This window comes from Dendronephthya gigantea, unplaced genomic scaffold (genome assembly GCF_004324835.1).
Source record: "Dendronephthya gigantea isolate DGI-Jeju-01 unplaced genomic scaffold, DenGig_1.0 000006F, whole genome shotgun sequence".
Taxonomy (NCBI): domain Eukaryota; kingdom Metazoa; phylum Cnidaria; class Anthozoa; order Malacalcyonacea; family Nephtheidae; genus Dendronephthya; species Dendronephthya gigantea.
In genome coordinates, this window is record NW_021163016.1 from 480974 (window position 1) to 553062 (window position 72089).

Sequence of the window (72089 nt, forward strand, 5' to 3'; positions counted from 1 at the left end):
GGCCAGACAATGTGATAAGTTTTATGCAATTATGATTCTGATATATGCAAGGAGTATGGCGTCACCCAGGCTCAATGTTCTTAGCCCCCCCACCGAGTTCAAGATCAAAATCAAAATATTCTTAGCCATATGACCTCACGCACGATAAAGTTTAGGATTAATTTTAAGATTAATTTTTGGATTGCAGTAGCTTAATCTATAAATCCAAGTGTAACAATTTGTGTTATTGAGTTTGGGATCACAAAATATGTTACGAACATTACCGTATGAAAGTTTGATTATATATTATACAATTGCCTGCACATTTTTGTTTCACCCTCAATTTCTGCTTATTTTGTTGAATTTGCTCTGTTTTTTTTTGAAAAATCAGCCTCGATGTTCAATCTTACCTATATTTCAACAAGTCAAGAAAGTCTTTGAAGTAAGTTACGCAGTGAACAATCTGTAATCAGGGCTCAAAATAACGGCCGTGATATCTCCTGTCAAAGTGACCGCTCAACCTTATACATTAGCTCTGTCAAAATCGGTGTTTGTCCGGTCAAGAATCAAGACTCCCTGATTCTCCTATATATAGTGTATGTTAATAGTATCGTGCTTTTTAAGTATGGTAACCTTGATCATATGCAAGTCAAATTTAGGTGTAAAGTTGTTAAAATATCAATTATTCAATATATCAATATTATTTAAGTTCAGGTTAAAAAATCAATTAAAATATCGATTCGAAATAACGTGGAAAAACTCGCCCAATGGGCTCGTTTTCCCAGTGATTATTTCTCGTTCTCACAAACTCTTACGCGTTATATATATCTGTATAGAAACACGGAATATATGTTTTCTATTTCCTAATTGTAGAATGGATTTCTTGGATTTCTATGGATTCATTACGATATAATGCTAACTGTGTTATAAAGTTAGTCAGTAATATAAATAGGTCCAATTAAAGGTTTCTTTCGCAATTCTGGCTTTCGTTTCATCATCCAACTTTAGATATCCTCTGTAATAACACAATAAAACATTTTCAGACTCTTTCTTGAACTTTGCCTTGCACCCTTTGTCCAATTTCCAACACTTCATAAAATTATCAGGACCAATGGAACAGAAGCCATCTTTATAATTTTTCTCCACGTATTCGTTAGCTTCTTTAAACGCTTCAGGTATTCCCTCTTTTTTGATGTTTTTGACCAAACAAGGTTGTCCATTTTCTTCAGAGACTGCGTATCCTACGACCCAGCAACGAAAACTTTTATTCCCCATTGCAGGTAACAGGGGCGGATCTAGGATTTTTCAAACATAAGTCCAAATTGGGAAATTTTGAGAAAATTTTTCAAATCGGCAGATCGGAATTTTGATTATTTCAGCTCATTTTAGGGTTCATCACAATGCCCAGGAAAGACATACTAGATTCCGCTTATTAACAGAGCTGGCGAGGGTCATATTTCAAAACACACAACTTTCCCATATATTATCCCCTTATGATAGCAATAGTTGATTTAACACAAATTAAACAATATCCTCAAATAATATAAAGAGAAATATTCCATTGCTTCGCGTAAGATGCATTAGGCGTACAAGAACTTTACAAAACCATGCTAATCATAACAAACATAATATGCTATAAATAGACGCGAGTATTATAATATGCATCGCAAACTTCAGTATAATGCAAATTCTCAAACACTCTAGCGAGTGTTGAGTAAGTAGGCTTATCCATTCTAGTGCATTTTACGACAGGATAAGTTTTATAACCATAATATTATGAGCATAGGAACTACTAGGAAGATTATGATATATAAACTATATATTGATAATTGATCAGGTTACACAACAAAGCGGCATGAAATCAATAACTGTGAACGAACTTGTCGCATGCATGGAACACTCCTAAATCATTATATTTTTAGCTATATTGCTATATTTGTTATATTATATCCATGTTAAACGTTTCTCTTACCAACACAGTCTTAGTTTGCATGTTCAGCAGGGATATCGTGATTAATTCGGACCTCGTCTATTAAAGTCTAACATCAACACAGTTGCTCGCATGAAATCGCTGCTCCACGATAATGCTTATCAAGAGCCAGTTATCTTGTAAAATCCTGCTTCGAATGTCCGCGTATTAAAATAATTTTCTAACAATAAAGTTGTAATCGTTCGTATAACAGAATATTGGAAGTGGAGAGCCTGGCTTCGTTTAATAATAAATTTTGTAATTTTATCATTCTGAAGACAGAGCGATCGAACCCCGTTTAAACTTCAAGTCAGTCCGGCCACCCCGCATATCAGTCGAGATAAGTCCGGTAAATTCAAACTGACCAATCGCAATGCAAGAAATGGACTGATTTGGCCCCGTTAAGGTGCAAATCAGTCCGGCCACCCCACAAATCAGTCGAGATAAGTCCAAATGGCTTATCGACCAATCAAATAAGCCGGCTGACCCACCCGATTCTGCGAGTTTTTTGCGTTTTACCGCTGCTCTGGATGAAAGAATATTGCTTTTTTGAAACTGAACCCTTTAACTGGACTATGATTTTAATTCTTATTACAATCTTGAAGGGGTTAATTATTCATATTTCAAGATAAATTTGAATATTTAATTATCATTTTTACTGCCAAAAATACGTAAGTCGCGCGACTGACTGGACTTACCCTAGATCCGCCCCTGGCAGGTAAGTTGATTTCAAACTGAGAGTGTTAAAGAATTACCTAAATCATAATGAGGACTGAAAATTACATGCATTGCCTCACAGTCACACAGAGGCTGAGAACACACATTTATATTAAAATTATTATTGAATGAAAGGCCACGAGTATGCCAGATACGAACCAACTGAAAGTTGATAACTGGAACGTGATATAATCGGTCTTTAGAGTTTAGTAGAACAAGTGTACTTGACAAAACCAGATTAGCAGCGAATTTGTTTAGCATTTGGCTTTTGAAGCGATTTTATATAGCTCCAATTTTCTTTGTTTATGAACGTTGCGTGCATGCATGCATGGCTCAGTATATGATATAAAACACCGCGTCAAAACAGAGCAATTTAGTCGTATTTGACGTCATCAAGTTGAATATTAACCTGAGCACTGCAGAGTTGCCAGAAAAATAGGCCAAATATTATTAAATTATATCTTCCTGTTCTCAATTGTCAACGAGCAATCTTTTGTTTGCGTTTGATATAGGATGTTTACAACTGAAATGTATATATATATATATATATATATATATATATATATATATATATATATATATATATAAATCAGTATGAAGATAACAAGTATCGAGTTCGAAATCATGTAGGTATAGAGTGCTCAATACCGTATGGTAGAGCGGTTAATAACAAGAATGACAAACTGGTTTATTCCATTAAAACTTTATTACTACAAATTTGTTTCGTATGGCAAGCAAAGCTTACCACACTATAATAATATTTCATAGCGCTCATAAACGCGATCAGTTGTTACCTGACGAGTGTGGTAAGCTTTGCTTGCCATACGAAACAAATTTGTAGTAATAAAGTTTTAATGGAATAAACCAGTTTGTCATTCTGTTATATATATATTATATATAATAATATATTATAATATATATATATATAATATATAAATATAATATATATATATAAATATATAATATAATATATATATATATATATAATATAATATATATATTATATATATATATACAATTAAGTAAAGTATCCAAGAAGAAAGAGTGCTCGATATCAAAATTTAATAGAGCGATTAAAATAAAATCAAATATTACAAAATTTTGAATATATTGTTCGCTACACTTCGTACATGCATGTATATAGGCTATACAGTATACTCACCAATATATGAAATGCCCTTAGAGCAAGGTCTTGAGTTGAGATTATTACCCGTAGGGAAATATTTACAAATTTTCATTCATGTATTTAAATGTTTAATGTGATCATGCATACAGCAAATTGCATCAAAGAATATTTGTTTTTTTGTATAATCTATATACGTAATTGCTTTCGGAAGATTTTGTGAACAATAATCTCCTTCAAATGACGTAGCTATAACATTCTTCAAAGTCTTCAATGCAAACTGCCATGCAATGCATAATTTATGACAATGTACATTTTAATATCCCTCTCAAATGGTTTTGTCAGTAAGGTTATCAAACTTTGAAAACCGGGTTGGCTAAAATGTGTTCTGAGGAGGGCCAAAACACATTGATGCCTACCTAAGAACATCAACTGTATTGCTATTATATATGCTTTGAAAGGCAATTTTTGTATAAAAAAATTATGCAACGTTCCCTTTCTTCTCATTGCTTAGATCAGCGGGCTAAGTATATTTCAGCCCGGCAAATTTATCATTTTAGCTCGCAAAATACACCGCAATCCTCGCCAAATATGCCCTATATATAACCCAATAATATATCATAGGCGCATTGCTTCCAATAATGCATGGATATATTGTGCACCCACTATTATATACCAACATCCTGGGCTAAAATTCTAGCTATAACCATGTAAACAAATACAAATTTCTGGAGCCGGTTGTTCGAAAGACGTTTTCTTGAACAGCGGAACTCTGAGCTGAAATATTTTGATGCATGTCAATAGTTTTATTTTCAATGAAGGTACATGCATGGAAGTAGCTACATTTTCAATGCCGGGGTAAGATGCAGGTTCATGCAGACATTCCGGCAGAAGATATATATGAGTCATGAGAGTATTTTGAAACTTTAGTTTATCCATGCACTAGCTGCTTAAGCGAAACGTGTTTCGGATTGTTGATTCAAAGTCGATCAAAAAAAGTTGATGAGATCGAATGATATTTTGGCTCAGAAAGGATTAGTTTTTAGGTCTTTCAACAACCCTGCGTCAGTGCATGCACGCTTTGTTGATTAGGAATTCAAAAGTACATTCATATTTCGATTCATTTGGCGTCATGAGGAAATTTTATGCTTTTATCTGCCCACAGCAGACGTCAGAGTGGCCACATTTGTGCCCAATTTAAAGTTTAGCTGGTCATCAGACCACAAAATTTAACGATTATCGTCTTAAATTGGTACCAACATGGCGGACTTATAAAATAACATCCGTCTATAATCATTGATTAGAGTGTTGTGTACTTAACATTCCTATAGGAATATAACACGACAGTCACTACAACAGGATGTTTAATCGCCAACGCACAATGGTCATACCGTCATATATATAAAGTTTGTTTCATTTTGGTGGATATCATTTACTCCCGAAGTGACGAGATATAAAGGGGTGAGTTTTGGTTTTTATTCATATTTCATTTCTGCATCTGTTTGCAGCAATGATTTTTATTCATACTTCATATCTGCATTAAATTCATGTAATCATGTTGAATGTTGCAACTTGCGAATTAGGTTCTGTAGTTTAATTAAATCTAGCAATATTGTCGCATACACGTACGTGCATGATTATCGTGCATGATTATATATTATATGAATTAATATTGTGATGGTGCATGCTACTCCGGCTGAGTTACCAACCTTGGAAGCTGAAAAATTAGCTTGACCACGGTGTGAATCGATCCCAATACTTTCGGTATGCTTGCCCAATACTCCGGCCTCTAACTGAGCTATAGGTCGAGATGGTTCGAATATGTGATTTTTTGAAACTTAATCTAGTCCCTTCCATATCTGTGCGTCTTAAAGTGATAGTGGATAAGACCCAGGCCAGGTGTATGAGACGTATTGAATACTTCCCTTCTTTGGCCAATGTTGAGAAATAATAAAAAGTGTTAAACATTGTCGTAAATGATGAACTATATACGCTATGAGAGATTTGCACGGGTGCATGGATTTTGTGGTGTTATGTTGTTATATACTGATAACAACTTATGTTGTTATAATATACTGAATAATGTTTATATAAGAATGTACACATATTTCATCCGCGTACTGGAAATATACTTTTTAAGTGTTATATTTTATCGAAAGATATTCATGTCTGAACGAATGCAGCGTTAAAAACGACGATTTAGACATGACATGCAGTCATTCAGATCGAACTCTCTTTTAACATACAAAGTCGCTCTATTCCTTCTCCATCCATGTCCCATGCATAAATACATATAATTTGGTTGTGGCTCTTTTGCTTAATGTTGGGCCATGATATATTGATATTTATCGTAAGAATATGATAATAAAACTTTTTTTAAATGTTACGCGACGCTTAATTGCGTTTAGTTTTAATAATGATAATATAAGGGACTGATCATAAAGTAATTCACTAGGGAGGGGTGGAGGATAAATGAGATTTTAAGTATATATTTTCATAGCAACAAAAAACCTATAGAAAAATTTTCATAACCCCCTCCAATGTAAGTAAAAATTTTTATACCCCCCCCCCCTTCTTCCTTATTTTGTTTTTCCGTACCTAGTACTATAAAATTTTGGTACTCTTCTTGATATCCTGCTGTTTTTTTCGTATCCCTCTCAGAAGTGCTGTTATTTTTATGCACCCCCCCCCAGAATATCCTCCACACCCCCTAGTAAATACTTTATGACCAGTCCCTAATATCAGAAGAGTTAAAATCCATAAATAGGATTAGGAATTATGATTTGGCACAACATGGGATAAGTGATTAATCATTGCCACAACACGCCAGAATAAACAACATTCTCGACCACTCGTAAGCGTCAAGTACTTCTCTTTGCATGCATGACATTCCGTGGTAGGAGTTATAGGGTGGTAAAACTTTAAGTGTCAGTTATCTTGAGAAAAACTGTCATCTTCACATCACTAATCTCGTGCATGCCCTTGCATGGCTCCAATGTTGAGATAACTATAGGAACAATATAGGTTGAGCCTACTTAAACATAAGCTCTCGTGTCAATCATTCCAATAGAGACCTTAAGATGCACCAAATCTAGGTAACGATTGTGAAATATCAAGTATAATAGCTACTGTCTTAATTTTCCACAGTTTCACAACAGGAATAAAAATAATGGACTATTTTTGGTCCAAAACAAGTTGTGAGCTGTTTATGAAGCTAATTAAAACTGGGTTCCTAACACTACCGGCTGAATTCGTGTCACGTCCCCGTCATATAGATTAGGTGTATCTTAAGATCCCTGATAGTGAGTTTAAGATGCACCAAATCTACGACGCGGACGTATGTAAAACAAATTAAAACTGGTTTTCTATTTCCTAACACTAGAAGGAGCTTCTATGTCACGATTTGAGGCATTTTAAACTTGCTACTAGGGAGTTTACGATCTGCGACGGCACGCGGTCAGCTCGACGTCGATAGTCAATTGGTAGAAACACTCACTAAGGGCGCTTTCCTTTTTACGGTAATTTCCTTTATGCGGCCAGACCGGTTCGGTTGTGTTTTAGTGCAAACAGATTACTGGTATTTTAGAGTGTTTCAGCAACTCTGCATTCAAGTACATCGTTGTTTACATTTGCCTAACACGGAAAATTCACATTCACTGCTATTTTCGTAAGGAAATACTCTATTTTAATTCAAAATATGACCAGTCTGACCATTTTGACCGCTTGAAGAAAAGCGCCTAAGATGCACATTTGTTTTGAAATTTTAGACACGTTACGTGCCAGAAAGACGCAATGCCTCAGAAGCAACCCAAAGCTGATTTGAAAGATGAAAATGAAAATGTAGAGACGCTTAGAAAAGAAATCAATGCGCTTCCTGATGACTCATCCTCAAGTGAGGGTAAAATTCGAGACCTGCATGGCAGAATTCTTGATATCAAGAGCGATGTTAGTAAGAAACAATTACTGACAGAACTCAAGGCGTCTTCATATAAAGGATTGAGCCAAGAGCTGGGCCAAATGGTGAAGGAAGATGGCCTGATAATGGAAAGCCTTACCCTAGTTTTGAAATATTTGACGAAAAAGAACGAGCTCGCAGAATACTTGTTTCTAACACCATCGGACGTTGTCGAAGAGGATGGATTGGATCCCATCAGAAGAAGATTGGGTCCGAAGCTCGAAGTTCTCGGTGGGTTGCTTTCTGTGGGAATAGATGTCGACCAAGATTGGGTTGCAGAATTAGATAAAAAAAGCCCCATCTCGAAAAGTACTTGCTCGAATATCCATCGAGCAGTTGGATGACGTTTGTTCAGGAGCTACCAACCGGGAAATGGAGGACGTTAGTAAAATTGTGAGAGAAGCGGAATGGCAGTCTGTAGAGAAACCAAATGATGAGCAGAAACAAGCAAGTGCTGAAGGAGCCGACTCGAGTAATAAAGCTATTGATAAGGAAAAGTTGGAGGAAGCAAAAGCTCTCATGAACGATGCAAAAAAGATGGCGAAAGAAGAGTCTGAAGCTGCGAAGAAAGCAGTTAAAGAGAAGATGAGCGAAATTTCAAAACTTCTTCAACTTCCATCGGATTGGAATAAGAATGAAAACGAAAAAACCCCAGATGCATTGCTGAAAGAGTTGGATGGGATGATAGGTCTATTCAACAACGTTGTGGAGCCCAACGAGCCGTACAAAAGTGATCACGAGGTTGTACAAAAGGCAAGCGGCAGTCGTGCGTTGTGTGGTATTTACTTCTCGAAGTACAGGGCTTCTACCACTAGTGAAAGACCACTTATTATAATGCCTCCCAAAGTAATGCTATCCAGCCCGAATAATTCCCACCAAATTCGCTACATCAAGTTTTCGGAAAGCAGAGCTGCAGCAAATTATGTACAAACCGTGAAATCGTCCAGCACGAATGTTGGATTTAGTGTTGGAGGATTTTACGGACTGTTTGTCGGCGAGGTTAGTGGTGGCTACGGTAGCAGTCATGAAGAAACCAGCCAAAGCTCGAGAAAAACAACAACAAGTCATGCTTCGGTTGTCCAGTATATTTGGACTGCATGTAAAACATTCAGAATTGAACAGGAACAGTTTATTTTATCCGTAAGCGCAAGAAAACACGCTAAGATGTTGGCGAAAGCCATTACTGATGAGCAAAAACAAATGCCCACCGAAGACGAAGGGAAAAGACGAAGCACAGAAATTGCCAAGAGCTTTTTACAACGTTACGGAAGTCATTTGCCTGCAGGCCTTCACACACTTGGTGGGATTCTCTTCCGCATTGTCGATGCCCAAAGCGAAGGTGAGATAAGCACTTACAAACTTACAGAAAAGTCGGCACAACAACTGCAGACCCAATTGTCATTTGGATTTCTCGGTGGGGCCTTCGGTATTGGAGGAAGCGTGAGTGCAGAGCATACCAGCGGCGAGGGGAAAATGTCTGCTGAGGAAGAAAAGGAGGAGAAAATCTCGTATACATTTTCATCGCAGGCAATGGGTCCGCCAGCGACGGATCCGGCTACGTTCATGAAACTACTTCAGAACAATTCCACCTGGGCATTGATCGACCGTGGTAGTCCTGAAGCGTATATTCCTGTCTGGGAGATGATAGAGGATCTCGGCACAGAGTTTAAAGCCGCGGCCGAAGTTCTACGACGCGTATGGAGTGAGAAAGAGAAGAGATTGAAGAAAGAAAGCAGACGAATTGGTAAACAGTTGGCGAAAATTGTCGAAAAAGATGTAGAGATTCGTACTAAAAAGTCTTTGGAAAAGGTTTGTATTCTGTTTCATGTTACAGGTGTCGGTTGTATACAAAAGCTGGATATATAGCACTTTCCAACGAATAGTGTTTTCCAGTCAGTCCAAAATTGCCCGTTTATTGGTATAACTTTGATTAAACAGCCTCGTACCCAGGCGCTTTAATAGTACAATATATAACGTTGCATTCAGTTATTATAGAGGTGGGCTGAAAAAAGGGCGCGGGTGCTTGGGTTTGTTTTGTTTAGCGAGGTTTGTCAAAACCACTCCATCAGGGCTCTCACAGGGCGTTTCAGCTGCTGTAATATGAAAAATCTGTAATATGAACAATCATGATCTTAACTCAACCAGGGTATCTCGGGATCTTGGGGGGGGGGGGTGTTACCAGATCAGGGAATCCCTGGCACCAGAGATCACATAAACAGCTATTCTTCAGGGATCAACTGAACGTTTGTATTTTGTTGATTTTAGGACCTGGATAAAGTGACTTTTGGATATTTACCGGAAAACGGCGCTCAGTTGATCGATAACACGATTTCAATGATTAATTTAAGTCGTGAAGAGGCCTTCGCTATAGCCCAGGATAATGTAAACACAGATCCCCGTTATCGCGTTTCTGCTGTTTCTTTATGTTCTGATGGAAAATTCATGGTAAGAAGTTGGCTGGCCTCAGAGGACGCTGAAATGACATTCGAAAGTAAAAAAGGCGTGCACGAGTTGATTTACAGTGAAATAATATTCAAATGGAAGAGCAATATTCCTAAGAAATAGTGGGCTAAGTTGAACGTTGTCTACACGAATAGTTTTTGTTTGAACCGAGCGTCGTAAAATTTTTCATTAAAGACCGTTAACAACACTTGTTATTTACCCATGCTAGTGAAGGTAGTTGGCGAATTTACAAAAATCGCTAGTGTAATATTATTGCATCATAATATAATGCATAGACAACTAACTGACTGAAATGTGGTACTTCAGGTAAGACCTGCACGGACAGAACTGAGTTATCATTTCATTTCTAATAAATTCAGCATACTCGTAACTTTTAAGTAAACTATTTCTCTGTTACTTATAATAGACCTTATGCATAATGACGTAACAAGCCGTGACACCTGCAGGGAATTCTGGACTTTTGTTAGTCACGGCGGGAAATTTTGAAGTTTGAAATTTTTGTCGTGACTACTAATCAGAATTCCCTGCAGCGTTACGGCTTGATACGTCATTATATATGCATAAGGTCTATTGTATATATACAGAAATACTTGTTTATATTGTAAAATGCATGCATGGAAATTAAATTTTGGTGTTTGGCATAGATAACATGTACGCAAAAAAGGTTTGCGTTGACAAAGTAAAGTTAGTGGAAGACCTCAACATGCATTTGTATATGTTATCAATAAGAAATAAAATTAAACAAATATAGTAATTATGTTAGAGAATCGCCAAATTGTTTTCCTTCTGCGTGATTTTGATCTTGTATCTGATAAACCATGAATAGGTTCCACACTTGCATGTCTTTTAAAATTAAATTGGCGGTAATCTAGAAGCAGTTATATTTAGGTGCATGCTGTAATATAAATAGATGGGCAACGATTACTTCTAATATTTGCAATCATTTGTATAACGTAGACGATAAAAGCATTCCAATTCTGTTCTGATTAATCACATATATGCATGACAACCGATTAATTAAAATCTCGTAAAAACGTTCATGTACGGATCACAATTCCTGCAATGGAACACCAACTGGTATTGTTCCGCAGAACAATAGAATACATATATATATATATATATTTTTTTTTATTTATATATATGTACGCACCGCTCGCGTAACCAATCAGATTGCAGGAAATGCTAAAATATGAATTCGGACCGCAAGGAAAAAAATAAATGATGTTATTTACTTGCTGCGAGGTCCGGATGGAAAAATATTTTCTATACCTCGGGGAAATGTTTTCTTTCCGGACCGACCAAAACGGTAAAATTAATAATATTTTTATTTTTTTACAAAATGCGGCGTTCGGTCATATTATAATTGTAGACTTTTTTATAGTTAGACTCAGCAGTGGCGACAAAAACATAAGCAAATGAACACTTCATTCCGTTTTATCGTGAACTTCAATCAGTTATCGTGATAATTATTTGGTCCATATACATTTTAAAATAAAAAAGTCAAAAGTTTGCAAATAAATCTTTGGAAAAACAAAAAAATACGCTTTAATTCGCTCAAGCATACCGAAATATAGGATTCCGGTCCGTGGTCAAATATCGTAAAATTCCACCCGCTGCTACAGCCAATCAGATTGCTGGAAAGGCTAGGATTCCGCCCGCTGCTGCAGCCAATCAGATTGTTGGAAAGAATAGGATTCAGCCCGCTGCAGATTTGTAAAAAAATATTGAATAACTTTAAAAAGTTCAATTTTTCTTCTGAATTCTGCAATCTTTTGTCAGCTCATTATACACGTCTGAAAGCCTCTCTCCTCCGCAGAGGCTTCGAATGCAGATGCGCTAGATTTTTAAAGATGACCCTAGATTTTTAAAGATGACCGATCTTTTCACTCACCAAATTTGAAGTCTAAATATGAAGAATCGCCAATTATCTTACCAATTTCCGCGGTGTCATCTGGCATCCTTCAATATATTATAATCACTTTGTCGGTTTGTCCTCAACTTATAAACATGCATAATTATATGTAAGAACATAAATATAGATGATAGCAATAGCATATATTCGGCACAGTCATTGGTTAGTTTTGGTTAACTTAGGGTGATCCAAAGGAAAGGAAACATGTTCATCCAGTAGCGGGCGGTAGTTCTATCTGGTACGCTGGTAGTTACAGCGCAGAAACAAAACCTGTAGTCTATATTCATCCAGGCTGCATGTTTACGCCACGAATACAGTTTTTCAAATTGCGTTTTATTACAACATAAAATAAGGTTAATTACAATGTATTTTTTCGCCTCATTTATTTTCCTTAAATTATTCGCGAGTGATTTTTAATAATATACACGTCTGTATGGTTTAGAAGCGTTTATATAGGTTCCTCTACAGGACATCCGTTTCCGTTTCCAGGATATCAGGTGTTTCCTCGCTCTTCACAACTCCCATTGTATTCTCGATACCTTTATTAGCGGAAGGACAGTACTTGTTCGCCCATGTGCAGATGTTTTTGAAAACTCTGAAATCCTAAACGTATATAAACATATATATAAACATTTTAATTAATTGCCCGCCGGAAAGTACTGGATAACTTTGAAGAACTTGATCATCAAACTATAGTAAACGTGCACCGCAGAAATTCCTGTTTATTGAGTTTCAACCCAAAAATCTAATCACTGGTTCACAACTGTGTGTTTCTGTATCGCTAACAAAGAGAAAAATATTGAATAACTTTAAAAAGTTCAATTTTTTTTCTGAATACGCATTCTGCAATCTTTTGACAAGTCATTATATTTTTGACAGCTGTAAAATGGCCATTTTGAGGCTTAAAGTATACACAAAGTTATTAATTCAGACGATTCGTTTTTGCCGTGTGCAAGCTTCAAATCTTTTGTGCAAGACATATTTTGTTGAGTATTTATAAATCTTTTTTCTCACCAAGTTTGAAGTCTAAGAATTGCGAATTGTTTAAGTTAAGAAGTCTTATCAATTTCCGCGGTCACTATAGTACCGAGAACCTTATTTCACTCACATAGCTACCCACATAGCTACTCCTAAGTTCTACCAGTAAACTATGATATTATTAACTAAGATGGGGGTAAAAAGTGAGGTAAAATGCAAGAAAACGCGCCTATCATTTACTATATGTTCTATATTATATTATATTATGTTTTCATGTTTTTATAATTCTTTATTTGTCTTTAAAGTGCTAATTTAAATATTCAATTTCCACGCTGCATGAATAGCATTTTTGAATAGCTTCAATTTGATATACGACTCAACATTGGTGTCATGTATATATATACTTTAGCTAAAACCCAGATATATACTGATAGTTGCGTGTTTATCTTCAATTATCACTTCAGTTATGTTATGATCTATTATATATTAGAAGTAACTGACTCCCGTTACACTGGACTGTTCTACATATCCCATTTTTCTTCTCCGTAAGAAAATGCGAAAGGTGTTACACATGTATGTAATGAGAACTTATGCACGCTGATGGGAAACACAACATCTGCCTGTCGGCGACGTTTATACGTTTATTAATACGCTGCTTGACATGGATCCAATAAGCTATTTGTCTCTTAATTACTAGGAAATGAGGGAATGTAATAATCAAGCGGTAATTTGGCGCGTTTTCGTAGTGTAGCTGATGATATATGCATGATTTGGAGATATATATCGAATAATGAATGTCAAACGTCTTTAGCATGCATGTGATTAACAAAACATTTTAATAAAAGCTCATTGGATGCAGAGACAATTTCGCCTCCTGTTGATACTTGATAAAGAAAGTTGTCCGAATTTCGGCAGCCATAAACATTCGTCTAGATCAAGTATAGTATTAGGAAGCCATGCAAAGGCCAAAACCTTGCTCTAATCGACGGTGAAAGTTAAAATCGAACTGACGATTAAAGAATATTCCATATCACTTATTCATAGTTATTGTCAAGATTTAATCTTTGTCGTAATCTTGAAGCATTGGCTTAGGAGGGCGAGCGACATTGTGTTTTTCTAATTAATGTATGGTGTTCATATAATATTTGCACTAGGATTAAGATCTTAAAAACGTGACCGATATATCCCGCATCTGACAGCGATCTATCAGGATAACTGCACATACATGGAACCGCACAAAAAATTCGATTCCTGAGAGAATTTTTCTGAAGCTGTTAGATTAGTTCAAACCATCGCAATATACAATCAATAGATTAATGACGATGTTGATTTTGGAATTTCTATCTTGAATTTAGTATTATCTATCATCTACGCTTAGTTTTTGGTATATAATAACCGCAAAATGTAATAGTCTAAATAAAGGTTTTCAATTTTTTTACACGCAGTTAGAGGCCATATAATCTGCTACCGATGTCGCCTAGTCCACTATAATCAATTGCTTTTTAAATATGCAATGTTTAAAAACGCGCATCGTACCGGTATATTCACTTACAAATAAAAGTATGAAATCTCGCAGATATTTCTCTGACATTTATTTGATATCGTTAAGGGATCGACGTATTCTGGTGCCCCAGAATGAGACGATAATCATTGAACGAATTTCATGCATGTTGATTCTTGTTAATTTTCCGCGAAATATATTTTGATGTGCACTTTACTATATGTCGAGTCTGTTGTCTGCTAGAGATAGGTCAAAGGCAGGCATAAGCCTGATTAAGTTATGCCATTGCATTTATTGCACTGCCTCAGAAATCACCTGTTATTTGCAAATTAAAGAAACACTATTTACGGAATATTGAGCTGCAAACTTCACTCTAACACTTGTTACAAAAGAGATTTCTTAAGTGTTTTTTTTATTAATTATAGGGCAGAGGTCGATAACATCGTTACTTGAAAATGTTTTTTAAATGAGAATGTTTTTCATCTGAAACAAGTTGTTGAACTATTTTTTTACAGCCACAGTGCAAAGTTTGAATTGCAACGCGTGAATTTTGAGACAATTATTTCGAGAGTATAAATGCTAGATGTATAAAGTTGGACCATAAATTGTACTGCAAAACTAAGTTAGTTTGGGGCAAAACTAAGTTAGTTTGGGGTTTAAAATTTTAGAAGTGGCGTTTGGTGCGCGATGTAAACTACAAGTGTCCATCCGAAAGTATAAGGACAAGCAAATAAATGGTCATGGGAAAAAAAGCGGGATTTAACGGGAATCATAATAAAGGAACCGTAAAGACTAAAGAATATAGAGACGAGTGACGAACAAATGAGTTAGAAAACGAACAAATAAGTAAAAAAAAAGAGCATTTTCGAATGGATAAAAAAAATAACACAAACAAAACAAGAAATATTAACGAAGGAATAAGTAATAAATAGAACTTACAAAATAGTTGAAAAATTAAAAAATAGGTGAATTAGCATTGATCGTGATATTACTCCCTTACCTTGTTGACTAAGCCCCTTTTTCTGCCTCTCATGCCAATATTTCCCGCGCCAGCAGTAAACGCTTCAACATCGTAAGATATGACCAGGAATACCAGGAAAAGACAAAGTATTTTTACGGACATTTTGTGATATATTCTATTCTATTTGCACGATTTTTTCTTCAAGCTCTTCGTCCAACTGTCTCGCAATTTCGTTTGATTCTCCGGGCTGTTGGATCGCCTATTTATGAAATCGTCTGCTAAGAGAGTGTAATTAATGGTAATTCGGGTGATAATCAAACAGACCGTGGGCTTTTCCGGTGCAAATTATCATTCATCATGCCGCTAGCTTTGTCATTTTCAATATATCTGATTATGATTTGACGTCCAATGCTAAATGAGGTCGGTGTATATCATAAAATATGCGTGTAGCCAGTCCTGGGCGTACTGTGAATCGAAAAGTACGCTTTCCGGCTCCGTGGTTCCCACATATATCCGAAGTAAACTTATTTAAAAAAGGAACTCTGTGTGAATATTCAAATGCGTCTTGTTACATTTTAATTCCTTGATCAAGTAATATACCGCAAACCATATTGACCTAAAAATGTCCTCAATTTAGCGAGACCTTTTAGACGTTTTAATTCCTGAAAGCTTTTAAGATCAATAATTACCTATATTATACTTCGGTATTCCAAACCTTCGGTCTGCGTGTAAACTAAGCTCTTGCATTTGTTTTAAGAATTAATTAGAACGAAATTGCCACAATAGTTTCAAAGATCCATATAAGCGCTTTAGACGTTTATGACGTTTTATATTAAATATGCGTTGTGTGCGAAACGTCGATTTTGCGGGGGAAGTCATTGCATAAATGAAGCTGAATTTCCTCAATAGATATCTGTAAGTGAAACTCTATATATAGGGAGGGCAGGTCGCAGTGTGTAATAAAAGTAAATGATTGTACTACCGTAGAGTGCATGAACTTATCAACATGCTAATGAAGAGTTATCAGATTATCGCAATTAGTTTTCTACAGTTACGTGCAAAGTTGAATATATATAGGAGAGTTTGAAAGCAGATGTTCTTCAGTATTTTAAGACTCTAAGTGCATGTGATTTCACATGAAGCTTGTAGATTAACAAAAAGTTGCGGCCTTTAACAAAAAGAATGGTCTAATATGACTCCAAACTAGATCATTAATATTTCGTCGCAGAACTGGCTATACTTTCGTGACACACCTGCATGCATGCATTTGTATTATTTACATTGTATTATATAGTTTTTAATCCTGAAATTCGATGGTTTCCATAGTCCATAGATTGAAGTGATGCATGGACGTTTTATATTATAGCCTGCGAATACCATTTTATATTTAAAGAGGAAAACATTAGCGATTCCACGATGTATATGATGGGCTAATGATTTCGTTTTTCATATTTTAATTGTTTCTATGCAAGATTAATCGCTTTTTAATATGAGGAAAATGGCTAGCCGATTGTTTGGTCAGATCCACTTTGTTGATAGATATTCTCATTTTTCTCTATCTTGTTTTTTGTTTAATATAGCTCTAACTACACTCTTCAGAAACGCTTTTTCAAAAGTTTTTCATCGTGCAGGCTAGGTAAAACCGTCGGCCATTTTGATTTTGCTTAAGTCGGCCAATCAGATTTCAGAATAGCTCATTCACGCCGCCCGATCAGTGGAAAATTGCTTTTATAGATGCAATAAGAACTGATTTAAATTCATAATGTTGACAATCCGGTTTAAAATCCGTAAGTGCGCTGTGAAATTTGCCTTAAATACTCGTAGCTATATGTAGCTACGAGCCTATGAAGAATACAGCAAGAGTCTTTGACACGAAAATGAACAATTTGATTAATGTTCCTATTTTAAGAAAATATATTAATGTGATATTGAATATAGATAGAATTGTAAAGAGCTTTTATGGGAAAAAACATTTTATGCATAAAAATAACAGTCTTCTATTCAAATGATCGGATATCTATAAACCAATATCTTAAGCGAAAACGGTTAAAATGTTCGCAAAAGGTCCAATATAAACATGCAGTAAAGAAAACAAAGAAGTGAATATATATGTATGATGTGTATATCAGCTTATTAAGAAGTGTTATCTACCATTTTTTAAACTTGAACAATCGTGACTTGCGGAACAGGGTGTAATTTTTGGGATAGTGCACGATGCATTGTATGAAAAAATGACATCGAAATTTAAGCAGAGTCTAGATCTTCGGCATGAGTCATGTTTATACCCAAAATAGTACAGCGTCGTTTCTAGTGAAAAAATTAAAAATGTCTAAATATAACTGAGATTTCAAAACAAAATATTTGCCAAGTCGAAACGGAAGAAATTAGGTTATTTTTAACAAAATTCAACAACAAAAATCAATGAACCTTTTTTTTTAAAAAAAAGCTTATTAATACATCTAGATTATATTAGCAAGCGATTGTTGTTGCTTATATTTGGTTGCGAAACTCTTGTTTGAACCTGGGATTAAGCGTTTTTTAATATATATCGTGCGTGTATAGATCCATAATCGCGTCATCAAGAATATTTATAAATCTAGCCAAACACTTGAGATTAGTTTCATATGCATGACAACTATGATGTATGTACACACACAATGTGCCAGACTGGATTTCTTGACCAGATTGATAGTGATATAGCTACATCATGTATATATAGCCTATATATGTATGTATACATATAATATGTGACCCTAAGTATTTTGGGACGAATTTTCTCATCTGAAATATGACCCTTTAAGATCATGACAATGCACCCTCGCATTGCATGCATGTATACATCATCATCTAGCATTCTAGCTACATGTGGAAAAAACTGAAAAGAAATAACTATATATATACATGATTAAAATTGAAGCAATGCGCTCTGATTAAAAGGCTTTCAATCCTTTTCACCCTATTGAAACATAAAGCCCGCTGCACAATGCAGGGGGCTTTAGAAATAGCATTCATTCTGTTAATGCAATCGTATGATGCATTATCATTATTGCATAACCGGCTGTGTTCACGATTTTTTCAGTAGTTTGTACCTATTAAAATGGTTTTCATGCTTTTTGTATTTGGAGATGTATGGAGATTACTTTAAGGAAATTTCAATGAGTATAGGACAATTACGAATTCTACTTTACCGAATTTAGCAAAGTTTGCAAAATTAATAACGCATACGATTTCGCCCCTCTCGTTATATGATCGGCTGAGACAATAAAAATGAATATACACATGCAGATGCTTTATCCTTTCATAGACAATGCATGTACGGGAGTAAGATAGAAAAGCGAACGCTATAAAGCGAGAGACGATCTATACAACTATTATAGCCATAGAAGGATCTTCTATGCCCGAAGGCATGAAAACAGGATCGTTACAGGCGGGATCATGATAATATTATAGACTAGAACATTCAATTCAAATTAGGATTTAAGCCCTAATGACCGAGCATATACATGCATGCATTATTATATAAATACGGCAGATAAAATATCTGTCAGGAAAGAAATATATAGATCATCTTTTTGGGCAAAGACGCGCAAATAAACTATATGCATCAGTCACCTTTAATGATAATGTCCATCGGAAGCATTCTTTTTGCCCATACATATATTTCAAATTTAATTAGATTGAGAATATATGACATCCTGACCAACTTTATTGAAAGACAAATGGTTGCTCCTTTCCGTGCGAAAAACTGATGAAAATCTTTTACAATTTGTCAACAGCTATAGGACATAGAAAATAACACGGAACACTGAAGTTAATGCATCTTTGACTATAAGATATGTTTGACCTTTGGACACAAAAAAAATTACGGTTGATTATAGGATATGACTATTTTCAAGAGATTCTTAAGTGCCTTACACAAAGTGTACACAATGACTCATATTATGACCCCCGTGCTCTTTCATTCTCCTTTCACGAACCGTTTAATATTTCCCTGACACTGCTGACAGTACAAACTGTTGATCAAACCATAAGGACTGAGGTGTTTAATTTAGCACGGCATTTTTGTATTTTAATTTAACGCCGTTTTTAGGGTTGCATTACGACTCACGATCTTGATCTTGCATATTATACTCTGCTCATTTGCATGGATAGCGAATCTTTCGTATTAAATATTTGTTATCACAAAATAACCGGAATTGAAAAAATAAATTATTTGCATAAAAACGGTGCAAATGAAAAGGCTGTAAAAATGCACTACGTTTTCTCGCAGACAAATCTGCGTCAACTCGTAGGCCGGCAGATGATGTTAGACGTTGCAGTGTAGAACAATGGCCTGTTAGGCTGCAATCCAGGCTTTCATTGAGTTGAAAATTGTGTGTATTTCCGAAAATCAAACGTAGTATTTTCGAAGAGTATTAAATTAATTCAGTAAGAAGGGAAAGAACCTGAGGTTTTCAGCGAATTCACGCCCTCCGGTGCTGGCCCATTTAACAACGACGACCAAAACAAACTCAATAAAATAAATGGTTATAAAAAGTGTCGTATTTTATTTTCATTAAGCATAATTTATATACAGCATAAAACGTTGAGACGTATACTAAACGATAAATTTTCAATAACGCAATAAGGAGTATAAACCTATTAAGTTTAAGATTACATTGTTCCTCATTACGACTAAAACGACCACGACCAGCGCATGCGCAAGTAATTGAAAACTTGCATTAGTCATTAGGAATGAATCGTCTGTTGCGATTCAAATTCTTTTTGCTGAAATAGGACTTCGAAGAAAAACGTGTGAATTTATAAAAATTTAGTTCATCAGCACTATCTGATGTAGCAAATGTTCCATGAAAATGTTTACATTTAAACAAACGTATATGTTCTTATGCTTTCAACATGTCCTCCATTTCTGTTGATGTAAGTTTGACAGCGTTGCCTGAAAACGCGTTTTTTAACAGCCGGTCGTTAGGGGGTTGCATGCAAGTGTAACATGTTGGATCGATTTAAAACCACCGAAGATGTTTGAATCCAAAACTATTATTACTAACGTTTTATTACCGCGCTATCGAAAAGAAACGGACCGATTGGTTGTCAGGGTAAATAAGCAAATCATCCTGCAAACTGGAAGGAATTTGACAATTGACATGAGCAGACAATTGACACGGGCTTTTGGAGGCATGCAGTTATATACAAGAATAGTTGATTAGTTGATTATTTTTAGAGACGAGTACTCGCCAGAATGTAGAGTTCACTACGGATCGACATCCTTCATCTTGAAACAATTGGAATTCTCAAGTTAAAACGTAATTAAAAGTTTGACGCTGTTTGAAATGCTATCGTTGGATTATCGCAACATTTTACGATAGTTCTGGTAACGCTTGACGTTTGCGATGGCGGACGTATCACCTGGAGTAATCGGTAGAATGAGATTTGACGAGACAAGACAAAAGAAGTTAATTCTTCGCACTCGGCTTGATAGCGTTTGTCTATAGTGTCTGATTAGAAGATATTTCAAGGCTGTCAAACTAAGTCAAACATTAAACGACGTATTTTAAATGTGACGCAAGTGCAAGTTCAACTGTTCAACAAATCAGTTCTCTAAGCAAAACGATAATTGTTTCGATCTGACATGTTGACGAGTTCAATATTTGCATTCGTCTATGCTATGTCGGTTTAATAATCGTTAAATATTATAGTGATATAAATGAGATGTCTGGTTCTTCTCAATCCTTCTCGAAATATTAGAAATAGGAAAATATTACTTAATTACATTTAATCGAGGCTTAGACGGGAAACTGGCGGACATTTGACTAGATTTTGATTACGATCAGAGACATATCACAGGAAATTATTTTGAAAATAACGGACGTACTTTTTAAAAAAATACACGTTTTCGCTAATCAATTTCAGGACATCGTTTTTTTACGATTTACACTGATTTTCTTTGCCAAGAGCGGAGTCTCAACTGAATTTAGAGCAACTTTCACAGAGAGTTTCCTATTAAAATAGATGTATTAAAGCAATTTATCATATCTGGTCATATCTAAATAGCCATTTTTGTACACATGATATATTCCAGAATATTGACAGAATTTCGTCGGCGACGTCTCCCTAAATGTTTCAGAGAAATTCACATAAGAATTGTATGTATAAAATCAGCATATTTCATTAACTCACTTTTTTTCGACATAAATTCACAGTATCGCCATTGGGTGATAATTGTTTACAGATCTGTCGTACTGTGAATCACAACGAACTGACTTCCCATGCAACCGAAATTCCGCATAACTTCCGAACAAAGACATTTCATGTTTAATTTACCAGGTGAAACGTCTGGCCGATGAAATCGACTGTAAATTACAACATTTATAAGAACGTTAATACTGCGTGTTACGAAGTATGATTGAAGCTTGTATTAAATTATATAGTACTTTCTTCAAATATATATACGTGCATTAGGCACACGATATTCTCTATATTAACAAAATACACGCATAGGAGAAGTCTTGATCATTGAGATCGCTGATCATTTGGACTTTTTATTATGAAGATTAATGGCATTCGTAGTTTACGTTGGCGGACTGCATCATAATCCTACGTCAGTCAAACTACACACGGCCGGTGACCAAAATGGGACGATAACTCAATCAAAAGCAAATCAAATTTCATGCTTGATAAATTATAATGCAATGTATAGTGATTCCTTCAGCATGCACATGAATAAAATACGACGCGTAGTATAAACGAAGATCATGACGTGAAATTTAGGCCTTGCATGCATAACTTTTTCCTTTGACGTGAAGCTTTGAACAAGTGTTTATTGTTTTATCTTAACGAAGAGAAACTAATCGAGAAAGAGAAAGCAATCTCACATGCACTCTTTTCGGGTACTTTGAGACACGTGCTATTCACACGTGCTATTTTATTATATCGGGATGACCAAGTCACTGGCATACAGAATCATGTCTTATATACAGGCCACTTTTTTCGATCCATCGAAAGTCATTTCACGCATCGTACAAAGTCTGGTAAACTTTAAGTTAAGGCAGATATTAACGACGTATTTGAAATGTGACAAGAATGTAAGCTCAACTCATTTGTTCTTCAATTCCAGCAATATAAATAATAGTTTGTTTTAAAAATATGTTGATGCATGACTTAATTCCTCTATATTTAGGTGTAACGCTGGTCAAATCATCCTCAGATATCAAGGTAATGATATAAAATATCTTCTTAGCTCCACCTCAGTTTCCCGATATTTACTGAGAAGTCGTTTCTTTTAATAACTTTTCTGGAAGGCTCATTCTATCAGCGATAGAGACAAGCAGCCTGCTGTGAGACTCGTTAATTGAAGGTAAAATAGGGAGTTTCAGATTAGAATTAATGAGGAGGAAGGTAAAACACCCGAAAAAACCTGTTCATTTCCGTCAAATGAATACGAAATTTCCCACTTCCTGAAGAACAGCCGCCAATTCACATGCCTACAGCCAACTTGTTTCTATTTTAAGTTTTGTTTGTCAAGACCAGAGAATTCTGCTGAGTTTAGATTTGATTTCGCATAGTTTTTCCTAATGAGTTGAATAAAACATTTATTCACCATAGTTTTCCCGGGAAAGTGTGTACATTATAATGCATATATTATCATTCGTTGGCTATATAGGCTTACTTCTGTACACAAAGACAACCAAATGTCTCCTTGTTTACAAATATAATCATCACGAACCTCGCAATAGATATAGCTGAACTTCTGGCTAAAAATTTTGCTTAAGCGTTTTGTCAATGAAAATGACCGTAACTATAACCTTAGAACAATAACTATAACTACAAAAAAATAGACTATAACTATAACTGTAACTGTAACTATAACTATAGCACATGCGTCTTTTTGTGACTAGCCATCACTTGTGACAGTCGAGTAAAAGGAAAACCTTCGTTTTGATTTGATGGAGATTAACAAGTGGGCAAATTGCAATTGGCTTTTATTGCTGGGCTTTGTTGCTGCATGTGTTTAGTCAAAAATTTTGTCTGAAGATAAGTTAATCCGCATCTTTGACCGAACAGTGCATCCGTATTTCTAAGCATTATGAGTTTTTGAAGACAAGGCCAAATGAATACAGATACAAGTTTTTAAGGACAATTTCTTTCCATTTATTTCATATTCATTTCACAAATATTCATTCAGTCTAAATTCCAAGTTTGCATTTACGTTTACTGCATGTCCAGCGTATCATCACAGCGTTTACATTCCCAAATCCCAAACAATCGTTGGATGTGCGTTTTATAATAATTAATATACATATAACAGTAGCATTTAAGTTCGATAGCTTGCCGCTCTTGGCAGTGCAAATTGCATACGAATTCAATTAGGCTTGCTGATTAGTTGACGGTAATGTAATGCTTTACATAATGCTGCACAGGTGGCCCTTGGAGTTCTTTTGTCGAAGTGGCTTCTGGTCATTATTTTGATTTTGCAAGCTGATGAAACAACATCTGACCCCGGTCGTTGGCCGCGGAAGACTTTCGATTCGTTTCCATTCCCCAATAACGACATCGTACAGCTCGGCTGAGGCTAAGCTCACTCCGTCCCAGCCTCCCACGATGTAGATCTTCTTGTTATGCACGGCTGCGCCCGCGTTCGATCTGGCAACGAACATGGGTGGAATTGGCGTCCACAGGTTCGATTCGAAGTCGTAAACCTCTCCGGTTCGTAGCGTGTCGTTGCCATCGTAACCGCCGATGCAAAACATTCTGTCGTCGACAACGACAGCGCATGGAAATGATCTTCTATCGTGCATTTGGGTAACATCTGTTGCACTCCATTCATCCCTGTAATTTGAAAGAAAAAGACGGATTCTTGATTTGTGGCTACGTTATATGCTCAGGTTTTTTGCTGAAAACGCTAAAAAGGAAAAGGTTCTGATACCACAATTCAACAGTTTTTTCGCTAGCAGCCTTACGCAATAAATTTATTCAAACTATCGTATTCAGCACAATCACTCAATCAGCTGAAGTAGTCTACAAAAGTCTAGTCAAAATTTCCAGTGAAAAGCTGGACCTCCACTAAATTGGATTATGATTCACTTCGGCACTTGAATTCAGTGAGTTCTTTCATTTCTACGCAAAAACACCTTCGTTTTTCACTTCCTTCGCTTTAGTATAGATATAATATTTGAAAATATTTCATGGCCATATTGCTTTATGTGAAGTAAAGCATTGTTTATGCCAATTTGAAACAAGGATCGAAATAGTTGGTCCGCAATTAGATTGAGATGGTTTCTCCAAAATGCAAAAGAGAGCGTTTGCTGACCTCGAATGCCCTTCAAAAAAAACCTTTTGAGTTTTCCTTCGTTACGTCACTATGATAGATCTACTGAGATCTGTAGCAACTTACTTTATCGTGTCGTATCTCTCGACTGTATTCAAAATGTTTGATCCATCATGGCCTCCCAATACGTAGACATACTGGCCATGTGATACTGCGCATGTGCAACGTCGTCTGCTTGGCATCGAGGCGATTGTCTTCCATCTAAAAGGCAATTCAACATAAAACTCATTCACACAATATGTAAGAACGCATATCGTTAATCAATCAAGAAAACACTTTTGGAAACACGGGCAAGAATACGGGCAGTGACATGACATGCAAACTTTTCACCGTAAACACAATGCATAATAAAACGAGTTGATTAATAATATAGGTAAGAACACACTGTGAAAGACAACATCTTATATTCTCAAAATACCAGTTATATAAAAGAAAACAACTATCGCACCTGAATATGCCCCTGTTGAGTTCCACTGACCACTAAGCATTTTAATTAGTATTTGTGTGTGTGGGAGGGGGGGTAGGCACAGAAGTAGGCAGATGATACGACATTACACATATCTTTTATTTAAGCACCAAAAGACTACATGCAGTTAACAACCGACTCACTGTAAATAATTTGCCTCGATTTCGAGTCGAGCACACTGGAAGCTATGACGTCACGCGAGACCGAAGGAACTGCATTGTCAACTACAGGGTGTATAATAAATCTGGAACCCACTTAATATTCATATAATTTTGTTCAATTCTATTCAATAACAAAAGATTAGGCCCTTGGGAATTATAAAAGTTGCGCTTTTTTGATACACCCTGCAGAGCATGTGATAGGCAAAACAATGCTTCTCCCTTTTCGTGCCCTTGGGGCGAGGGATGTGTATGAAGTTTGAATATTACAGCATGAATGACTCACTTGTTAGTTCCAATGCTGTAACTTTCAACGGTATTTAACGTTGTGCTTCCATCAAAACCTCCCATTGCATAAATAATACCATTCACTTCAGCCATGCTGAGCTTGCTGCGGGCTGCGTTCATTGAGGCCACATAATGCCACGTCTTATCTCGGGCGTCGTAACATTTCACTTGAGAAAAGAAAAGAAAAGCGAAATTTATTCTTTGCGAAAAATATCAGTATCGGCATTCAGCTCTTAGAAAACAGATACCTGTCACACTATTGATGCCATTAGGCAGTATTAACTGGTTGCTCAAAGACTAGTGCCCGAGTAACACTAAATATTAACCCTGGAGATAGTGATCTCTTTCGCAGAAGATATGTACCTAATGTGAGCTAATTGTGTTTTATTTTATTTTTAGCCCTCTTTCGTACAACCTGTTCAAACAGGTATGGTACGCGGATCCTTGTCTGTTAATTCTTCTTGGCTATTTAGGAATAGATCTATGTTAGCAGAGGTCATTGGTCAAGGAGGAACATAGAAAGGTTCCCATGCATTAGTTGCATTCATGTTCATTAAAATAGCTGCATGAAATCCAAGGTAATAGAGTGAGCAAATTTTGCCGCGTAAAGAGCCTCTACTGCTAAAGTATCGTATTAAAATTGCACGTTTGAGAACAATAACGAGATTAGAAAGTACCAAGGAATGAACGTATTACTCGATTTTCAGATATGCGAAACTCGTCAAAATCTCCCAAACAGGCAGACCCTACTAAATAGGGTTTGTATTACACTGGACCCAACAAGCCTATGGTCGATACCTACAAACACTGATGTATTTTTGAAGAAAACTCTTTGACGTACCTGAATTCAAGGTCTCTGAATTGACACACGAATAACCTCCTGCTATGTAAACATTGCTGCCAATACCACAGATACCATGGTAACCGCGTTCTTTCGAGAGCTTTGGTAGTTCAGTCCATTGGTCCTTCATCGTATTGTACGAAAACACTAAAGGAAAGGAAATGAAGACGTGTTAATCGTCTGACGTCCGTAATTTGTGATAAGAATATAAGTGACCACTCGCCCCGGGGGTTCGTGGCCACTTTGTTTTTGTTCTTATCGCAAATGACGTCATCTTTGTATCTATAACTGAACAGACAACGGTTCAATGCTATCTATTTTTTAAACAGGCATGCTCCTCCATAAATGCATCCTTCTTTTCCAGGTTATGCGCCTATAGCTCTGCTCCTAGACAGTTCGGCTCATTCAGGTGGAATGTTTTGGACTTGTTTACCTGTTGTTAAAGGCGTGATGTCACCATTTCCTCCGATAACCATGAGTGACTCGTGCAACCTCTCGTACTGCCGGGGGCGAATCTTGGCGTTGTCAACCTCCACGCGTCTTTCAGGTAACATGTGATAGTGCTGAGCTTCAAGCAACAGACTTCTACAGGACGGGGTCATATTAAACAGACTCTCTTTCTCAACGAAATCCACTAAATAATACGGAGATATCAAAGGCAATCTTATGTGTTTTATCAGCTCGGGGAAATGCTGACGCCGTGCGCGAATGTCGCTCTTGATCCAGCGCATCAAGGCTTCGTAGATCTTTTCTTCAGATTCAGCGTTGATTTCATCGCTTTGCAACAACATGGCAAGTTGACGAGGTGATAAGCTTAAGAAATCTTCCGTTTCCGAGACGTATATAAAATTCTGGTGGATAAATTCGCATGCTATCAAATGCAGTTCTTCGCATGCGTAGATTTCTGCAAAAAGTTGAATCGCTAAGGCATTCGTTATGGTCAAACGACTCTCCAGGAAACGGCAGCAAGCATCTTTGACCGTTTGAACCAACAATAAATTTGCAGCTTGTAAGATGTTTTCTACGTTGTTTTTGTTCAAGAAGATCTCCCCGGTGTAGATAAAGTGTAGAATCGCCCGCATAGTTTCGGCCCCAATTCCGTTTAGATAGATAGACTGTTCCGTACTTTCTTTCATATTCCCGTTGAACATCGCTAGAAAATAATCCGAGCTCGCCGAAAGGATGTTCCGATGCGCCGGGAATTCCTGGTTGTCAATTTTAATGATAACATCACACATGACATTGTTCTCGCGAAGTTTGTTTAGCCTTTTTAGAATTTCCTTCGAGTAGCGTTCATCGCAAAACTTGTACTCTTCCGGTGAAGGCATAGATGACGGCGGAAGTGCAGTCATTGCAAGCCAACTATACGATAGTAACGTAAACAGATTGATAATTTGTACGCGAAATCCTTGGAGCTGCAGGAAAACTCATTTGTCTTGAATGAAAATACCGTTGAGGTTTCCTTCGCGTTCTTTTGTTTGCGCGTCCCACTTCGAATGACGTATGAAATTAATTGCGTCGTGTGACGTAAGCACACTCTTGAGCCCAAGCGCTTTCGAAATTTACGCGGTCGCGTGAAGAGCGCGCGTGGCGTGTGGACGTGCTTCTGAAATCGGGTTCTGAATTCTGAAATCGAAACTGTCTGAAATTAGCGCTTGTGTCATGCATGTATTGAATATTGATATGTATATTTAAATTTGTATAAAGCCAGAGCGCGTACATAAGCTTATCTATTTAAGTGCCCTATTTCTAATTCTGACCGCGAAGTCGTAATACATCAGTCGGAGTGGTCGGAGCTATTAGACTTCTCCGCAGGCATCTATAATGGTTTTGGTCAATATGAATAGAAAGCGATAGTAAGTCATCTCATGTTTTTGTTTAATCTGGGCAAGCGGGATCGATATGATGTAAACAACCCTTTATAGAACCGGCAGTGGACACTGGTCAGGGACTCAGGGTTTCTAGTTCGTCTATAACGACTGAAATTACTTCCGGTTGCGGTTCGTGGATCAGAAAACGTCGCTAGCTCACTATCGTTGGTCGGAACTGTCGGAACTCAGAAGAGTGACGTCAGCCGATAGCAATTTTTGTTTCTTTCTGTCACCACTTATCTGTTGAAGGGTACGATTAGCCGGTGGGATATTTGTGCCATCACAAGAACTTCACATGCACGCGTACAGAGATTTTGGCTGATGCAATCAAGTCGCAGCAGATTGTTTACATATTTTTTTATTTTATGTCGTTTTATTTCTCAGTATTTCAGAAGTATTGCTGAAGATAATTTTGTGTGAAGAAGACTACGTGAAAGCTGTGCGAAAATGGCAGACGATTTTGACAATGTATTAAATGTTCTTGTGTTCATCTTTTTATACTGCATCTGTGTGGCACGTGAAGACAGCAATTTGCCAATTTGGATTTCTGCGATGTTTTCTCCTGAATATATTCTTTGTGCGTTCAGGTTTTTGATCCAAGCATGAAGAAAAAGAAGAAAAAGGTTAAAAAGATTGTCGATTTAGATGGTCCAGAAGAGACGGCGGAGACAGCCAAAAGCGAGGAGCCACAAATTAATAGTGAGAACACAAATAAAGAAAATGAGGCAGTTGAGGAGTCACAGGAAAAGGATATTGGTAAATATATCTTCTCTAACTTTGTAGATAAGAGGCAGAGAAAACAGATTTACTGTGTATAGTGAAAATAGCAAATTCAAATGTAATTTGAACAGTAACTGAGTTTACAAATCCTTTATTTATGTATAAATATCATTTTCGTTTTCCCAAGTGCAAAAATGGTTACCCACTTACCCCATTCAACAGAGACCTTATATACCAAAATAATTGATAACCGTCAAATATACAAAAACAACTCCAGATGTTAAAACAAAACTGCCTGCAGTGTTGGGTGATTTGATTTCATTTTCAATTTAAAAATAAGCAGGCAGGAATATGTCCTCTCTTGTTGTATGATAGAACTAAGAACATACACTTTGTTACGGTATCTATATAGCTCCCTTTTACTATTACAAGGGTGGTCGTTGAAGGACCCCTGTTTAACACAGTTATGATTGCAGAAATGTATAAGTAAATTACCCCTTTACACTCCCCATCCGCTCTCTAATTGAAAGTTGTATATTGGGTGAGGATGATGAAATACCTGATTTTTTTAAGTGATATGATGTAATAACTGAAACTGTAGTTAAAACCTATACTGTATAACATTATAAACATGTTCTTCACATGCAAGTGCAATTTAATTCCTTGTTTAGGACTGTTTCATCATACATTGTTTTGTAATGTACCTGATGTTGAAGTGATATGATGTAACACCTGAAAATGTAGTTGAAATATATATTATAAGCATACATATATAACATTATAAACATACATTTCACATGCAAGTGCAATTCAGTTGTGTAGTGCTGTCTCATCCTTTAAGGTTGTGTAATGTGTATTTCACTGTTAAATGTCTCTTTATTCTGGGCCTTCAAAGTTTGTTTTTCTGGCCATGTTTTTACTAGACCCTTTGCACATGACATCACATTAGGCATCTGGAGGACAAATTAACGTAGCATAAATTTTGCAAAAACGTAAATTTGGGCAAAATGTAGAAATATTTACTAGTGTGAGAAAGTTTGCTTCGTTAACTGCTTTTGACCCCTATATCAACCTTCACCGCTGACATAACGATTATTTTTAGTGAAACAAGGAAACTTGTAGGGGACAACTTTTACTGATTATGACATCAGTGCAATAGGTCTATAGTTAATGTTGCTTTATTCATTAGTAATAGTATCAGAGTTGGTTTTAAGAATTGATGACCATTTCTGCAATCTCATGTAATTGTTTCTTACATAACAGATGATGACATGAATTTTGATGATTTCTCATCTATGAAAAAAAAGAAAAAGAAGAAGAAGAAGAAGGGATTTGAGGATGGACAGGAGGATATAGAGGTTAGGCTTCCGAAGTAATTCTGATGAGCAACGAAAAAAGTTTAACAAGAAATAGCTTTTGTATAATGTCAATGTGAAAAGCCTGATATAGTACAAAATTTGATTAGTTTAGTAGAGCAAATCAAACTTTGTAAGGCATTTTTATCCAGATTTTGATGTCATTATGAAGGAGTTCTATTATTCAGCTTTAGTGTAACATATACAGTAGTTAGCACTCAGACCATTAAATGTGGTATTTTATTCTTTGATTGATTTGGGAATGTATGTTTGATAGGAGATGGCAAAGGAACCTGTTGAAAATGGAGAAGAAAATGGGGTGAGAGAGGATCAAATAGAGAAAGATCAAACATTTGACTTTACTGGGAAGAAGAAGAAGAAAAAGACTCGAACTGTATGTAATATAACCCAGAATAACTTTGAAAATAGTATGACTTTGACCAGTGACCAGTGACCACTGCATAAAGCAAATAAAACTGTTAAAAATTACTCAAAGTGGTCAAAGTCGATTTATTTCCTTGGTTATCCAGTTCCGATATATCAGTGGCTGTCTTTGCAATGTACCATGATTCAACTGTGATACAGTTTATCTAACAGTATGTTTTGACCTTTCATAGGCAAAAGAAAACGAAGTTGTCGAGCAAGGTAACTTGCCTGTACCTATATTTCTAATGTTTGGGACCCCTACATGTCATTATGTGATATGTGGTAATTTGGTCCATATTAATGATGATGTGTGTTTTTATTGTAGTGGATGAAGAGGAGAAAGAGGGGACTCAGCCAGATTACGCTGACAGGGAATACACTTATGAAGAGGTAAAGGGCACTATGATGGCATTCTATTTATTTTCCCAAAAAGATTGTAGTTCAGTCAACTGTTTTACAAACAACCAAGCAAGGCTCAAAATCAAGGCTGAGATATCTCCGGTGAAAGTGACTGCTCAAGGCTCCTCATTGGTCGCTAATTCACACAGTTTTCAAAAATCAACCTGACGAAATTGAGAACTAAGACACCCGTATTCGCCTATATAGTGTCTGTTAATAGCATAGTGCTTTTCAAGAGATTAATGTATGGAAACCTTGATCAAACACGAGTCAAATTTGGGTGTTGATAAATAGTCCAAGCGAATTATCAATCAAATTTGACCTGTCAAAATGACCGGCATGGAAAAGACCACCAAGCATTTTCGGCAGGTCATAGCCCCTTGACTGGCCGTTATTTTGAGCCATGTCAAGATATCTTCACTCAAAGTTACTGGTCAACTTTTTTGAGTTCAGTGAAAATCGTTTTTGACCAGTTACATTATAATACACATATGTAACTTTCAAGTTTGACACGCTCCAGCTTTTGTGAAATTAACTTGTATGGGACAAAGAAAGTCCGTCCGAAAACCTGTTCAGGACGAAAGATACTGATCCAGCTTAAATCAGAAAGACATTATCATTTTGTTTCACTTGGTACCAAGGTGATGCCTTGCGGGCCTGGGTGTCCACTCTGAGAATATTATAGACTCCTGAAATTTAACCAATTGTCATTATTGCAGTTGTTGACAAGGGTCTTCAAGACCATGAAAGACAAGAATCCTGATGTTGTTGCTGGCGAGAAACGGAAGTTCATCATGAGACCACCCCAAGTCTTCAAAATCGGAACGAAGAAAACATCTTTCGCAAACTTCGGCGACATCTGCAAAATGTAAGTGTAGAGTATAGGCACGTGGTTAGGCATTAAGGAAGTTTATTGAAATTTTTATGTGTTTGTTTATTATGCATCGTATTTTCTTCTAGTTTGCACAGACAACCGAAACACTTGCTTGCATATTTGCTCGCTGAATTAGGAACGAGGTCAGTGTTCATTATTAAGGTGAAACTCGCACTTGGTAAATTTCTAGTATTTGAACAAAGCTTTCGCGTTGTTTTTGGACAAAATTATTGCCACATTTCTTCTCAGTTCTTGTGAACTAGGTAAAGGATGTATTCTGTACCATAGAGTAGAGACTGGGGGAGGTTACGGATGTCATATTTTGACCCGGAATTTCGAAATTAAACTTTACCCAGAACTTAAGCCTGGGATTACTAGATAGGGAATCACTTTACCTGTAGTTAATAAACAAGTTTTTTTGATTGACAAAATAGCTATTTATCATTTATTACACTATATTTGTAGCTACGTAGGATTTTTTATCGTTTATGGTTTATCGTTTGCTTATATCGTTTATGTTTCATTCCTCTTAGTGGATCTATCGACAGTAACAACCAACTCATCATCAAAGGACGTTTCCAGCAGAAACAAATTGAAAGTGTTCTGAGAAGATACATCAGTAAGTAATCATTGTAAATAATAAATATTTTAACCATTAGAAAAAAGGCTAGTGAAGCTGTGTGGTTTCGAATTTATTCTTTGATGTCGAATGATACAGTGACCCTGGGCAGAATAGGAAATATTGTTGCGGAAAATATCTCTTTCGTAATGTTTCTCTTCATGTGTTTCTCTTAGGGCAGGTTCTCATGCTCTAGACGAAATTTTTGCTTAAGTTTTTTTTCAATTGTGAGAATTTGACCGATGTGGATTCCCTTCCCTTGGGCTTCGTACTAAAATCCTGATAAGATAATCGATGTTTCGATTGCTGTTCAGTTAGTTAGTTACTGTTATTCACGATATATTTCCTGTTATTTTACAGAGGAATACGTGACGTGCCATACGTGCCGAGCTCCTGAAACAATTCTACAAAAAGAGACGAGGTTATACTTCTTGCAGTGCGAAACTTGCGGCTCAAGATGCTCGGTCGCCAGTATTAAGTCTGGTTACCAGGCTGTGACCGGGCGACGTGCTGCATTAAAAAGTAAACAGCAGTAAAATATCGCGCCGCCGAATGAAGGACTCGACATCGTTTTGTTATATCTCTCGCATGAAAATTTTATAATTCACTATAAAATCACCGTAAAAGACAACATATGTATATGCATATATTGTTTACTGCGGAGCAGAATATAAGACCATTTCCATACTTCTAGATGCTAGAATTTCCTCTACAAAGGGCAATGTTGATCTAAATTTATTATTCCTATTAACACATTTGAACATACGAATAACTGGATGAAACATATCTTGTATAATGTTTTGTATGGATACCACTGACCTGTATATTTTAGTATATAGTTCATTAAACTGTAAGTTAAGATATATAGATCAGTGGGTTACTGTACGCTAATAATACAGATATTTCATCCAGTGTTTTTCGGTCCATATCCTGCACATTACATAAAGCGTTCAAGAGAATGCTGGAGGAGAATGATTTTTGAAAATTCTCGACCTTTTTACATTTTTTTGGTATGAAGGTCTGGGCAGAAAATTCGAACTTTATTGTATCTATCGTACTCTATTGTATACTCTAACAATGTAGTTCTTATAAACCTATTCGGAAAAGAGCAAGTGGTCTGTGGCGAGGTACACGAAAGCGAGTCTAGTCAGATTTTCATTTTCGGAATTTCAAAATCATGTTCACTTTCACTTTTTCACTGGACCTGTCAGAAGCTACAAAATCCATGTTTCTTTCAATCAAAATCCAGAAATAAAAAATTATTTTGGACTTATTTTGGCAGAAGAAAACCTGACTAGCCTCGTTCTTGTGTAACTCGCTACAGGTCTCTTGCTCTTTTTCGAATAGGTCTATTAATTTACAAGGGGAAAAAAGGGCACATCCTGATGTTTTCTTAAAGGCTGTTTTCCACTGTCGCGTTTTTCGTGCGCACATAAAAGTTTAAAATGATTTAAATGATACTTATGAAATCAACGATTGAACAGATCCATAAAATTAATTATACAACAACTTATAAGGTTTTAAGCTTTTACCCATGTGTAACTGAAAACGCGACAGTGGAAAGCAGCCCAAATAAATCAGGATTGGATTGTAGTTATCGTATTTGAGATCTGATCTGATAGTCAAGATTTCACCTTCGCTGTATAAATTTCAAGCTTTAACCACTAAAGACACGGTTTGCACTGTCAAAGACAAAGTTCCTGTGTTCACAGTTAAAAATTTTTATTTGGTAAATCCTCAGTTCAAAATGTTTTGCAGCGAATATCACGATGAAGTAACTCAGTGTTAACCACTGTTTTAGTTCCTTGAATATTTCTAGCAAATATACTTTGAAACTTAGGATCGCAGAAAATTTGACAGTGTAAACCGGGCCTAAGAGAGTGGTCAAAGTATACAAGTTTATAATGTCTCAATGTAATATCTGATCATTTCGTTATATACTGATAGATATACATATATTTAGATTTTTTGAAACAAGGGAAGTTACTGTTAAACTTTATATGGGCACTTTGTGCGCACATCTATCACAGAAAATGTACGGATGTTTGATTTAGTGTATTTTGCTTTTCTTCTCTTATTGATCCAGTTCACGATAACTGTAAAGGTTGACAATGCTTTCATGTTTTTCAAAAAGGGTAAATATTGATGTCATTTGCCTGAAATAAGGTTGACAATCTGTTCACCCAGTAACTAGTATTACTAGTCGCGTGCCCATGTAAACCTTGAAAGGCAACACCTGGAATTTTACTTTTACTTTTAGATGCCAAAAAATCAACTTAATTTTTTCAGACCACAGGTCATTTTCAAGTGATTGAAGAATACAGGTTTAATTAAAAAACGAACCTGATTAAAACCCAGAAAAATTGTCAATTATGACCAGGTAAAGTTAGACAATGCGAAAAAATATTCGGATTCGTTTTAGTTTATTGTGCCAGGAATATCACACGTGATAAACAACCTCAAAATATCACGCGGCATAAAAATTGAATATTGCCAAAGCACCGATGCTCTTCCTGAGAGTTTTTCTAATAGAAAGTGGACTTTGTTGGTAGAGGACTTTGATGCGATTCAAATTCAATGAACGGGGATGTTTTGGCTCCTCAGTCCAGTCTAATTTAGTTCAGTGGGCCTAACTAGTGGTACCGTGGTACAGTGAAGGGGGGAGGTGAGCCTAGTAAACGCTATAAACTAGTCAAACTTGCATAAAACTTAAAATTGGTATTTTAAAAACGCCTACAGTAACCATGCTTTAGAAGTGGCTCCAGGTTTTTAATAGCATTCCCCGCCCGGTGGCCATCGAAGAGTCTCCCCCCTTTGTTGACATTCCAAGACCACCACTGGGCGTACCACTATAACAACCTGTTTAATTTTATTTGTGCAATGCTGAAATGGCCAAGAGTGAAGAGTTCCTGATTTAATATATTGAAATCGCCTTTCCTAAATTACAGGTTGTAAATATTGGTGTAACTTGCTTCAAGACCATCTGTAATGTGATATTGCGAGCCTTGTATTCTAAATAGGAAGTCGGGGTCTTCGACTCTTTCGAGGTAAGTAACTATTTATTTAATTGACTTGAGAATTAGGTGTTGTAACTGTTGTTTTGTATTTAGGTATTTCCTTTTGTCTGGTAATCATTTTTACCACACATTAAAAGCCAATCTGCTTCAAAGCAGCTATCATTTACGCGTAAAAATCTAATCTCTTTATCATGTATGTATACATACCAGTCTGTCATGATGTCATCGAAATGTATTTGTAGATCAATATAATATCAAGTTTTAAACTCGTAACATGATGGAATTACTACAAGCTAATTTATTTTATATATTGTGATATCACCATCAAAGTTAAAAGAGTATCGTAACAATTTGTTTGTAGGCTTGTTAATATAATTCTACTTCCTTAATTATTTCATTTGTCAAACATTAGGCATAGACATAAGACATTGTGCAACTTCCTGATCACCATTGTTTGCCAGCGTGGTTGTTTCAACTTTCAACAGGGTTCAAATTAGCTGAAAATTAGTGATTTGATATATTTGCCTAACCTACAACTGTTTGGTATTTTTGGTATTTAACAATAAAGACTGATTCTTGATTGGTAAACATGAAATGACCTAGCTATTATTTGTAGAATAATTATTAACACTTCAATGTATTGCATCAGCAGTTTAACATAAGTGCATAATTATACATAAGGTATAGTTATAATTATAAATAAGGCATAACGCTCAATGAAGATAAATATCAGGGCCCGGTTGTTCAAAGCTAGGTTAGCGCTAACCCTGGGTTAAATTTTAATCCACTGTTTTAGTTTACGTGCTTCTGCACCTCCGCTTGTTTCAAAACTTTACAAAATATGATTTCTATTGAACCATAAAATACTCATGGTAAAAATATGAACAAGCGATGAAAAAAATTGATGTAAAAATTTGCGTTAACCCTGGGTTGAGTTAACCGGCTTTTGAACAACCGGCCCCAGAGGTTTCATGGTTCATGGAAAGTTGATCAAGCCATGAACCCTCTGGCTGGTAAGTATATACAAACGGTTTGTGGTTGTGTGACCAATGCCTTGATTGTTATTTGTAATATACAAACTAATTAACTAGTGTGTGTGTGTCAACCTAGAGGAACTTCCTCCTGGCTTTTTATATTTCGTACCCTATTAACAGGCAATAGTATGAATGTCAACTAGCTTCTCTTTCCTTAGATTCCTTTATGTGATTAACATAAACTAAGGTGGATCCAAGAAGACCCTAAAACAATATGAGTTGTGGGCCTTACCTAGCTGTTTTGGACCATGGTAAATTCTATTTCTGTAATTGTCATTTGCTAGCAACAATTTATATTAATCACTTTGTAGGTACACTACATATTTATAATTTATTCCTACAAGGTTTTCAGGAGTCATGCCCATAGGGTGTATTATAATATTAAATTATTAAATATGTATGATCTTTAATGTAATGTTTTCACAATATGATTTTTTTTTAAAATTCATAGAATTTGAGAAGACTTTGCATTTGTTGTGTGGTGACAAATACTATTTACAAGCTTCAGAAAAAGGTATTACCATCTCTGTTTGGTTAATGCTTTATTACCTAACATCAGTGCTATGGCAGATTGGTCATACTACACATGCACTTTATCAGTGTGACCATATATGCACCTTTTTTTAACGAAAGCTGCTGGATCAAATCTAGTTAGATTATTATTATTATTATTATTATTATTATTATTTAAACATATTTAAACAGGATAACCTCTTCAGTTAAAAGTAACTGAATAAATATGGTAATTTTTAAAATCAGGTAATAAAAAAATGGTAATAAAAATTACCTGATCTGGTTACACTGCAGGGGCCAGTTGTATAAAGACTAGTTAACGTTTAACTGTAGTTAAGGACAGAATTGGCCAATCAGAGTCGTGTATTTCCGAGTTAACTAGTAAACTATCAAAATGTAGTTAAACAGTTTTATACAACCGGTGCCAGGTGGGTAACTACTAATTAATGAGTATTACTTTGAATTTCAACATTTTGTGATTAAGTTTAGTTATAAGAACTATATAATTCTGACGTAAATTTCAGACCGAAATAAAGTATATTTCAAGACATATTACGCGCGACCAAGATTCGCCTATAACCAGCAGGCGTGACTACAAGTGCATACACTCTTTTCATCTCTGACCTGGGAAGGAAGAATCATATTATACTAGTTATTTTTACTGCTTTTAGGTTTCAGAGATTTGATTGGACGCATCCAAGAAGATGAAAGTGGATGTTGTGTTAGCACTATTACACAGGTAAAACTTTATTGTTTTACGGGTATGAATCAAACAAGAAAAGGAAGAATTTCTAAGTGTTTTTGCAACAAGGTCTCCTTACGCGACCCAGCAAAGCTTCAGAAGACCTAATTGATTTGAAGTAGTCTCCGATAGTAGAATCCAATTTTACCCAGCGCGATGCATTTTGCCTTTTTTGGTCACAGATGTTTTTCTACCACAATGCACTTCGGTCTGTTTCTCTAAAACCTTCGTTGCTCCGAGCAACGTCTTGTTCGCTTTTGTTTGCACCTTTTCAAATATTTTAGCTTATCAATAGCGAGTCGCGATTTTATGTCTCCTCGGTATTTTATTCGATGTCTAATCGCGTTGTGATACAAATTGACTCGCATACTATGCCAATGTATCAGTCAAAATAACAAAGAATAAATACGAAATTAGCAATAATACCGATGTATAGTATAGTCGACCGGGTTAACTGGTCTATGAAACAAACTGACATAATAAAAAGGTAGTGAAGGTCGGATATACCGTGATATTGTATATTCCACTTTGCTAAGGTCGAAAATGCCGAAATATGGTATATTCGACCATGGTAGGGTCGAGTATACCGGAATATGGTATATCCGACCTTGCATATGGTATTGAGGGTTGAATATACCTGGAGTATGGTAGCTATATTCGACTTTAGTAAGGTCGAATATATCGAGATATGCCCCTCCAGAGGTACTGCAGTATTAAGTTCAAAATACCGGGGTAACTGGTTTATGGAAAGGTATAATTAAAACAGACTGACACGATAAAGAGGTAGTGAATGTCGAATATACCGGAATGCGATAGAATTGAGTTATGGGCGCTAAAATTACTTTTGGCGAAATATCAAGAGTTTTCGAACGAGTTTCTTTATTCTTTATAATTGCTGCCAATGACTTATATTGTGTGTAGTGAAAATTTTCTTTGCGACAAACGAAAATGGAAACACCGAGGGTGAATTGCGGCCTTTACGTTTGACTAATCTTTAATGATCTTACGTGAAACCCACAAAGACACAAGATTTTGCTTTTGACATTCACTTTACTGTACTAATTACTATACAACTATTTTATGCAAGTACATTTTTTATTGATATATAATTATGTAGAATACATAGCCATGCAGTGTATGACTCTTCATTTTATATTTTGCGTCGCAACACCAGCGAGTCTTTGTGGTTACTTAAGTTTCGGACAGTTAGACATCGAAAGGGTTCAAATCGGGTCGGAATTCTCAAAGAACAATGTGCGCTAGAGCACGTGCTCTTTCTTTCAGTTATAGCTGTGGGTGCAAGGCATCGGCATAAAAATCTCAGCAGTGAAAATAATTTTCACAATGCGATATGTTTCGTGACTCACGTAGCAGCGCGTCGTAAATTTGGTGCATCCTAAAGCTCGCTGTAGTGTATTTTTAAATTTTAAATCGATTATTTACTTCTTCTTCAGCCAGGTATTAGAATTCTTACTGCTTCAAAACTTTTCTCGCCATTTTCCTTTTTGATTAGTTTCTTCATCTCATGCATGCATGTACATATAATTTTCATTGATGAAAATGAAAACCATGGTACAAATTTTTAGGCCGATTCCCATCAACTTTTGGCAATAGCCAAACGGGCTTTGGAGAAAGGAGAGTTGGATATCGCCGAGAAGTCTCTGACCCTGGCTATAAAAACGGAAAAGTTAACTTCCAACGACAAAAACACAGAACCTTACATCCTTCTAGCTGAAATACACGAGAAGAAAGCGGACGACGAAAGTCTGCCGTTACTTGAAAGACAACGGCTTTTACTCCAAGCTACAGCGTTGTACAATTTCGTTCTCAATTGCCTTAAAACGACTGTTGATGAACAGGAACAATCGAGTAAAACAGCGAAGACTGTTTTGCGTAAGCTTCACGATATTCAGGACCGTATGGTGTTATTGGCAGGAGGAAAAGCTATCGACTGTAGTTTTGATGTATACAGGAAAAGAGATGAACTAAAACAGCTACGCGGAAAAATAATGAGCCGTTTAGCCGACATTGATCGGGAGAATTCATCGAAGGAAAATGCTGTCATGAGTGAACTAGACTATCGCGACATTTTCGTAAAACAAAGTGCTGAAGTGAAAGAGTTGTGTGAGATGATAACGTTGGGGTTCAAGGATTTCTTTGCTGGGATCATTGAAGAGTGCTTAAACGTTTTGGGAGAGCCACCTTGCTACTATGAGGTCATTGTTCTCGGATCTTCCGCTCGAGGTGAAATGACGCCATTTTCTGATCTCGAATGGGCGATACTCGTTAGCTCTGATGAGGACCATTGTAAAGTATTCTTTCGTAATCTTACAAATCTTGTACATTTCAAGGTAAGAAATCCGGCGAAACTAGAATGAATAGACCTTTCTCGTAATGACTTCAAATGCGAAAACGAAGCCGGTGACACTTCATGTAAGATCAGGTTTTTTGTGTTTGACGTCATTATAAGAAAGACCTAGCGACCAGGGAAGGGAGGGAATTTACAATATTGTCAAGACTATGCAGTTTAAAAATATGTAAACAGCAGTGTACTTGTTGTTTCATACTTTTCCTAATACAGTGGTATTCGTCTAAAGTTCCAATATAACCAAGGAGCAGTGTGGCAACGTCTTCAAACAACTTATAGCATCAAATGTGGTATAACAACTGCCTAAATAGACAAAACACTTCTCGACGTTTCGACTTGAGGGCCTTCGTCAGGATAGTTAGACAACTCTCCTGACGAAGGCCCTCAGGTCGAAACGTCGAGAAGTGTTTTGTCTATTTAGGCAGTTGTTATACCACATTTGATGCTAAGTTATTCGTGTAAAGTATATACATATTTATAAAAAATGTTCATTCAGGCAGTAAGAATTCGCGTATTTCGTTTAAACAGATCATCAACCTCGGAGAAACAATTTTGCCAAGTATGGATATCAAAGCGTTGAAAACGGATTGGTTTTTCGACGACATAACACCAAGGGGGCTGTCTTTCGATGCCTTCCTACCTCAAGCATGCAAAACACCTTTGGGCAATATGAAAGACTTCGAGTTGATTCACAGTCCTAAGAGAATGGCCGAATTTCAAAACGACGTTTGGTACGAGAGGAATATGAGTTTGGCAGAGATTTTGATGACGATTTCACCCCTCGAAGACAGTAAACACGATTTGATTGACAGGTACAGAAAAGAAATAGATGACATCTTGAATTTACCTTGTGATAAGCATGAACACGGTGATGAAAGACCTTCAACACGTGAAGCGTGTCGAGGATTCAAGGCTCTTCACATGGATTTATTTCGTTATGGAGACGCTGCGATGACTGGCTACAATGAGTTCGACGAAGGAAAACTGTACGACGTTAAGAAAGAGATTTATCGGTTAACTGATCGTGTCATTTCGGGAATGGCGAAGTGTCTTCATGTACAAGCGAATGGGGCATTCGATATTATTGATGAATTGCTTGAAAAAGGTTTAATCTCTCCGGACGCTCGAAATAATTTAGCAAGTGCTTCAGCAATTGCATTGAAGCTTCGAATAAGTACGTATCTTAAAGCTGGGAAACAGGGCGAAGAGCTGAGAGCGAAGCCCAGCGATGAATCAGATGAAACAATACAAGGTTTTCACATGCCACAAAATGAAGAACTTTTCCATTTTTTCTACGTCGCTATTCCACTGTACGAAGAATTGTGTCGCGTTTTCTCGCACAAGAAAGACTTCAAAGAATTATCTCAAGACGTGTTTTTTGATTGCAGCAGCGAAGTCAAAGCTAACATCTACTCCCGTGTTTTAGACTATACTAAAGCAGTCGAGTGTTATGATCTGGCTTTGAAAACCGATCCAGATAATGTAAATATGGAAATTCGACAAATCAGGTTGATGCTTATCATAAACGAGCACACAGAGTCGATACGAAACAAGGTAGATGGTTTACTTGAAAAGATTTTCGATGATCCTTGCCCCAAAGAAAGCGAAGTCTCACCAAACGATGCACAACTTGACCGTTTTCTTACTTCGGTAGAAGAAACCGTGCTCCGCCAGCTGTTGGAAATTTTAATATTTTTGTCGGCTTTTGAGTCTTCGAGTTGGTATTTCAAATTGGCTGAAAAGCTTTTAAGTCGTTGCATGGCCATCGAAAATATGGAGCATTCACATTTGCTTATGGCCGACTTTGCCTTTTCACATTTTTATGCTCATACGATTTTGAGTTCGACCATCGATTCCGCCATTACCATACTATCTGCGATGATAGACGACGAAGGTATTAGTACAAAAAGTATTTCTTGCTTAAACAAGCTTGCAGAAATTTTCACAATGAAAGGGAATTACAACAAATCATACAATTGTCTACAACGTTGTCTGACTATGGAACGGACATTATATGGGACTAGTCCTAATTTGAATGTTATGAAAACCTTGTATCAACTTGGTATGCTTTCTATGCAATTATTCATGTTTAAGGAAGGGGAGTTTTACTTGCATCAATTGCTGCAACAATTCGATTCATTTGGCGGGCTAAGGCCACGACTCATGTATAAACATGCCTACCTACTACTAGCAATATTATATTCAAGTATGGATCGTCGCGAAGAAGCGATAACTCATCTTGAGAAGGCCTTGGAATTAGCAACTGATCGAAATTATGGCATAGAGCAAAACTTTGATTGCATTATCCACTGCGAGATGGCAAAACTATGGCACTCTTTGAAAAACGAGGAACAAATTAAAAAGTCTGTTCAAAATGCGAGGGAGTATCTGTCACGAATCAAATCGATCGAATCAAGGATGACCATGTCATGCTACGTTGCTATGACTTTTCACGAGGTTGGAATGAATGACGAAAGCATATCATTGTTGAATGAAGAAATACATCATGCCGATATTCAGGCCTATGCAGGCAGAAAAGCCCCATGCTTAGTAACCCTTGGCCGAATATCTAACCACAATAATCGGACTGTAGAGGCTGAAAAATACTATCTTGATGCACTAGAAAACTTCCCGATCACACCAGATGAGAATTCTGTTGATGGTGTACTTGAATGCCTTCTGGAAGTATCCGACGTATTGGTTGGAAATGGAAAACCGTTGGAAGGACGAAAAAGGTTGGAGGATGCGCAGCGTCATCTTTCAACCATGAATGACAAGCATAAGAAGTGTAAAATGTTAAGGGAGGTCGGAGAGCGATGGGAGAGATTCGGTGAAATCCACTTAGCTTTAAACTGTTGTAACGAAGCACTACGTTTGTGCAAAGAAAACACAATGTCCCTCACAAATATCCCATTTACAGAATTTTCGTTGGAAGTGAAGCTTGGGGATTTATGTGCGAAGGGAAATGTTGGAAAGAATGATAAAGAGTACGAATCTTTTGTGACGAAAGAACAACGTGTCGCAGCCCAACGTAAACACTACGAGAGCGCTGGCTCATTGCTACAGCAGTATTCCACACGAGGGAACTACGACACGCTGCTTATTGAGCTTTTTCTTTTACTCGCTGGCAAATACGCGACCATTGACGTTGAAGAGATGGAAAAGCATCTATTGCAAGCTTTGCAAATAAGTGACGTGTTCGATAAGTCCGTGATTGGCAGCGATATCGTCAGTTTAATATTGTTCGGCTGTTCTATTGTTATTTTCTAAAAGGTGAATATACGTCTGGGTTCGATATCCTAGAACGTTCCATACGAATTGAGATGGAGGAACATATGACAGACCCTTTTCATCCACATATTTGTTGTCGACTTGTATTTTTCTCCTTTTTACTTTTTCTGAATTCCTCAACCAGTAAAGATACCAGTGAGCTTCTTCTCGAGTTGTTTCAGAGTGGGTCGAACGACGATGGATTTGCGAGGAGTTCTGTGACGGTCAAAGCCAATGCCGCTCATTGTTTTACATTTCTCTCTTTAATATTCTGGTGTTATCGTGACCACGAGAGAGCCCAGATGCTTAACGGAATTGCACTTGAGCTGTTCGAGGAAATACAGGATCAAGGAATTCCTGGAAATAGATCGTCCAGTCAGGTCGTGTGTAACAAAATGAGAAAGGTTTTAGAACAGCCCAATAACAAGCATGCTGTTGTTGAATTGTTACAATCTCTGCCAGTAAGTATTACTGATGAAAGCGACATGTATGCATTCCTTGACGAACATAGTACACGGGGTAAAGTAAAGAATATTCTTGATTCGATTGTGCCGCAGTATTTGCATGGAAGCGGCGTTGACATGTTGTCCTTCTTACCTCGGTTCATATCACTGTATGATCAATACTCACCCCACATCGACGTAGCTGAGGCGCCAAATCCTGTTTCAATGGAAGTTTTAAGACAGTTCTGTAGAAATGTTTATGGCGAAAACCCGGTTACATCTGGTGAAGCGCTAACCCTGAATGATCTGGTGGAAATACTCCCTTCGGCCAAGAACCTTGTTTCTTCGATGTTTTCGAACAGCGGAACGTCGTTTATGGATCAAGTGAAAGAAAAAGTCGCTGAAACAGGTTATGGAGCTGTTACTGATAACAGCGCAGAGGATCTTTTGGCTAATGCCTTCAACGTAGCTTCCAGCTTGTTAACGGGCGGAGGAGGCAATGGTAGCGTATTAAGTTCTTTGCTCTCTCGTGTTGAACTGAAGAATAACGACAGTGAAACTACACCTGTACCGACGCAGCGAAAAATCGGTATCAGTTCTGTTTGATTGTTCGTCTCGTGATTTCGTCCATGCATCGGGATATGCAAAGAATTCTGCTAAAAATGATGAACTAGGCAACGATGTCCGAGTTTCCGAAACCGTTAAACGGGATAAGGACTCCGTGGCTGCGTTAATGGGTAAGGAAACTGCTAGTGTCGATCTCGTTAAAGAAGGCAAGAACAGAAATGGAGGAAATGTTGATGGTAACTCGGCAAATAGGTCTGGCATTGCCTCACTGCACCCAGCATCATTTATTGACATTTACAAATACATGGTAGGACAAGTTCTTGATAAGGAAATCTTTGAATATGGCGATGCCTCGCTGCACTCCGCGAGCCCGTTAGTTGAACGTTTCAAAACAGCGACAGCTAAGCTTTTTGAAAATAATTCCGATTTAGATTCTGGTAATGGCGACAAAGGTAATGGTCCTTCAACATCGGTCGAACCAAAAGAAAACAAAGACATTGACATTGAACATGCATATGCTTGTTCTTCTTCTCAAATGCCTCAAAAGGCAGTTCACGGTGAAACGGCGATTAATGGTTCTTGTCAAGGACAGCAACGTCCACTTTCTACGCAGTTATCGCCAGATTTAATTGGTGATTTCAAATCTGTCGAGACCCATACAAAAATTTTGAAAGATTTGCAACAAAAATACGAAGCTATGCGTACGATGCTTCCTGTGATTCAGAAGTTGACAGATTCAGCCAACGAGTTTTTGCAGAAAGGCGAACTCCAAAAATACATGGAAACAAACGACAAGATTTCTACCTTAGTCAAGTCGTTCGTCAAGCTTGTTCCGCCTAATACAGTGATTGAAAAGCTTCTGTCGAACGCAGAGGAAGAAATGAAAAAATGCAAAACGAAATCTTTACGTAGCAGGTTGAATTTTGCTGCTCAATTTCCAAAAAATGATAGACAAAATGGATGGTTTTCGAAAATCAACGGTGACTGTTATCTGTTGGAAGGAGACTACAGGCTCGCTGCTATTAACTACACCCGAGCTTCCGACTATTATTCAAGTTACGGATTGCAAGACCCCGGTGGTATTTTAGCATATTTGGAAGCGCTTGTTGGGCTGATCAAATCTCATATTCTGTGCCAAAAGTTGGAAGATGCTTGGCAAGTCTGCCAAAGTGGCATAGTCACGTTAACACAACTGGAACCTGACAAAGTCCCACCTCTCAAAACAATGCAGTTTTACCACCTAAGTGCAAAATGCCTTCTTTTTTTAAAGGAGACTGACGATGACCTGAACACAGCAGCGTCTTTTTGTCAGCAAGGGCTTGCTGCCGGGAAGGCAGCCGATCATGCATCAAACTACATTGATATAACAGAAAGTCTTGGGAAAAATGGAGACGTTTTCGCGGAAAGGTGTGAAACTCAGCTACTGCTCGCTAGTATTCTGCAACGATTGGATAAGAATAAAGAAGCAGAAGCCATCCTAACTGACATGCAGAGTTTCCTCTTGGACGTTGCTGTTGGCTTTGAAACGTATACAGAAACCACCTGGGAGGGAGGTAACTTGGAGTTCTTCAAAATCTCCTGCCGTTTGTATGCGTGGATTGGTCGTACGTTTGTTTTGAATAAACAAACTAATTCTTCCATTAGCTGGTTGGCGAAATCACTCTCAGCCTTTGTAACCTCAAAACGGATGGATATAGCAACTCTTCATGAAGAATTAATACCGTTACTCGACGCCATCGCCACGACAGAAGCAGTTGCCTCACCTGATAATGATTCATTTCAACGGGCCATCGATATGTGTAAACGAGAAATTCTTAAACAGCACGGTGATGTCGTTACGGTTTACGGGTTTATGGTTTCGTTGGCACTTTTATACATGGAGATCGAACGTGCAACGGAAGCAATTGTCGTTTATGAAACTGCTTTAACAGCCGCTGAATGTATGTCTGATTCTGTTGAAGACCAACGGAGGCGAGCATTTATGGAATTACATCTTGGTCATGCGCACAGGGTACATGCTAATAACAACACCGGCGAAGAAAGGAGTCGGGAAAGGGATTTGGCAAGAGAGTATTACGAAACCGGTGAAAACATGGATTTTCATTCCTCATCGTTGTGTAAGAAGCTAAGTCTTGCTTGCTGGTTATTGGAAGAAAATGAGTTTATAGAAGCCATTGGGTTGCTTTACCCGTTGCTGGAAATGCATGATAAGTTAGCGAATGTTCCTGTAGTTTTAGGATTTTCGTCAAGATTCTTTTATGGTCCAGCGATAAAAGGCTATATCGAGGAACATGGCGAATGCATGACAACATTTGCAAGTTTGGTGTGCAGCGTGGCTGTGTTTGTTTATGCTGAGTTAGGATTGACAAGTGACGCGATTACGACTTGTGAAAACCTATCAACTCAACGCGATCTGAATGGTATTTTAGGAGTCCAGCCCTCAGTGAATTCCTATCTTCTTGCTGCCTGTCATCGGAAATTGTCATTTCTCATAGATGATGGAAAACTGGAGGATCGTGACTTTCCGCTATCGCCATTGAATCTAGCCAAGTTTTATTATGAAGCGGGACATTACGAAGGTGCTCTAAAATATTGTTCTGATATCTTGAAGTCAGTTGAATCCCCCGTTAGCGAACTGGATTCGACCGAGAAGAATGTCTTAAAACTGGATTGCATGCATATTGTTGGAAATACATTAATTCAAACAGGCAATCACGACAAATGTGCTTCGTATTTTGTCTTATTCTTGGAGATACTTCACGAACAAAAACAAATTTTAGATTTAGAATTTGAGAAACAATGTGCTGTACTTGAAGAATATTCATTTGCAGACCGCTCTTACGTTATGCGTTCGTTAGGAAAGTTGTGTGCGAGACGTGGACGCTACGATTGTGCGATTAAATGTTACGAGAAATGCTTGGAGAACGACGAAAGCCTGGAATCTCAGCAGGACTTGGTCGGAACTTTAGCAGAACTTTATCAAACAAAAGCTCTGCTGGCCAAGGAGGACCAACCTTTGTACACACATTGGATGAAATTGGCTTCTGATCTGTATGCGAGATGTTTTGAAAAGATAGCAAAACCTGTTCCATTTGTTCAGTCATCTTATGGCTTGTTTCTCTGCAAGTGCGATTGCCACAGCGAAGCCATTGAATACTTACTGAATGTTATCGAAACTCCCGAGGATACATCAATATCATTTAACAAGGAAGACAAGCCGTTATTAGATGCACATCTTGCTCGTGAAATCGAAGCTCTTAGCTCGATCAGTTTGCCATTAAAAGTATTCGCTTACTATCAATTATGTACGGCATACGTGGTAACAAATCAGATGGAGAAGGCACAGGAATCTGCTCTCGAACTGGAGAACTATGTTTCTCGCTTGGAATCGTCTTCGGAGTATTCTCTTATTCTTTCTATCGTGGGGTATGCGTACAAACTGGTTGGAAACCAAGAAAAGGCTGTTAATGTGTTGGTTTCTGCCTTGGAGAAAATGCCGAGTCATCCACCGTTAACTGAGGCACTTGAATACTTTTTTCTGGACCTTGATTAAAATCCAAGAAATCTCAAACGAATCGGTTGTTGTGGGAATTTTTGGAGTTTATATTGTTGATTTTTTTTGAAATGCCATAATTATTATCGGGCACTTGCCGGCCAAAAGTAATTGAATGAAAAGGAATCAAAATTTGAGGTGCATTAAACGAATACATACAATACAATATCCAATTTCAACAAAGTTGACAACAATACTGTTTTCGACTAATATTATACCTCACAACAAACTTGTCCAATCACGAACTTGTTTCATACCGCATGACCACTGTAGCCTATATTTCAGCGGATACCAAGTCTCGGACAGCTCGTATCACGGGTGTTTTACCCGGGGCATGGTATTTACTTGACTCGTACCCTGACTGTCATCTAATTTTGCTAGCAAAAATTTGCAAGTCAATAGGAAAAAATGGAGTCGAACAAGAAATAAAAAGATTATTATGAGAGTCAGTAAAATGTACCAGTTATAGACCTTTGCAGTCAGGGTATTTTCCCCAAACTTAAGATTTCCCCATTTCCCAATTTTTATTTGAATAATAATTATACCTCACCGGCACAAAGCTGAGTCTATAAAGAAAAGACATAGTTTGTCAGTCAAAGACGTAAATTGTATAATCAATCAATGCAGCCTGATGCATTGGACAGATAGATGCAGATCCTTAACAGGGATCTGGCACTCATTGGCGAAACAAGTACGATCGTACTATAAGGACCAGGAACTGCGTAACCGAGTTTAATTTCTGAACTGCATTGTATTTATAACAATGGAGAGGACAATGTATTTCTAATCGTTTCCCGGTTAACTTATATATAGGCTGAATATTAATGATATGTATATATTATTTGCTGCAAATATATCAAGAATTGCTTGTAACTTGCTTCAAAGGTCAAAAGTAAAAATTCGAACTCCGTCAATTGATGCGGAATATTGCTTAGAATAATTGTGCCAAGTTTCATTTCGATCAAACAAGTAATGATAGAGCCTTAGGGTTTTTTTAAAGAGCGTCGCCCCCTAACAAGAAGAAGAAGAAGAAGAAGATTAGCAGCGGTTAGGGACCAGTTCCTGGTCCAAAAAGTCATGTGAGTCAAGGATGAATGCGAAGTTGAAAGTTGTATGAGATCTGTTTTGAAAGTTGTAAGGTCTTGGATTTGGATTGGTTGAGAAGGCGTGATAGGATTGATGTTCGTTCAGAAATTTGGTAAATTTGACATCCCTTTTTCTCAAATCAGCTATGTAACGATTGGGCACTCAAAACAGAAACGGTTTAGGCGGGAAGCTGTATTCTCATTTATGTAGAGCCACACGTTCGTTGCGTCTATAAATATTTCAATAATGAACCATAATGATATCTTTTAATTGAACTTGATGAGACTGTAACATACGGGCTACTTCGTCGATTTTAACTTCCACTGCCACCATGCTATGTTACTAATTTGTCTCTGTTGATATATATGATAGCTGTCTGATATGTCTATCGCAATACTTTGTACAACATAACATACATATAGCACATAATGAAAAGTAAACTTCCAAGACAAGTTTTCGCAACGTTACTAATGTTATGATGAACAAAATATATATTAATATATTTAGGATTTTAATATATCTTTGTGGCGTGATACTGCTATTTAACTCAGGTATTTTTTCAAAGCATCGTTATTTATCTAATGGTTGAACCGAAATCCATTTTTTGCCTCTGCCTTCGGTACAGCAGTATTTGTTCAACATCGTCCAGTACTTCTATTTATTCACTATTCTATTTTTTCTCCTTGGTTACACCTGCCTTTGTATGCCCCTGCTACACTTTCGTTAAGTATGAAGTATACGTAAACGTACGTTTCAAGCACTGCAAATTTTGGATTGTTTGTCCACTGAAACTATAAATCTGGTTTTCGTGCTTTCCACATATGTCAGACTGCCAGCATATGGATTTAGTTGCTCGTGATTTAGCTGGAGTGATAAATTAAGATCTACGAAAAACTTTTGATCTGGTGGATCATCAGCTATTATTAATTCAAAGATTGGAAATTTATGTGCAAGAGTCAATTTTAATGATAATAATAATATTAATATTACATAGCTACGGTGTCACCATGACGTCGCATGTGCATGTTGACTGCATATATGCATATATCAATTGCGAATTGGCCCACAGACATTGGAAAAGACTATTTCACTGTCTGTAACAGTCCTCATTTCCCCGTAAAGTTTAACGAATATTTATCTGCACATTTTTTCCGGAACAGCCCCTTTCACAACTTGGAATTCAACAATGGTAAGTACTCATCATTTCTGTTTAAGTGCTTCTTAGTTTCCAATAGAGACAAATACTATAGTATGTGGTTATGCAGTAGCTTCTGTTTGAAAATTATGACAACGATTTGCTACTTAATTTTTCCTAAAACTTTCATATTTGTTTATTGTATTCAAATTTTAATCTGTATTATCTTCGGGATTTTCCAAACGTTGAAATATAAATTTCAAGATCAATATATAGGATGAAATTTGATTTGCTACTTCGCTACAACAAATGATCCGGCCTGCCGTTCATATACTTACAATTATACGCTCTTCTGTTTTCATTCCTACAAAATATTATACAACCCAAAAAGTTGCCTTGAAAATAGTTAATAACAGAATACGAAAGGAAGTGTATAGATGGAAATTTATAATACTGGAAGTGCCTATGTATACTCAGCCTTTAGACTTAGTCTTTATCTAAGAACAACTATATTCTGAGGCGCCAAATCCTAACACTCGAGTAAACGGTTTGGGATTCATGAAGAGTTATTCCCTGTATTCAAACAGCTCGCTCATTCTTAATGAGTGGAAACTTTACGCATAACAAAATTGTTTTTTAGTCATTTTGTCTACGTTATTAGGGACTTGAACACAATACAATTAGTCGTAATTCCGACACCGCGGAAATTGGTAGGACTTAGCCGAGGCTTCAAACTTGATGAGAAAAAAGATTTATAAATACTAAACAAAATATGTCTCGCACAAAAGATTTGAAGCTTGCACACGGCAGAAACGAATCGTGTGAATTAATAATCTTGTTTATCAGTTAGGCCGGCTCAAAATGGCAAGCCACAAATTAGCAAGACACAAGTAAGCAGCTGACATTGAAGAACTTTTTGATAGCCACAATTTACAGGCAGTTAAAACGCCTCCTGCGAAAGTTTTAATGGATCGGGTTTCCCGGGTAACATTCGATTGTGCGCGGATATGCGGGTAGCAAATACAGCTATTTAGAGAACTATATATAGCCAGCCCATATACCAAGTCTAGAAGCTGTGTCTATCGCGCTCACCGAAGCTCTCGGGGGATAACAACTTTCTTCACTCATCTTGGCTTATACCACTATAAACGATTAAACTACGGCACAAATGCAGCATGATTGAAAGAGCCAAAAACATCGCGGATAAATTCATCGTGTTTGGAAATGCTCGAAAGGATGAATTCGTTGTGCAGCCGTGTAACAGGGGCTTAAGCCTTAAGTCAGAGGTGATTTGCCTCAGACGACTCCTGAATATCCGTGACAGCGTTCTGGATGGTTACTTGGGGCGATTTTCGGCAGAGATTCTGATATTGTAACATAACATCGTCTACAAATTTAAATGATCGTCAACACTGCATGGTTGTATTTAGATCGAACAAAAAGCCAAGGACCAAGACCTGTGGAACACCAACAGGAACATTTTTCCCCATTCTGAAAAGCAGACTTCTCTAAATTTAACTCAGGAAATCTGTTATCCAGTTAATTGTAGTGCATGTTCAAGATGTCTAGGCGCGACTCTCCCCGAGGCTCCCGATCCATCTATCGCTACTTTTGAGAGGATCGGCGTAAGGGAGATGGGACGGAATGTTGGTTTTATTACAAAATTTCATTCAAAAATCTTTAATTATTCAAATGTGTATAGGTTTCATGGAGACGACTAAAATGTGGGATTAACTTTAGTTTGGGAGTGATACTAATTCCAAATTTTACACATTCATAATGATATTTCACTATGATAGTATTTCCATTACTCTACGGCTGATATAAGTGTCTTCTTATAATTATTGTACCTGTAATTTCACCGCCCTTTGTACTGTAGACTCGTGTCAACAGTGAATATTCGCGATGTTTTCCTCACGTCCACCTTCGCTTGAAGCTTATACAACCTGGATGTTTGGCAGTACATTCAGTTTATTTATTTCGAAAGAAGCCGTTCCTTTTCAGCTGAATGGACTGTTGCTGTGCAAAGACACAAATTCTCCCAATCAGCGTGAAGCAATTTTGCATTGTAATTTTCCCTGAATTATAGCAAGATTTCCTCTCGATTGCAAATTACATGTAGTACGTGTTTTTCCGTACATATTTTTAGATAACATTTTAATGTAATACTGAGAACTTGAACTTTGTATTATTTAAAGGAAAATATATAATCCAAGCTATTTCCCTATCCACTGAAACTAACAAATCCAATCTCTTTTTTCAGACTTCTAGCACGAAGCGTCCCAATCAGCATGTACCTTTTCAAATACCAATAGACGATTCGACCCCTCGAAAAAGGCTGGGGAAAAAGGCAAAAACAACTTTTGCGCAGGAACACCAGGAAATTGCACACACGGCAGATAAAGCTGAACAAGAGAAGCCAGAAAATAAAGAAAAAACATCTTCTGTTTTTGCTCAGGCTGCAGAAGGTATAAATGAAAAAACAGATTTACTGCAGCCTGATAACCTTGAAAAGAAGGTCGAAGAAATAGCCGCGGATATAAATAAATTGGGCAGCGAGATCGAGTATCTTCGGGAAGAAATAGCAAAGATAGAGAAAGAAACTTGCCCGAATGCGATTCGAAATCAACTAAATGAACGTCTAAAAATGGTAACAGCAGAGAATGATAAGCTACGACAAGATATCGCCATATTGTTAGAAAGGATGGAAATAGTGGAGAACGATAATAAAGAATTAAGGGAGATGGTTGAGTCAGTCAATAAGAAAAATCAAGATCTGGATGATGAGATGAAGAGTCTTCGTGAATTGTTGGAGGCCAAGAAGAGGCTACAACTTGGGCAGATCGCATGGGAACTCGAGGAGAAGATTTGGGATTACGTCTTGCCAAATCAAAAAAAGGGAAGCACTGCTTATCTCAAATCAATGAAACATCTTCTAGAAAGTGAAGATCTAAGCCTCGAAGAGAAAGAAGAAGGGAAAAGAAAGTGGGAAGAGTTAAAACGAAAGCTAAAGTGGAATGAAAAAAGGCATAAACATGCTTTGTGGTTGCTCAAACAAATCAGATTCAATCTTGCACATCCGGACGTTACTGTTGAGATGGCAAGGAAACTGATAAAAGAAGGTAGTTACGTCGCTGAAATAGAGAAAAAGTCGTGTGAAGAAATCATCGACATGATCGTGACTTTGGAAAACATTGAGTAACTTTCAAAACGTTTTTAAGGATGGACCTTAAATTCGAAGGAAGGATGAATTTTAAATTTGTAAATAATATTATTACGTAATTGATAGTCTCAGAACAGTGCTTTTAATGGTAGTTTACAATGTTTATGTACAATTTAACGGAGTCTTCTCTAATATTCTAAAAACGTTCATTAATAAGCTAATATAGTTCGACGTATGTAAAAGTATTTAAATTTCGTCCCTTAGTTCATAATTTGCTCGACCAAGTCGATGGGGAATAACATATATATACTCTTAATCAGTGCAGTAGTATTTAGAGTTAGTCAAAATTTTTACAACTCGTATTTGATATTTATTAACATTTGAAAACAACACCGTTGGTAGATTAGAGTCACAAGAAGAAGTTGCTGGTCAACTGCAGATATTCGCAGTATATTAAATACGGATGAAAGCATCTGTATACACATGTTTTTGATAAATTTTGCATAATTAAAATAATTTATTCCCATAGCGGGTATACTTTATAACCTTTACAGTATGTCTAGTGTATCGTCAGTGACAATGTGCTACATTTTTTTCAGCCCATGGAAACTGATACTTTTCGCAAGATATTCAGTTTTCGGATGTGAAGGAAAAATATTAGAATATGCCCCACGTATATTTAAATAATTTGTCTATTCGAAGTGCACTCGAAGTGTTTTTGCAACTTGAGATCAAAATTCAAGGTCAGCTTCGCTTCCTCAACAGATTTACTGCAAGACGTTATATATAGGAATTAATTCAAAAACTTAACGTGTCATTGGAGTTGTCGCTCCAGTTGTTTTAGAGTTCTTTGCTTTATTCCAAGCATAAAAAGTAGATTACATCATCAAGTTATTCATTGCAGACTTCTGCGAATATACTGGAGGGACTGTCTGATTGCCATGTCCTGACGCAACTTTTTGTGCCTTCAGAACTCGCGCGAAACAAAGATAAAATCAATTTAGCTTTGCTGCAAACCTGCTTGTAGAATTCAACCGAACATTCTGTTGTTGGCAAATGTGAACAGCCCCATCAACAGGAGTTAAACATGCCAAAGGCTTAGAAAATACCAGCGAAATAAAAAGCAACATGAACTAAGTAAGGTTTTTATAACCAGCAACATAAATTTATTCAATTTTTGAACACCCCGGTATCTTTTACCGCTTTAGAACTAATGGTATTAAGCTGGCTGTAATGCGTCTCAAATGTTATTAGTCCGTTTGTCTCAGTCTGTATAATTATATTGCTTTGAAATACATGTTTTATTGAGAAAAATACCCAAGGATGTCTTTTATTAGTGATATTATGTGTATTTTAAATTCTATAAACGTTTGTCGAAGTTATTTCACAACTGTATAAAAACATGCAAAAAGACAAGAAAAGTGAAACAGCTAGGGCGACCTATACCAGAATTTCCATTGGTAGTGGTCATGGTGGGCTTCGAAGTCGCGCTGGCGCTGGGACTAGAAACCCAGACTGCCCAATGTCCTCCGTTCACCCCTTTAATCTTCCCATGAATCTTTTGGGATTCTGCATTAATAATAACCACTGTGTTGTCAGCGTCTACTACGTAAATGATCCATTTATCGTTGATAAACAGGTTGTAAAATCTTCCGAAGAAGGAGTTGGCGCCCTCGATATATTTCACAGCGGATATGTTGCCATTGTTCGCCAAATCCAAGTCAACGACCATCATTTTGTCCGCGTGATCAAGAGAAAAAAATACGTAGTAACTAACTGATGAGTTACCTTTGGGGTAAAAAACTGGGTTAGAAACTGCACCGGGGATTGCAAATTTCGTGTGACTGGCATTAAATCCTGTTTTATTCACGGTTAAAATATCTATTCGATTGATGGCATCAGTTATCATAACATATCGACCGTTAGGAGAAACAAACGGATAGCCGGAAATCAACTATTTTTTTGTTGCGCCACTGAGTGAGTCTAGTGCGAGTGTTGCATTTTCTTGATTTTAGAACGCACGTACACTTGTTTGTTGTAAGAGTTATACACAATGCTCTGTCCGTACGTTCCAGTGCAGCCATACCTTGAGGAGTTACGAAAGCGTGTGTAGTCCTTCGTTTCCAAGTTCAGTTCATGGATGCCGGAATCTTTAAGAGTTGTGACGAAGCCCGTCTTTCCTTTGAGCATGTTTTGGTCGGCAAGTATCCTGTCTCTATCATCTAATGAAAGTTTCATAAGATTTAAGGAGGTGTTGTGTAAAAATATAGTAAAACGTAATATTCACATATACACGTAGTATACAAATATACACTCAACGTTAGGGAGCTGAGCGTGCGCAACATTGGTGCTAGTACGACGTTCAGGGTGGATGACGTCAACCCTCCAGAAGAAAGTGATACCCAGACTTCTTTGCGCCACGGCATACACAACATCTCGAATGGTGAAGAATCTGTCTGAATGGTTTTAATCTTCTTGTATGTTTTGATGTCGATCAAATGCACAGCACGTCCACTTCTATCCGCGACAAAAACTGTCTCATGAACAGCGCAAGCCAGAACAAACGAGCAATTGTCACTAATGAAAGAGCGCTATTAGTTTACAAACTGTTTCAAACAAAAATCAATTTTTGCCCTGTGCAATTAAAACACAAGCTCTTTTTCTTTTAGCCAACTAAACACCACACTTTAGGGCAAACTGATTGTTGTGTGACTTATCACATTATTACCATAAGCTCACCACCTCTGTTGACGTCACGGTGACGTAGATGTAATTAAGATTAGACCTCGTTTACACCATACTTGATTCACATGGTCACAGTGTGACATGCCCTTGGATTGCTTATATCTGCTTTATTCAATTGGACTGCTCAATAACCCCGAATTCCCTGTAATTTTTCAAAGCACATGCGAACGCATCATTTCGCATTGAAAGCTCATGAGCCAATTTTGGAAACCTTTTCTTCATGGGCAGCCCCACCCCCTCTTTATTGTGTGTCGTAAGAACTGGACAAACCAACCTTGAACCGCTTCTCTTGGTACACAAGCCTGGTGCTGTTTTGTCTGTTATATTGGCAACAACACTTTTCGCCACTGGATCTATTACGTAAATACCATCAGTCCCCAGAACATAGAACACATTGTCTGTTTGCGCTGAAGCAGTAATCGAATGACCGTGTAGAATTCCTGCAGAAAAATTAAATAGAGGATAATACACAGATGCGCGGAAATATGGAATTTATTTCGAGTGTTGAGAATGATATCGAACGAGTGAGCGTATCCCCCAGATCGGTGGATCAAACACGATAATCGCATTGTGTTATTATCATGAATGATTGCACATGTGTTATTATCGCTTTAAAATGGCGGATTCGTCAATAAAACACTGCCTATTGTATAATAAAATTAAATAAACGCTCATGTGTTATTATCGGTTTTCACAAATTATGGCGTTTCGCCAGTAAAAGATCTCGCCTCTTTCGATCACGCCTGTCCTTATCAACGCACAGAAGTTTTCATTAGAGAGGTTAAGATACCCCGGTTCCGGTGTACGGGTACGGGTAGCGCCATTTTGTTTTCCATTTTTCGCTGATGTCAGCATATTTACCCGTAATATCTACCCGTTTTTCCGTTGTAAACGACGGTCTACACGTAAACAACGAACGGGTAACTACAAAGACAAAGTGGCCAAAGTTTTTTTAATAAAAGACAAATGGAGAAAGGGGATGAGTGTCTTTAACACGTTTAAAATACATTTTACGTATTAATATGGTGTCCATATTGTTCAGGCTTCTCAAAAATGGTTTGCAAACATAATTTATGAACGCCATCTTGATATTTTTGATTTTCAAAACAAACACACGAAATACTATAGTTATATAAAAGTTAAGTAGGACTTACAATGGAAATGTATAACACATATTTACTTTTATAGTCAGTTCTTACCCGGTGTTGTTCTTACCCGGAATTTAAGAAAATTCTTAAGTTGCAAACCGTACCCGTCTTACCGGTAACGGGTACGTGTAATTCACCCGTACCCGTACACCGGAACCGGGGTATCTTAACCTCTCTATTAAGACTATGTGCACACGGTAACGTTTATATAATGACTCCAAAGGTAACGTTCGAGGTAACCCGTTACATACGACTTTATGATAAGATTGAGTCGCATGTCAGAGGTCTTAAGTCTTTGGGAGTTAAGACAGAGTCGTATGGTGATTTAATGATTTCAATGTTGATGCAAAGGCTGCCACCAGGATTGCGTATTACTGTAACAAAGAAGATGGAAGAAGATGAATGGTCCTTGGATAAACTTTTGACACTCCTTCGAAAGGAATTAGAAGCCAGAGAAAGGGCAAATTCACAAGGCCCACCAGCATCAAAGCAAAGTAACCAACGATATCGGCCAGCATCTGGTGCTGCTCTTCTGTTTGGACATCATGATACTACCTGCTCTTATTGTCAAGGCAAGCATTTATCAGCAAACTGCAAGACCGTGACTAGTGTGGTTGCAAGAAAGGATATTCTGAAACGAAGTGGACGGTGTTTTGTATGTTTGAAGAAAAACCATATCAGTAGAGAGTGTCAGTCAAACAACAAATGCTTTAAGTGTGGAAGACGACATCATGCTAGTCTGTGCATGGGTCAACCCCCTCCTCCAAACCCAGTGTTTAACCAAACACAAAACCAGCTCCAACAACAAGCTCAAGGCCCACAACAGCCCACACAAGAACCAGAACTAAGAGATGAGAAACCCAGTTCTCAACCAACCGGAAATGATAACAAGATCGTTTCTGTCCAACCAAACAGAGAGAGAAATCACCAGCAACAACAGCAGCAAGCTACTACAAGTCAAGCAATGTATGTCGGTACGCGAACATCGATCTTGTTGCAGACAGCAAAGGTCAACATAAACAAACCGGGAACTCCAGACAGCAGTGTAAATGCCCGACTTATACTAGATAGTGGGAGTCAACGTTCTTATGTGACGACCCGAGTGAAGAATCGATTAAATCTCAATACAGAAGGAACAGAGAATCTTATGATAAAGACATTTGGAGGCGAAGTGGAACAACTACAAACCTGTGAATATGTACAGTTCAACATTCAGACAGAACCTAACTATCCAGACATTCCCATCACAGCATTTGTGGTACCAACAATCTGTCAACCCCTCAGTCACCAAACAACGGAAGCAGCGAAGAAAATTTATCCTCATCTTGAAGGACTTAATCTTGCTGATTTGAACACAAGTGATGAGGAACTAGAAGTCGATATTTTGGTGGGATCTGATCAATATTGGAATTTGGTAACTGGAGCAGTCAGACGGGGAGATTCTGGACCTAATGCAATGGAAACAAAGGTTGGCTGGGTGCTATCTGGTCCTGTAACAGATTCTACGAACGAGGAAACAAGCATTGTTAACTTGGTGGACGCACATGTCTTAAAATGTGCAACACAACCATCAACCTCCGACCCAACAGACGTGACGCAAGAATTAAGAAGATTCTGGGAACTAGAATCATTGGGCGTATTCCCAAACGAGGAATCCGTTTATGAAAGGTTCACACAGTCGATCAAGTTGAGAGATAAGCGGTACGAAGTAGAATTACCATGGAAGGAAACCCATCCTGTTCTTCCTGACAACTACCAATTAAGTGAAAAACGTTTGAAACATTTGCTAACACGATTACGAAAGGATCCAGAGATACTGCAAGAGTATAACAATGTCATAGCAGAGCAACGAAAGAAGGGAATAGTAGAAGTGGTCGATGAACACAACACGGGAGAAATTGGTAAGGTTCACTACCTTCCGCACCATGCAGTGATCCGACGAGACAAGTCCACAACAAAAATGAGGATTGTATATGATGCCTCCGCAAAGGACAACGGTCCATCTTTGAACGATTGTCTATATACTGGCCCTGCATTAGCACAGAATATACTTGATATCCTTCTCCGGTTCCGTTGTCACAAGGTCGCTCTTGTTGGAGACATTGAAAAGGCTTTCCTCATGCTGCTGATTCAGGAACCTGATCGAGACGTTCTACGTTTCTTATGGGTAGATGACATCGATAATCCCAACCCACAGATTATAACTTTGCGGTTTACGAGGGTGGTATTTGGAGTTTCCTCAAGCCCGTTCCTCCTAAATGCCACGGTGAAGCATCATATGGAACAGTATCGAAGCAGCGACCCAGAATTTGTGAAAAAATTCTTGGAATCCATTTACGTTGATGATTTAAACGCAGGCGAAAAAAGCGATGATGAAGCATTCCTACTTTACAAGAAATCGAAGCTTCGACTTGCAGAAGGAGGCTTTAACTTGAGAAAGTTCTACTCAAATTCGCCTACTTTAATGACTCGAATAAACGAGAACGAAGCTCACTTGACTGCAGACCACCACAACGAACAGGATACCAATTCATTGGTCGAAGAGATTAAACAAGATGAATCGAGATCAAACCAAATATTGACGATGGAACATGACGAGTCTTATACTAAAGGAACGACTGGCAACTTGTCCGAACCAGTCAAGAAATGTGAACAAAAGATCTTAGGAGTTAAATGGAACTACGAACAAGATTGTTTCGTGTTCGATTTGGCACCAATCGCTCAGGCAGCAAAGGAATGCGTGCCAACGAAGAGGAACATTATCAGCATTGCATCAAAGTTCTATGATCCTCTTGGATTTATGTCACCTATCATCATTCAAATGAAGCTATTATTTCAGTCCTTGTGTGACGATGGACTTGAATGGGACATACCTTTAACAGGGGAGCTGAGATTAAAGTGGTTGAAGCTCGTTGATGATCTGGGGAAAACGAAACCAATAACACTACCTAGATGTTACTTTGTTCATGTTAAGGAGAAAGTCGTAGCCCGCCAGCTTCACGGATTCTGTGATGCCTCGATTTCAGCATATGCAGCAGTGATATATCTTGTCGTTACAACAACAACACGAAGATACGCAGCATTCGTCACAGCAAAAACGAGAGTCGCACCAAGTCAAAAACAAACGATCCCAAGATTAGAACTCTTGTCTGCTGTTATTCTCGCACGACTTATGAAAACTACCCTTGACGCACTCAAGCCTGTCTTGGAACTTGATGAAAACGTCATATGCTGGACAGATTCGTTAGTTGCCTTGTACTGGATAAGGGGAGAAACTAAAGAGTGGAAGCAGTTTGTTCAGCTGAGAGTCAACGAAGTGCGAAGCCTCATCCCGTCATCATCATGGAGACACTGCCCAGGCCTAGACAATCCAGCAGACATCCCCACTCGAAGCATTAAGTTTTCAGAACTTGGAGAGTGTGAACACTGGCGCAGTGGACCCAAATGGCTGTCAGAACAATTGAATCCCAATAACGAATTGGTGGATGATTCAGATTTGCCCCCAGAGGAATGTTTACGAGAGATAAAGAAGACATCACGCAATGTGCAGACGGCACTGTTGACTGAAGTAACAAAGAGAAATTTAAAGGACTTATTAACCATTGAGAACTTCTCAAACTATCATCGACTTTTAAGAATAACAATGTATGTCCTTAGATTCGTGCGAAGGTTAAAGATCAAGGCGAAAATCGGAAATGCTCAATCCTGCGAACAGTCGAACAGCTCCTAGACAGAAGAAATAGATCAAGCTGAAGTACTCTGGTTAAAGGAAATGCAAGTTTCACTTACCGGACATCCGAAATACAGTGAATGGAAGCGGCAATTCGGGACGTTTACTGACAAGCAGGGGATTATCAGATGCGGTGGACGACTGGAAAATGCTAGCATCATGGAATCGGCGAAACACCCTATCTTACTTGATCCAAGACATCATCTAACACTTCTCATTGTAAAACATTGCCACGAAAGAGTCAAGCACTGCGGCGTTAAAGGAACATTGACAGAGTTACGGGCACGATTCTGGATAGTAAGAGGCCGACAATTTATGAGAAATATCATCCACAAATGCGTCATTTGCAGAAGACACGAAGGAGAACCCTACCGTGTACCACCACCCCCTCCATTGCCAGACTGTCGCGTGAAGGAAGACTTCCCGTTTGCAAACACAGGCGTAGATTTCGCTGGACCACTATATGTGAAGAACCCTGATTCCAAGGTATGGATTTCACTGTACACATGCTGTGTAACTCGAGCAGTACATCTCGACCTTGTCCCTGACATGTCAACCGAAGCGTTTTTGAGAAACTTTCGAAGATTCTGCGCGCGAAGAGGAGTACCCTCCCTGATGATCTCGGATAATGCGAAAACCTTTAAGTCAGCCTCGCGTAATCTTTCAGCCTTGTTCGAATGCCCAAGAATAATCAATCATTTTACCTCATCAAAGATTAAGTGGTCGTTTATACTCGAAAAGGCCCCTTGGTGGGGTGGATTTTATGAGAGAATGATAAAATCGGTAAAGAGATGTCTTCGTAAGACACTGGGGAATGCACGACTAACGTACGAAGAGCTACTTACGGAACTTGTCGAAATTGAATCTATTCTAAACTCCAGACCACTAACATACACATCAACAGAAGATTGTGAAGAACCTGTCACTCCATCACATCTCATGTACGGTCGCAGACTCTTGTCCTTACCAACACCAGAAGGAGATGAAGATAAAGACTGGGAACCATCGTCAACAGATATTACGAGGCGACAAAGGCACTTGGCTGTTTTATTAGACCATTTCTGGGGAAGATGGAAAAGCGAGTATTTATTGGAACTGAGAGAGGCGCATAGAGACAGAAATTCTGCACAATCAAGCAAAGAATCAATCAGGATAAACGATATAGTAGTTGTTCATGACGAAAACCGTTCTCGAGGACTTTGGCGAGTCGGCAGAGTCATGAATCTAGTTCGTGGAAAGGATGGCCAAGTTCGCGGAGCTAGGGTGAGAGTTGCAGAACGCGGTAAGAAACCAACAACGATTCGACGTCCTCTACAGAAGTTATATCCAATCGAAATTAGTAATCAGAATGATGAAGAAACTCAGCAGAAAGCGGACACTACGGTCAAACCTCAGTTAACTGAGGAACCTGTTACTCAGAGATGTCGGCGTGCGGCAGCGATCAAAGCTACTGAAAGACGAAGAGAACTAATTAGGAACGAACAGCTATAACCAGTACATCAGTTGATCACTTGCACAGTGATCAACGGGGAGAGTGTGCTATACTTCATGTTAAATTCAAGTTAACTTAGACTCTGAACTATATGAATTAAGAGTTATACTAGATTGTTTAGTCACGTGACATTGACATTGTTATCGTTGAAGGAAAGCATGGCGACGATGCTACAAGTGAGAGAAGTTATCACGTATTCTTGAGGATTTATGTATCAAAATTTTGTATTTCTTTGTTATTATTAAATATTATTATTATTATACCAATCGACTCTTTACGAAAGAGAAATTCATTCGAAAACATTTACTTCTGAAGTTTCATCGAGGGCATTTTTGACAGCTCTCATAGAAAGTGAATTGAGATTTACGCTTATAGTTTTATCCGCATAAATTGTTTCTCATATGGAATTTATAAGTAGAGTTGTTTTTGCAATCCTTTGGATTTCTTGTCCTAAATTATATATTTTAAATTTATTTGCCAGATCCTTGCACTTGCCTGGGCATTGTTTAATATCATTTTATTATTATTAAACTTTGTATCCATCTGTATCTATGCCATCAAGCTGAATAGTTGTTTATTAATTTAGACATATCCAAAAGAGGTGTTATAAACTGCTATTCTTTGAGAGTATGAGACTGTTTTAACTGAGTCAATCAGTAGAAGAATGCCTGATTTATATGTCAATTGTGGGAAAATAAATTTTTGCCTACTTTCCATCTTGGCAAAAACTGCACACAATACAAAATTACCAATTATGACTATGATAGACCCTATATGGTCTATAATAATGCAAAGTAATGTTAATATATCACTATTTTTATTCAGTTCTTTCTCAATTTCTAACATTTCAAAAGCAGATGCAGTCCACTTACTAATTGCTTAGGTCAAAAGTAATAGTGTTGTTCCCAAAAATCCTCTACCAGCATACCTATTGTTAAAATATAAAACAAAGCTCTGAGTTATCACCATTTTCATGCAAACCCAGGATTCAAACTATTAAAATTAAATCACAAAAGATGCAAAATCTGCTTGGTGATCCTTGGTCACTAATTAATGTGAAACATAGTTGAACTTACATACATCTGCTCAGTTTTTTATGCTTTATAATTTGATTTTTCATTTTCATACTGTCAAAGCTTACTGCTAGACTGGTCAGTTGTTTTAAAAGCTGGCAAAAAGCCAAGGTAAATATAAAGGACAAATGGGGAAAATATTCCTGTGTTTTTTGATCAGCTTATTCAGGTAGTTTGGCAATCTTGGACCTGTTCAAATCAGCTGCCCTTTGGCTAAGTGATTTTGATTATAATTTTTTTTCCACATATATAGCACTATGATATAGCATGAGATTTTCAACCAGCTAGTGAAAGACTAGAGTCTGAGCACAATGACAATGAACTGATTCTCACATACAAAGTCAAACTGTAGTTTATAGTTAATACTCTGTCTCATATCATAAATGGTGAATATGTGATACAACTTAAGCCAACCAAGCATACATATAAAACGTAAATAATTTCCGTTTTCTTAAAATATGATATGAAAAGTTCATATTCAAATTCTTTCGAGATTTTAGTTCGCCAATGTTTTCAAATATCACCATTATTTACTAAAAATTCTCAGCTTTTAGTAATCGTATGCCACATTTAAAGCACAACAAGTACGTGTCAGTTGTGTAGATCTTAAAATGAAATTAACAAATAGTAGAAAAAAGGTCGAAAAATAAAAATTCATAACGAAAACAATTTACCGCTAAGTGTTTCCAAAAAATATGCAGGGGGGAATGAATGTTGGAGCGGGCTCAATATTGAGCCGTGTCAGTGGTCATTACCATTGCCCAGTGGGACCATATCTGGCGTCAGCACGAAAATTCCGCCATGTTTCTTGCTTCACTTTTTGAGAAAAAAACATTAGGAGCCGGTCCTCCAGGAATTATTATATAGCTCAGTGGCCGTTATAGGATTTATTGCACGATCAAAATGGCGGCAACAAACAAAAAATTTGCCGAATTTAGTTAAGAAGAAATTAATGTAATTATAGATGAATCCACACAGAAAAAATACTAAACTATTGAACTTCTCGTTTCTTGTTTGTGAACTCGTGCATGTAAAACCCGATGATGCATGCACTCACAGAGTGCATTAATCCTTAAATATTTAATAGCTTGAGCTAATTATGTGACGCACATCGAAAGTTAGGAACTGACATTGCGTGTTTTCGAGAGAAATGCCGATTCGACAATCGACATCGGACTCAACTTCCTTTTGAGTGTTTACTAAACGAAGTTAGTGTTGGGATTAAACATGAAAAAGTTGTATTGCGGTGTTTCTACATTCTTGCGCTACGAAGAAACAACATTGTAGTAACGTTAACCTACCGTAGATACTAGATAACCAGTATTTGAAGCAGAACACGTGGCGCCATAACAATAATATATTGTATTATTATATACACAAGCGACAGATATGAGCTAATGTGCAATCTGATTGGCTCCCTTTACTAGACAGATATTAGCTCATATATGTCTAGTAGAGAAAAGTAAACAAAATGGCTGAAAGATTTGGGGATTTAAGCGAAACAGCGAAAGTTTTACTTGAAAAAAGCACGCCAAAATGCACTGAAAGAACGACAAATTTTGGAATAAAAGTATTCGACGGTAGGTTAAAACTAGGTTTACAAAATATACGGTTTTGTTTATGTTTTTCTGCAATTAAAACGTACAAAAAACCACGATACAACTTTTGTAAACAAAGGGCATTTAATAATGAAATTTTCGGTTTCCTTTTGCTGTATTTCCAGAATGGTTCACGAGCTCAAAAAAAATTTAAAAAATTTGACAAGTTCATAACAGAGATGTCTATAAAAGCAGAATTAAATAATTGCTTAAAGCAGTTTTACACGTCTGCCAAGCAGAAAGACGGCTTTGCAATGAAAGCTATTAGGGCTGCCATCGAAAGGTTTTTTAAAGAAAAAGTTTAAAAAAGGGTTTAGCATAGTTGGTGACCCTACCTTTGCCGAAGCCAACGAAGTTCTTGATGCCTTTGTCAAAGTTTTAAGAAAGTCGGAGAAAATAGCTGGCACAGTTCACAAGAAACCAATTTCAAAAGAAGAAATTCAGCAGCTCTTCCGTTCCGGTGAATTAGGTCCCGCCGACACGTTAATAGACCCCGCACAACTGTTTCGCACAGTTTGGTTTTACTTGAGTTTTTACATTGGGAAAAGAGCGGTCGAGAAAACCAACGGCTCCTGAAGCCAAACATGCTGATCTTGAGGTCCACACCAGACGGGAAGGACTTTTATGAGTAAATCGCGAAGTTGCTGGTTCTGTTTTGGCAACAAAAAATCACCAAGGTGGTCTATACGATCCCGAAGACGAATCCGACGGCAAAATCTATAGCATACCAGATTCTTCCACCTGTCCTGTCCAAACAATCAAGAATTATTTGAAGCATCTTAACCCAGCCTGTGAGAGCTTGTTCCAGCGTCCAAAAGACGCGAATGCCAACAAATTTGATGTCAACAACTTGATCTGGTATGCAAATTCCCCTGTCGGTGAGAGGACTCTCGGCAATTTGTTTTGTGTCATGACAAAAAGAGCAGGCATCGAACCACCCTTAACTAACCACTCCATTAGGGCCACATCCGTAACGGTTTTAGCAAACGCGAACGTTGAGACCCTTTTAATGAAATCAATCACTGGCCACAAATCCGACACATCGATCGAGTCATACAGCAGCCGGCCATCCTCGAGTCAACAAGAAGTTATGTCTTCGATTTTGAGTAACTACATCAGCCAGAGCGAATCGGTAGCTGCTTCAACCATACTTGAGGACAAAGAGAATCAGGTTCAAAGAGAATCTTGTATTTCTGCTTCATCCGCCAAACACGACCATCAAATTACCATTGTCAACAAACAGCAACAAGCGATCCAACTAAATCAGGCGAAGAACTTTACGGCTTCAAGTCCGGTGTTTCAAATTCAAAACTGTACAGTTAACATTTATAACTGAACTTCATGGATTTCATTCTTTTAATCGGTCGCAAAGACGTTTTTAACTGTTAAAATTTGTTCAGTAATGTTGATCTTATAATGATTTCAAAGCGATCGAACTTGCATGCCGTGCTTGCATGATTAAGTATTCAGTTCATTGCACATGACGTAAAAAGGTTGAATTATTGAATTACTAAGTAAAATACAACCTCGTGCCCAGGGTCTTCTGTGTTCATGGCGAGGAAAACGGCCAACGAAGACCCTGGTCAAATTCGAAGGAATCTCCAAGATTCTTGGAGATTTATCGCATGCGCAATAACGAACAATCGAGTGTTGCTGATTAGAATAAGCGCTGGCGCTTACAACTTTTTGTGTGTTTACCTCGCATTTTATTCTAAAAGTCAAGCGAATTTATGCCAAATATTTACAATAAAAAGTTCAAGACACATGTGTTAACCATACCTCCTGGTCTGGAGACATTGTGGATCCATCTTAAACCGTATCGGCTCCCACGTCATACATCGACCATTTTATTCGGTGTAATTTACCACCCACCGTCTGCGAATGCAGAGGATAATGATCTATTGATTGAGCACATTAACTTAAACGTTGATTCATTCCTTAACAAGTACCCTGACGCACTAATAATTATAACTGGTGATTTTAATCCTTGCAGTACTAATATATCTATGTCCTCGTTTACAAGGCCCTATGGTCTTACACAACTGGTGAAAATACCAACAAGAGGTAATAACATATTGGACTGGTGTATTGTGAACAAACCTAAATTATTTAATGAGCCAGTACAACTCCCAAATATTGGTAGTAGCGACCACTATGCAGTACTTATCAACCCTAAAAATGTGCAGGATAAGCGTAAAGATTGTAAGAGAACTGTCTATAGGCGAGAAATGAAAGATAGCAACGTGCGTGCATTTGGCAGATGGATATGTAACAAGTCTTGGACCAATGTCTTCAATGAAGTCGGCCCACAAAATAAATTCACCATTTTTTATAAAGACATTATGAGGGCTATCAATATTCACTTCCCGTTAAGAAAACAAAACGTACGTGCTTGTGATAAACCATGGGTGTCAAATAAACTAAAACGATTTGTATCTAAAAGACAAGCATCTCTCGCAAAGTATGGAAAACATTCCTACCCTTTTAAATTTTGGCGTAACAAGGTCCAAGCTGAGGTAAAATCTTGCAAACAGACATATTACCATAATCAGGTTCACAATATCAAAGATCGTGATATATCCAAATGGTGGAAAGAAGTGAAAAAGCTCGGGTCTGGGTCTAGTCAGATCGACTGGTGCGAACAGTTATTGAGTGAGTCTGCCATTACATTAAATGATTTGGCTGAGAACATAAATAACTATTTCGTAAAACAAAAAACTTTAACAGCGGACTTTACTCCCCTTGGTGATGAGCTGAATACCCAAGATGACTGTATAATTGACTCCGACTTATTTGTTGATCCATATAAAGTGTATCGCACCTTAAAGAAAGTCAAATCGCACAAATCTGTCGGTCCCGACGAAATCCCTAATAGGGTACTTCGTGACTTTGCCTTTGAGTTATCATCAGTGATAGCTGACATTTATAATAGTACTCTGGTTGAGGGAACGATACCTGATCTACTAAAGTCATCAATTATCTCTCCAATACCCAAATGTATGCCACCGAAGTCGATTGAAGATGATCTTCGCCCAATAGCACTAACACCACAGATAGCTAAAGTAATGGAGAGTTTCACCTTAGAGCATTTATTAAACTGACCAGATTGATCCATACCAGTTTGCAATAAAAGGTCGGTCCACAACACAAGCATTAGTCCTCTTGCTACACAACGCCTTAAAGACCTTAGATAGAGGAGGCTGCTCGATTCGGGTATTCTTCGCTGACTTTAGCAAAGGATTTGACCTAGTCGACCACAATGTCCTAGTTGCTGAGTTAGAAAAACTGAATGTGCGCCCTCCCGTAGTAAGATGGATTCGAGACTTCCTGTCGGGAAGGAAACAATGTGTACGACTTCGTGATACGATATCCTCATTTAAATGCGCTAATGGAGGCATACCCCAAGGCACCAAACTAGGCCCCATTCTATTCGCTGTGTTGGTGAACAGTTTACTCCGTGATTGGGATCTTAGAATCAAATTTGTCGACGATTTATCAACCGCTGAAGTTGTTCCAAGATGTTCACCTAGCGTTACCCCTTTTTTGGTTAATCATATACAGGAGTATGCCTGCTCGAGAGGTATGCGACTAAACCCAAAGAAATGTAAGGAGATGGTAATCGATTTCCTCCATTATAGACTGCCACTGCGAGACTTACAAATAGGTGGAAACACAATAGAAAGATTAACGTCGTATAAGCTACTGGGTGTTTATCTAAGCAGTGATTTCACGTGGAATTTACACTGTGATTATATCATCAAGAAAGCTAATAAACGTTTTTACATTCTTCGTGTATTGCGGAAAGCAAGAGTTGGATGTCAAGAACTAGTAATGGTATATTGCAGCCTAATTAGACCTATTTTAGAGTATGCTGCCCCTGTGTGGTCTGCAATCCCGGAGTACTTAAGTGCAAAAATAGAACAGGTTCAAAAAAGAGCTTTGAAAATAATTGCCCCTGGCTTACCCTATGAGGAGTCATTGTGCAAAGCTGGTCTCCGCACATTGTCAGAAAGACGAGAAGATATTTGCAAGAAGTTCGTCAGAGATAATAAACTAGCTGGTCCCTTGAAGGAAATTTTTAATAATAATAGTAGTGCTGGTATTAACCATGAATATTATTTACGGCAGATACATGAACCAAGTTGTTTAAACTCTATAAATACTGCTAGATTTTTAAATTTCGTAACTTGTAAATACAATTGATAAGTAACTATATTCTCTATATAGTGTAGAACCCTTAAGGTATCATCGATCCACCTGAATTGAACTGTTTTTAGTTTTCCTTCTGGACTTTTTAACCGTATGATAGTAAGTTCGAAATGTAATATATTTGTAATATTACTCCTTTCAACTTGTAATTCAGCTTATGCTGCAAGAAGTTTTTAATAAACCTCAAATAATAATAATAATAATAATAATAAGATTGTAATGACTTTCAACATCGTGCTCATTGTTCAGTGATAAAAACGTATGTGAAACTTTAAAAACTCCTTGAGTTTGTATGCAAGCGCGACAGAAATAGAAAAATTATACATTTGTTGTAAAATATTGGGGAGGCAAAACAAATCCAAGTTAGCGTAGTATTTACATGATACACTCCAACATGAAGTTCGATAATACAAACCTTCTCATCTCATAGTTTATTTCTACTTCTGCTAGTACGCAGGTATTGCATTTATTTATTTAACATGAAATACAATCTTTCATCAATCTTTTATCGAATAGTGGAAAGCATGATTCTTTTTGAACTTTCAAAAAAATGGTTTTATTGTTGGTATAAAGCACTGTAATGGATTGTTAATTACTAAAGGATTGCATCAATTTGTTGTCAAAAAGTGATAATTTCTTTAATAAATCCAATAATTTGCTTACAGTTTACTAGCATACTTGTTGAAATCATTGAAACATCTTGCAGTCCCTCTATTATACTTTGCTTGTTATTTTATCATAAGTGACAAATTTATGATGAAATGATGATGAAGGGACTGTGAGCAGTCTAAAACAAATATCTGTAGGTTGATCTAAAAACACAGAAACTTGGTACATTTTTCATTATATAAAGTTATTATATATAGAAAATAATAAAACTTCCATTGCAGTGGCATAAGTCTTTTGGCTTGTGAATTCATAGAGCTGAAACTAGTGCCATAATTGGGGGATGAATATTCATATATTCTGTTCTGTCAGACAGATTTCTTTGAAAACATACATATACAAAGAAAATCTGTTTACAAATAAATGTATACAAATATATGAATATGCACCCCTTATGAATTTTGACCCTGTAAATGCCAAATGTTACTATTAATGTAAATGTCCACATATATTTTTGAATCACAGGGAGTCATTGCAAATAGTCTTGCATTCTTTAGTGCCATTAACTCGACTAAACTGCTTTGCGTGCTTAAGATTAAAAACTTGTTTATCTGGTTAGTTTACTAGCCAGCAATTAATCGGCTATTTGTGCATCTGTGAGTCATCTCACTGAGAGCTTTGATTTATGATGTCAATGCATGCGACAGCAAGTTCTTCATTCCAAATTTGAAAGGTAGATAACATCTGATCTGCAGAAGTAATAATTTCACCACTATTTGGTTGATAATCAACTGGATTGGAAATCCTGTATTCAGGTCAATACCTCCAAATCTTATATTTTTCAATCCAAAATTGAGTCTATACTTCATAAGTGAATGTAAAATGATCTTGCGATGTGCCTCTGATACTTTCCTGACTGGTGTTGGACTAATGATTTGGGATAGGGTTTCCTCTTGGGTATTCAAAGGTGTGGTTAATCAATTTTTTTCCGCTACACATTTTGCATGTACATTCACAGGAACATTAAATATTTCAACAAACTGAACAAAGGTGAGGGATGCAATTTGGTACCTCACTGGACCCTAAGTATTCCAGCATATAATCCGCATACATGACAATAACCTATAACAACATCAAAGGCTTCATTGAAATCTTTCATTTTAGAAAATACATGTAAATTGTTTGTGTCACATGCAATATTTAAAATCTTGACTTCAGATTAACTGATGAAAGATTGTATTTCATGTTAAATAAATGAATGCAATACCATGCAGCGTACTAGCAGAAGTAGAAACAAACTATGAGATGAGAAGGTTTGTATATACTTGAAAATTTGAGGAAAATAGTATATATAAGTATAAAAATTTTATAGCTAGCCTCACTGTTTCACCAACCATGTATAAAATGTTCGCATTATCGAACTTTATGTTGGAGTGTATCATGTAAATACTACGCTAACTTGGATTTGTTTTGCCTCCCCAATATTTTACAACAAATGTATAATTTGTCTATTTCTGTCGCGCTAGTTGCATACAAGCTCAAGGAGTTTTTAAAGTTTCACATACGTTTTTATCACTGAACAATGAGCACGATGTTGAAAGTCATTACAATCTTATGAGGTATGGTTAAAACATGTGTCTTAAACTTTTCATTGTAAATATTAGGCATAAATTCGCTTGACTTTTAGAATAAAATGC

At 37.3% G+C, this 72089-nt stretch overlaps 4 protein-coding genes, 3 long non-coding RNA genes and 2 pseudogenes across 7 annotated transcripts; 7 read left to right on the forward strand and 2 right to left on the reverse strand.

Annotated features, from left to right (window-relative positions):
- The first annotated feature begins 5217 nt into the window (after positions 1-5217).
- LOC114516695 lies at positions 5218-10622 on the forward strand (annotated as a pseudogene).
- A 5785-nt stretch (positions 10623-16407) lies between these two features.
- LOC114516460 lies at positions 16408-24058 on the forward strand. Its single transcript, XR_003686297.1, has 3 exons — positions 16408-16473; positions 22736-22770; positions 23976-24058. It is a non-coding gene; the product is annotated as an uncharacterized LOC114516460 (long non-coding RNA).
- Positions 23733-28283, reverse strand: LOC114516458 (kelch-like protein 12). The gene is made up of 5 exons (XM_028535945.1): positions 27070-28283; positions 26637-26783; positions 25794-25962; positions 24950-25084; positions 23733-24384 (listed from the first exon to the last, which is right to left on the reverse strand). Exons 1-5 carry the CDS (start codon positions 27986-27988, stop codon positions 23958-23960), a joined length of 1797 nt encoding a protein of 598 aa, XP_028391746.1. The 5' UTR covers positions 27989-28283; the 3' UTR covers positions 23733-23957.
- Positions 27107-34370, forward strand: LOC114516459 (eukaryotic translation initiation factor 2 subunit 2-like). Its single transcript, XM_028535946.1, has 11 exons — positions 27107-27183; positions 28892-28975; positions 29095-29263; positions 30491-30585; positions 30860-30976; positions 31200-31227; positions 31334-31398; positions 32127-32275; positions 32368-32424; positions 32815-32900; positions 33261-34370. Exons 2-11 carry the CDS (start codon positions 28955-28957, stop codon positions 33434-33436), a joined length of 963 nt encoding a protein of 320 aa, XP_028391747.1. The 5' UTR covers positions 27107-27183; positions 28892-28954; the 3' UTR covers positions 33437-34370.
- Positions 34371-35743: 1373 nt separating this feature from the next.
- Positions 35744-38178, forward strand: LOC114516867. The gene is made up of 4 exons (XR_003686326.1): positions 35744-35947; positions 37110-37202; positions 37403-37465; positions 38136-38178. It is a non-coding gene; the product is annotated as an uncharacterized LOC114516867 (long non-coding RNA).
- Positions 38179-38799: 621 nt separating this feature from the next.
- LOC114516564 lies at positions 38800-43870 on the forward strand. Its single transcript, XM_028536092.1, has 3 exons — positions 38800-38823; positions 39793-40557; positions 41103-43870. Exons 1-3 carry the CDS (start codon positions 38800-38802, stop codon positions 43842-43844), a joined length of 3531 nt encoding a protein of 1176 aa, XP_028391893.1. The 3' UTR covers positions 43845-43870.
- Positions 43871-53225: 9355 nt separating this feature from the next.
- LOC114516893 lies at positions 53226-53937 on the forward strand. The gene has a single exon (XM_028536500.1). The coding sequence runs from the start codon at positions 53276-53278 to the stop codon at positions 53828-53830; it is 555 nt and encodes a 184-aa protein (XP_028392301.1). The 5' UTR covers positions 53226-53275; the 3' UTR covers positions 53831-53937.
- A 2994-nt stretch (positions 53938-56931) lies between these two features.
- LOC114516836 lies at positions 56932-65346 on the reverse strand. Its single transcript, XR_003686319.1, has 3 exons — positions 65290-65346; positions 64654-64655; positions 56932-56976 (listed from the first exon to the last, which is right to left on the reverse strand). It is a non-coding gene; the product is annotated as an uncharacterized LOC114516836 (long non-coding RNA).
- A 104-nt stretch (positions 65347-65450) lies between these two features.
- Positions 65451-66913, forward strand: LOC114516565 (annotated as a pseudogene).
- The last annotated feature ends 5176 nt before the right edge of the window (positions 66914-72089 follow it).

Bases quoted from the DNA above. Each gene is read 5' to 3' on its own strand.
- LOC114516564 (XM_028536092.1), top strand. From the start codon at position 38,800: ATGGTATATCCGACCTTGCATATG. The intron at 38,824-39,792 runs GTATTGAGGGTT...ACAAATTTTTAG, and splicing joins TATATCCGACCTTGCATATG to GCCGATTCCCATCAACTTTT. The intron at 40,558-41,102 runs GTAAGAAATCCG...TCGTTTAAACAG, and splicing joins CAAATCTTGTACATTTCAAG to ATCATCAACCTCGGAGAAAC.
- LOC114516893 (XM_028536500.1), top strand. From the start codon at position 53,276: ATGGTAACAGCAGAGAATGATAAGCTACGACAAGATATCGCCATATTG.
- LOC114516458 (XM_028535945.1), bottom strand. From the start codon at position 27,988: ATGACTGCACTTCCGCCGTCATCTATGCCTTCACCGGAAGAGTACAAG. The intron at 26,784-27,069 runs GTAAACAAGTCC...CCTTTCCTTTAG, and splicing joins CATCACGCCTTTAACAACAG to TGTTTTCGTACAATACGATG. The intron at 24,385-24,949 runs GTAAGTTGCTAC...TTCAAATTACAG, and splicing joins GAGAGATACGACACGATAAA to GGATGAATGGAGTGCAACAG.
- LOC114516459 (XM_028535946.1), top strand. From the start codon at position 28,955: ATGGCAGACGATTTTGACAAT. The intron at 30,586-30,859 runs GTTAGGCTTCCG...TATGTTTGATAG, and splicing joins ATGGACAGGAGGATATAGAG to GAGATGGCAAAGGAACCTGT. The intron at 32,276-32,367 runs GTAAGTGTAGAG...ATTTTCTTCTAG, and splicing joins TTCGGCGACATCTGCAAAAT to TTTGCACAGACAACCGAAAC.